The sequence below is a fragment of the Anser brachyrhynchus genome, assembly GCF_964034855.1.
Source record: "Anser brachyrhynchus genome assembly, chromosome: 6".
NCBI lineage: Eukaryota > Metazoa > Chordata > Aves > Anseriformes > Anatidae > Anser > Anser brachyrhynchus.
In genome coordinates, this window is record NC_137700.1 from 39,652,122 (window position 1) to 39,724,210 (window position 72,089).

General features: G+C 37.2%; 1 protein-coding gene across 5 annotated transcripts; it reads left to right on the forward strand.

The window, feature by feature from the left end:
- The first annotated feature begins 7,594 nt into the window (after positions 1–7,594).
- Positions 7,595–50,162, forward strand: WDR11 (WD repeat domain 11). Of its 5 annotated transcripts, none has more exons than XM_080596554.1 (29): positions 7,595–8,682; positions 9,670–9,781; positions 12,686–12,839; positions 16,878–17,051; positions 18,385–18,568; positions 19,234–19,399; positions 20,168–20,282; positions 21,229–21,424; positions 23,168–23,268; positions 23,803–23,979; positions 25,014–25,098; positions 29,878–29,984; positions 31,456–31,531; positions 32,632–32,740; positions 33,055–33,179; positions 33,618–33,765; positions 34,127–34,233; positions 34,718–34,832; positions 36,583–36,754; positions 40,160–40,268; positions 41,519–41,581; positions 42,694–42,759; positions 43,602–43,773; positions 44,096–44,191; positions 45,369–45,534; positions 46,444–46,541; positions 47,482–47,627; positions 48,467–48,546; positions 49,559–50,162. In XM_080596554.1, exons 1-29 carry the CDS (start codon positions 8,597–8,599, stop codon positions 49,714–49,716), a joined length of 3,663 nt encoding a protein of 1,220 aa, XP_080452680.1. In that variant the 5' UTR covers positions 7,595–8,596; the 3' UTR covers positions 49,717–50,162. The 5 variants fall into 5 exon arrangements, with proteins under 5 accessions (XP_080452680.1, XP_080452679.1, XP_080452678.1 ...); XM_080596553.1 differs by having other exon boundaries at positions 7,596–8,682; positions 23,800–23,979; XM_080596552.1 differs by having other exon boundaries at positions 7,598–8,682; positions 23,165–23,268.
- Positions 50,163–72,089: the final 21,927 nt, after the last annotated feature.

Sequence of the window (72,089 nt, forward strand, 5' to 3'; positions counted from 1 at the left end):
CCACACGAATTTTTTTGTGAAAAAATCAGCTGTCATGTGCTTCTGAATACACTGCGTGTGAAAAATTGCTGCATCTTTGTGCATTCCTGTATCAATTCCCCCATAAATGTAAATTCCCACATGCATAGATCTACTCTATGACCCTACAAAGAGTGAAGTTTTAAATATATATATATATAATTTCTCTAGTAATTTCTCAATCTTTTCTGAGCTTTTTCAACACTGATTGGGTCATTTCAGGTGAGCTTAATGAAGAGTGGAAGAACATTGTGTATCCTTGTAGAAGTCCTAGATTTCAGAGATTTCTAATTCCTGCATTGCATTCCAATTCCCACTTGAACAGAGATCATACTTCTGAGGCATGAGATGTCTCTAGCTGATAATACTTCTAGAAAGAATTTCATACCAACCCCTCAATGCCTGTTTTCTGTTGTTTGGTTGGTTTGTTTGGGGTTTTGTTTGTTTCCTTTTTTCTTTTAGCCTTTTGTTTTCTCATTTTTTTAAACCCGTTTTTGTTTTTCTTCTGTGCTGAAGAGAGTACAGTCAGAAATGGAAAAATATATCTAATATGGGAAGGTGTCGAGGTTTTAAAGGCAATTTCTCATGTGGCTGAAGCCAAACTGTCTCTTCCGTGTGTGAGAATGCACTCAGACAACACCTGTAATTACTTTTGTGACATCCCTTGCATGTTGAGAGAACAGTATTTTATTTTAAAGAGTTTTATTTAAGAAGGGGATGAAAACATTTTAGAATATCACCAATAAAGCAAATATCTGACTCTCTCTCCACTACTATTATTGAAGGGGAAAAGTAGATGCATACTGCTGATGCCACAGAATGTGAAAAAACATACGCAGCTCAAACGGGACTGGGAAGGAATACATTTTAATTCATAGCTGGTAAGGCAGGGGTCAGATCTCTATCAGTATTTTTTTTAATGGACCCTTGCAGAAGATGATTTTCATATATATGCATACATGGCATTCATCTATTATTAGATACAGTAGATCAGCCAAGTCATTTTCTACCCTGAAGACATTTAGAAGAACAGGACAATTTATGTGTCAAATATGATGGCTCTTGTGAGGATTTTTACTTCTGCATTGCCTCGATCAGTGACCATAAAACTTGCTTTTTCAGCACTATTTCAAAGTCAGATCAAATAATTACTGTGCTTACGGGAAACATTTACATAAGCTCTTTAAAATCTGTAGTCTGAACAGTAACACACCACCCTAGAAAAAGTTCCAATAATCACTTGATTTCTCCGTAACTCAATACCATGTGAGAAAGCAGTCAGGTGTGAAAAGCATCCATTGCAGGAGGCAGCCTTATTGAAGAAAAAAAACCTTGCGACTGCCTTCATCCCCTTGATCATATGTTGTTCCTTTTTTTTCCCATGGTTCCTGTACTCCACTGTAATTACTATCAACTCAACTTCTTTCCATTTCTTATGCACGTGATGTTTCTGTAGAGCTGACTTCTACTGTGTAGCTGTCATCATCAGTGTACCAACTTCAGAAGCTTATATATTTTTATGTTTTTTTTTTTTTAATATATTTGGATATAAAATATCCAGCTGTGGAGAATAACTCTCTTTGTGACTGTCACAAATCTGGATGTTTTGTTCTGCTGCTGGTGTGCAGATCGCAGAGATTATGGCTTTGTTCCGCCAACTACACTGACTGCTGCATGACTTTTTGATTTTTACAGACCTGTTCCTACGTGATCATTCTTTGTTTTATTTAAACTGGGAAGGTGACAAATCCCAAATCAAGCTGACCAGGAGCTCTGGGGCACTTAGGCCTTGTGTTCCAAAACCTGCAACTTTTCTTCCTGCCTGTGACCAATTTATAACTCTTCCAGAGGGAAAACACATTGTGGCACATGTAGAAAATCACAGATCACCACTGTACTGAGTAAGAAAGCCTTGTGCATTCCAGAATTTTCCTCTAACTTCTATTTTTTGCTTCTATTTACCTGCAAGTCTTTGGTCCTCCACCCAATATGTATCAGTATGCCAAAGAGATCAGAACACTTTACAGGACTTTTTTCAAAAAAGAGCAGTAAGAATGAGATGACTGATTCTTCCTGATTTTCACCCTGCTATTTGATCCTGAAAACCACTCCCCTCTTAAGAGTCTTAATTCTTCATTTACCCATTCTCTGGATCACTTATTGGCATGAATCATTTATTGCATGGTACCTCACATCCTAAGCACAAAACTTCCATGCTTATCTGCAGCAGATGTGTTCAGCCAGCCCCTGAACTTTAAAAAATAGTCATCACACCAGCAAAAAAGCTCAGGGTTATGTTAGAGCGATGGGAAATTTTTATTTCCCTCTTTAGGAAAAAGCTAATTTTTAAAGTCGAAATCAATGAAACGTCCATTGGATGTGGATATGTGGGATTGGCATTCTCATTCTGGAGAGTTGCTGGGTAACTTTTAAACTTTTGAGCTGAATGCATTTGGGAAGGGAGACACGTAATTGAGCCTTTGGTCAAAAACATCTAATTTTGCATAAAACTGATAGGGTTCTAGGTGTCAAATATTTTGCACCCTTAGATTCATATATTCATTTTATTTTTATGTTTATTTCAGCAGAATTCTGAAGTTGTAGCAATTGAATCTCTTTCATCAATATCTTTTCTTTAATCTTTTTCTGAAAATACAAAACAAAATCAAAGATCCTTAGCAGGGTTATAGAGTTAGGCTGGGGTTAAATGAATCTTGACTTCAGATACATTCCCTTTGGGTTAAAAAAAAAAAAAAAAAAAAAGAGAGAAAAGAAACGAAAAAAACACTTCATTTTAAACAACAAAGTTACCTACACTAACTTTCAAAGCCAGGAGGAGCGTATTAAATTCCACCTATATTTGCGGATGCTTTGAGATGTTTGAGATGTTTCCAACCCTTTGTTTTAGTGCAACTATAGAATACCTGAAGTGGTTTGTTGCACAGCATGCTTTGCTGAATAAGATTGTGATTGCTCATGCCTCTTTGCTGGAGGGGAATGTTTTCCTGAAAGAGAGCTCAATTCTCTACTGATTCTGAATGCAGACCTCCCAGTCTTCTTTTTTCTTGAGAAAAGACAGTGTCCTGTCATGTCAAGCGATGCGGAATATGTGTTCTCAAAGGAATTACCTTCCTGTACGGCTTCCTTGAAAACAGCTGTACCGTATCTATCTTTACACTTGGTGATCTCAAGCTGCAGGTGCAGAAGGGCAGATTGTGTTCAGATGAGTTGTCTGGCATTTGAGGAAGTTCCAGTCATGGTGGCAGAGGACATGGCATGATGCTGTGCATGTTTTTCGCTGTCAGCCCCAGATCAAGAAGGAACATTTAACTAGGAACTTAAGAGAACTTAAGCTTTTAAGGTATGGCCTAAAAACTGACAGTGCTAAGGTAATAGCAATGTAATTTGTAAGGCAAATATGATTCTGCCCAATAGCATGTATGAATTAGTTACATATCCTGATTTTAAACTAGGTTTTTTATAATGAAATATAACAGCATACAGGCTAGAATTGTGGTGGCTCGCTGGTAGATCCCAGGAGCTCCTGGAGCTCTAACTTAAGGCCATGGAAATTAAAGAAGTCCCAGAAGCTTTCAGGGGATTATTCCTGCAGTAATTACTATTACATAAAAGAGAAACCCAAAAGAGAGAGACTGCGCATACATCTTTACCTTGATCCTGCTTTTTCTAGTTCAAATTCACAGCATGATTATTTAGAATCATGAGCCTAAAGCTATGTAAAACCATAGGTCTTGTTATTTATTTAATCTGAAGGTTTTTTTTTTTTTCTCTAATGGTTTTTATGATCGCCCACTACTTCATTCTCCACACGTACTTCATGAGGACAACCGGAGCCGAAGCTGTCTGGAATGAAGTCTCTCTTAGTGGGTATTGTATTTGGACCTGAATATTTTGCATTCTTGCTTGGCTGTGATTTAGATGAATGATAAGATGTAAAAGAGTACATAATGTTAACCACATTGAACAAAAGTTAGTGGCTCTGGTTATAGTTCACACCCACTTGCTGTGCATCAGTCTCTGTGTTGGTGAGTGGACCAACAGATGGACCCCAGGAATCACAAATAGTTTACCCAGTGCACAACTCTTCCTCCCTTCTGACATCTTACAATATTCTTATTCTTTTCATCTCTTCCAGTGACCCTCGCCGTTGTTCACAAAGCTCTGCCTCATCTTCTTTTTCTCTCTCTGATGAATCTTCAGTAAATATTCAGAAAAGAGACTGATGCTTCCTGATTTTCACCCTGCTTTTTAATCCTGAAAACCATTCCACTTTTAAGATTTTTAATTCTTACACCTGTAACTTTGTTGACACAGGACCAATTTCCTTCTTTTGTTTCTCTCCTTCTGGTATCTTCTCCTTATCTTCAACTACATTAAAATGCATTTCTTTCAGAAGTCAAGAAAATAGATAGAAAATTGTGAAGAAAAGCATCTGTTTCTGTTGTTCCGAAAACACGAGTAGCAGCAGGATGCCAAAGGATACAGAGTAAAACCACAGAAGTGGGGAAAAAAGAATTAGTGAGGTTAATGGCTGCCAAGGATTCTGCAAAATAGATCTGTAGATCTTGGTGTCCTCAAATGGTGACAAACAGAAAGGAACGAAAAAGCCCTCTACATCTGCAGACGACAGTAATTCATCAGCTTTAAAGTTGAGACAGAGATTTTGGGACGAGAAGGTTTCGAGAAATAAGAAGTGCCAATAATAAAATTAACCTAAAACGTGTTGAGTAATGTTCTAAGTTTCAAGAGCACATTTCTCTAGAAAAGAGTTGGAAAAGGCATTGGCTGCAGGTTGTTTCTTGAGTTCTTGCTTGCACGCATTGAATTGTGACTAAAAAGAGAGAGAGAAAAAAGAGGAACAGTGCTTACTGTTTTTTCTGTAGCAAAGTTTGCCACATTGCAAAGACCTGCAGCTGGCATTACGGTCATGCCAACTTTGGCCATCTAGTGGCATCTTTTTCACAATGAAAAATAAATGAACAATTACCAGCCAACTCTACTTTGAAGACATACAACCCTCCCACACAGTACAATGTACGTCAAGTAAAATTCAGGAAACTTGCCTGGAGCTACTGGATTCTGACTGTCTTATTAATGCTGTGGGGACAGAAAATGTTCCATTTTTTCCAGTTCTTTAAGAACACATGGGAGCCAACCTCTTTCCCTTTCAACACAACTGAATAAAACAACATGAGCACACGGTGCCTTCTGACTGCTCCTGGGTTTTGGCAGAGATCGCCACATACAACTTGAAAGAAAAGGCAAATGCTGCCATTCCAGTTTAACTGAAAAGGAAAAAAAAAAAAAAAAGGGTATTTTGCTGCTTTGCATCTTGATGCTTGCCAGAGCAAACTCGCAATGTTCCTGCTGTGGGATATGTCAGCTTTGATGGCATTACCAAGTATATGTGACAACTGGAACAGGCCTAGGCTGGAGTGTGGGCTGTGTTACGAAGGACGTAGCACCTCAGGGTGCAAAGTGAATGCTTTATGTTGCTGCTGAGGCACGGGGCAGCAATGTTGTGTTTTTTTTTTCTTTTTTTTTTCTTTTTTTTTTGCAGCTGGGTTGTTGCTGTTGCCTTTCTCCATTTACGAGGCGAGTTTAGAGCAAAGATGACTTTGGTGATAGAAATTTGCTGGGTCTGGTAAAAGGTTCTGCAGCATCCATGAATCCAGTGAACTGACACAGAGGGGTTTCTTGGGGGACAGTCGGATGCCTTTGAGGTGACAGGGGCCCTCTGTTCTGAGGTGATTTCTGGTGTCCAGCTGCACACAGGCAGCAGCCATGTCTTCTCCCGGAGGCCTTCAGCAAAGGCAGGCAGGGGCTCGGGGATCCCCATGCTGTGCTTTCCTTCTGGGCTGTACTGATTCCAAGTCAGAAGGACATATGGTTCTCTCCCTGATAGCATAATAGAGCCAGATTGGAAATGTTTTATTAACAGATAGGCCAACCCTTTACAATGTTTAGTTAGATAGAAAGAAGTTTTTTTTGATCCAGGAAGAGACAGTTTTGATCCAGGAAGAGACAATTAGAGACCTACTCCTCCATCTGGAATGTCACAAGTCCATGGGACCAGACAAGCTCCACCCTAGGGTGCTGAGGGAGCTGGCGGAGGTAATTGCCAAGCCGCTATCAGCATTCCTGGTTATCTGGAGAGGTCCCAGAGGATTGGAGGCTTGCTGATGTGACTCCCATCTATAAGAAGGGCCTAAGGAGGACCCAGGGAACTACAGGCCTGTCAGCCTGACCTCGGTTTCAGGGAAAGTTATGGAGCAAATCATCTTGGGTGAGATCACACGGCACCTGCGTGGCATCCAGGTGTTCAGGCCCAGCCAGCATGGGTTCATGAAAGGCAGGTTGTGCTTGTCCAACCTCAGCTCCTTCTATGATCGTGTGACCAGACTGGTAGATGAGCGAAAGGCTGTTGATGTATTCTACTTAGACTTCAGCAAAGCCTTTGACACAGTCTCCCACAGTATTCTCCTGGGGAAACTGGCTGCCCGTGGCCTTGACAGGTACACTCTTCTCTGGGTAAAGAACTGGCTGGAGGGCCGTGCCCAGCAGGTTGTGGTTAATGGAGTCCAGCTGGTTAATGGATGTCCAGCTGGCATCCCGTTACAAGTGGTGTCCCCCAGGGGTCGGTACTGGGGCCTATCTTGTTTAATATCTTTATTGATGACCTAGATGAGGGGATCGAGTGTACCCTCATTAAGTTTGCAGATGACACCAAGTTGGGAGGTAGTGTCGATCTGCCTGAGGGTAGGGTGGCCCTTCAGAGGGATCTGGATAGGCTGGATTGCTGGGCTGAGGTGAATGGGATGAGGTTTAACAAGGCCAAGTGCCGGGTCCTGCACTTTGGCCACAATAACCCCTTGCAACGCTATAGGTTTGGGGCAGAGTGGCTAGAAGACTGTGAAGAGGCAAGAGACCTGGGAGTGTTGATCAATGCTCGGCTGAACATGAGCCGGCAGTGTGCCCAGGTGGCCAAGAAAGCCAATGGCAACCTGGCCTGTATTAGAAATAGTATAGCCAGCAGGGCCATGGAGATGATCATCCCCCTGTAATCAGCTTTGGTGAGGCCTCACCTTGAGCTCTGTGTTCAGTTTTGGGCCCCTCACTACAAGAAGGACATCGAGGCCCTGGAGTGTGTCCAGAGAAGGGCAACAAAACTGGTGAGGGGCCTGGAACACAAGTCTTATGAGGAGCAGCTGAGGGAGCTGGGATTATTTAGTCTGGAGAAGAGGAGGCTCAGGGAAGACCTCATTGCGCTCTACAACTTCCCTTCAGGAGGCTGTGATAAGGACAGGGTCGGCTTCTTCTCTCAGATAACTAAAGATAGGACTCAAGGAAATAGTCACAAGTTGCGCCTGGGGAGATTTAGATTACATATCAGGAAAAACTTTTTCTCTCAAAGAGTGGTCAGGTGCTGGAACAGCCTGCCCAGGGAGGTGGTGGAGTCACCATCCCTCACGGTGTTCAAGAAGCGCCTGGTCAATGTGCTACAAGATATGATTTAGTAGCTTTGTGGGTAGTATTGGTGATAAGAGAATGGTTGGACTAGATAATCTTGTGGGTCCTTTCCAACCTTGTGTTTCTATGATTCTATGATTCTGTAAGTTTAGAAACTTTGTATGTGTAAATGATGACCCAGGCCTGGAGGATGTGTCTGAAAAGATTGGGTGAGGAACTCACGGTATGCACATGACTACTCTTTCTGAGTAGTCAGGCATCGGAACGGGTTGCCCAGGGAGGTGGTGGCATCACCGCCGTGGGTGTGTTTAAGGAAAGGCTGGACCTGGTGCTTAGGGACATGGTTTAGTGGGTGACATTGGTGGTAGGGTGATGGTTGAACCAGATGATCTTGGAGACCTTTTCCAACCTTGATGACTGATTGGTTCAACGCTTAGTATGCATGCCCGAGTTGACTATCTACCCATCCATAAACATTGGAAGAACCTGGTGCCTGAAAGACCACCAGTAGAAATAAATGCGCATACATACTTTAATGAGTTCCAGGAAATAGTAAGATGTATATTTTGATTGTATAGAACCCCTGTAGCTAGACAATTTGGCACACACACTAGGTGGACCGATCCCCTGTGTGTCTGACACATTATTAAAGAATGCCTTCCTTCTAAAACTCCAAAACTCAAAAACTCTAAAACTTCCTTCTAAAAACTCCAAATTGAGTCTTAAAGAGTGTCTTTGACCGACTTTTACGGTATCGGTATGACTGAAAGTTTGAGAGGCCAACCCCATTCCCACGCACTGCCGAGGGCTCCCCGGGAGGGCCTCTGCGGCTGGCTGTGAGGAACGAGGAAGATTTTACCCCGAGCAAAGGCTCCTGCTCGGGGCCAGGGACAGGTTCGGGATTTCTGAGAAAACTTCAGAACCGCTTCCTGCCCACCGGCAGCCCCGGAACGGCCATTCGGCAGCCGCAGGGCGGCGGCGGAGCCGGGCGTGACGGACCGGCGGCGGCTGTGGCGCTTCCTGCGAGCGGGGCCGGGCCGTGCCGTGCCGGGCAGGGCCGCGGCGCTGTGGGGCTCCGCGGGTCGCCATGCAGCCCTTCACCGTGAACATCAAGCTGGCGGCAAGGACCCTGACGGGAGCCCTCAGCGCGCCGAACAGGGGGGCGGCGGACTGGTACGGGGCGCCGGGACACGGTGGGGGGGGGGGGGGGGGACGAGGGGTGGCTGCCAGCTCCCCTCCTCTTCCATCCCGAAAAATTGCGCGAGGAGAGGAGGTGCAGTCCTCCGGGTATCGGGGAGAGCAATGCCACGGCCCCGGGAGGGAGGGTGGGTGGGTGTGTGCCAGGGCCTCCCGGCTATGCCCTTTTGTGGGCGGAGCTCTTGGTGCTGCAACAGCCCTTGGAGAGCTGGTGGCTGCTGCTGCTGCTTCTGGGGTTGTTTGAGGCTTGAGGTCCGAAGTCCATGCATGCCTCGGTGTTTGTTTGCATGGCTCTGAGCGAGAAGTTCGCCCAGCTGTGCTAGGAAGCAGTAAGCGAGCGCTGCTGAATCCTATGGAAACAGCTTCAAATGAATTGGCCTGAACCCAGTCGTTTTGGAGAAGTGTGACCTGTACATTTGGCAGCTTGCAAAGCAGTGAACACTGAAGTTCTTGGAAGTTTTTAGAAACTTCATCTCCTTTGACTGTTCTCGCTTGCTCACTGTTCTCATCATATCCGTGTAAATATCATTAGAGGCCACATTAATCGTTCCTCAAGTCAGACCGCATCAAAGACTTTAACTATTCTTGTAGTTCTTCACATGCTTCCTCATCCCCATGCAATTATATAAAAGCAAATATGCTCCTTACATATAACATTTGGGAATGCTGTGCATGTATTCCAGTATGACGTTTTAAATTTACAGAAGAGGATTTTTATAGATGGGCACAAATGTGTGCTTTATGGTTTCATAGGGACTCATCAGCATACAGTTCAGCAGACAGTGCTGCAATCGCATTTTATAATGCTGTTGAGTTTTATGTTAAGTAGTTTTTAGTGTTTGATATTTGTGTCTGGTAGTGTACACTCAACTTACCAAAAAAAAATAAATAAAAATCTTGCTCTTGATGTGAACTGCTTTTTGTTCTTTTTTGCTTGTTTGATGACGGTGTGTGGTTTTCTAGGGGCTGGCAAGGTTTGATTGCGTATGGATGCCATTCGCTTGTGCTGGTAGTTGATGCCAATACTGCCCAGACTTTACAGGTTTTGGAAAGACACAAAGCAAATGTTGTCAAGGTGAGATACATTTTAAGGTGCATTACTTGATTCTGGTGTATATCTTATTTTTCCAAATGATTTTCAATACTCATATTGCACTCAATTTTTGCATAAAATCTGTTGTAAAGTACCCATATTTAACATGATTCCTTTTATGGTGAAATCAAACCATGCATGCTAAAATTTGGGCTGAGATCAATGTTATACTTTTAGATATATAAAAATATATTTGAACCTTAGGAAGGAGAGGTTATTTTTCCGTTTCCACAGAGCAAAGGTGTGTAGTTGGCAGCAACCACAGAACACTCAGCATTTGGTAGATCAATACCTTCCATGCCTTCTGGCATTGTGTTTGGGCAAGCGTACCCTTAACCTAGTTTGTCTTCAGGCTAGCCTTTAAAATGAACAAGACATCAACTTCAATGTGTGTAATTGTGTAAAATATATATATATATGTGTGTATATATATATATATAAAAATAAGTGAAATAAGTGGTATGGAGGCAGCAGCTATAATGATTATTATGTTTTAAAATCTCCACTTAGCTTAGATAACACGTTGTAGCAAAATATTTTTTGATCCAGGTAGTGCTAGCATTTTCATGTACTTTAGATACATTTGCTAGTTTTGGGCAGTAACGATATTTCAATAAGAAACCAAGTATTGAAGTCCAAATAGTTTCTATATAACTTATAACATAATTTTTCAAATCCACTATCTGGTGGTTTATTAGCAGAAATAGACTGTAAGAAAATGACTTACTTGTGAGGAGAAAGAATGGAAAGAAATTCTGCTCTACTTTAAGAAGTAGAAATTATTATGAGGTCATAATCATTGCAGATACCTTTATGTACGTTTCTGAAAAACTTTCTTTGAATCCTAACTGCCTCTATTTTTTTTGTTGTTGTTAAGAATTAATAAATGCTAAAAGCATGTGTAGGCTGGAGGGGAAGTGTAAAAGATCTGTTGTGTCTGTTTGGCTGTTGAACTCTTCGCAGTAGAGATTCATGCCAGCAAACATAGTCTACAGGTGACCTTCTCCACAGAAACTTGTGCTTGAGTTTTGAAAAATTTCAAAACATGCCACTTTCTGTAACAAAAAAAAAAAAAGAAATAAGCAGTTGTTTCATTTTCTGCAGTTTGTTTCGCTAATGTTCTTTAAAGACTACCTGGCATTTGTCTGTTACAACTGTGTCTGGAATAGGTAATGGTTTCGCTGAAAAATGTTCTGCGTTAGCTGTCAGTGTGGTAGTCCTGGCTTTTTGGGAGGCTGATAAATTTGTATGGAGTGGATTATACCTGACTGTTTTTGTACCTCTACAATGAGTATGTGAAAGAGTGTTTTTACAAAAGAATATGTAAGTACGTGATTTAAATTTTTTGGTCTGTCACACAAAAAAAGAGAGTAATGAAATCTACATTTGTGTCTGTTTTGCTGAATTAGTAAACAGGGCTAATAAGGCTGTAAATTAGGTGAGATAATTTCTGAAAAATAATTTTTAAAAATTTGCCTTAGGTCCCTGTTTCTGACCAATGCTGCTACATTTTGAAGTCAGGGTAGAGAAGCAAAATGTTTTCTTTTAGCAGAGGATCGGGTCATGTGTGGGGACGTTGTTGGAGCAGAGTGACTGCAATGCGAAAAGAGGGCTTGTGGTGCTAGAGAGAACAGTAGGAGCTCTGTTTAAGACTGCTGGTGTAAAGGCCTCCTTCTCATTGTTCATAACTTGGTGACAGATCCTCCCTTGGGAACTGATGTTTTCCAAAATTGGCATTTGCTTCAGAGAAACATATATTTAACTGAGGAAGAAATAGCTATGTAGATTTCAACAGCTGTGTAATTTTAATACTACATAGCTGTATGCAGGCGCTCTCAAGGATAATTTTATTTTGAGCAGCAGGGAAGCAGGAGTTACAAAACTGCAATCTGCAGGTAGAGGAGACTCTCCCAAGAATTATTCTGTTATTCCAGTAGAAACATGCTTTGGGTTGTTAGCCAGAACTCTTTGAAAATTGCTTACTGTGCATGTGTAAAGGTTGTTTAATCTATTCAGCCAAGCTTTTGAGATGTGTACTGGTAAAACCTCTGACAGGGATAGCACAAAGGTGGCTACAGTGCCCTGAATGCAGTTATAAATCTAACTCATGTTGTAAAGTTAGTGGCACCTAATGATAATTGTATTATTTTTTTTAGTGTCATGATTTCAATATATGTGCAAAGAGTTGTGTTTGACCTAACACTTTCTCTGTCAGGTACTGTGACGGCATACAGCTAGCTAGCTGCAACATCATTTTAGTAGTAGATAAATTCTCATTACCTTAGTATTAAGGTTTATTATTCTGTTAGTGTCTTCATTCTCCCTTGGGGGTAGAACTTGGCCTTTAAAGCGGGTAGCAAAACAATTCTGTATTGAATATGCAGGGAAGGAGCCAGTGTTACCTGTTACAGTCTCTGGAGACTTGTAGATGGAATGTTTCAAATTTCAGGCTACATCATTTACATATGTATTGCCATCTTCTTGCAAGTCAGTGCAGTTGGCAATCTGAAACCAGAAAGTGGTATATGAAAATCAGTTTTGGTGACATCCTGAATAGGATAAAGAAGATAGCAGATGCAGTTTCTTCTAAATATTTGAGCAGACTTCTAATATTTGTAGTCTGTATTTATGGATTGTTGTAGTTTATCTTCAGGAACAAGGTATACTGATTTATGTAAATTTGAAAATACCATCCATGCAGACATGCATCACAGTTGTAACATATCTTAAATCTGCACGACTGATATATGTTTACACAGATGTTATTAACTGTTGTTATCCTTTTTGGTGAGTTAATTATTTGTTTATCCATCTGAAAAATATTTTGTATGATGTCTTTATTATATATGTTTCCGTCTCTTGACTACTTTTCATCTGTATCCTCAGGTTAAATGGGCTAAAGAAAATTACCATCACAATATTGGCTCTCCATATTCTTTACGTTTAGCTTCTGCTGATGCTACTGGAAAAATAATTGTATGGGATGTGGCAACAGGAACAGCTCGTTGTGAAATACAAGAACATGCAAAACCTATTCAAGGTAATGATAGTGTGTGACGTTTGAATGGAAGTTCCTTTATGAAGCATCGTGTACAAGTCAGTCACCTAGGGCTATGAACTACGCTCAGTTCTGACAAAGAATTTTACAGTCAGTATTACAAGCCTGTATGTTTGTCTACTCACTTTCTTTGTAAATGTAAGAACGTTTGTTCTTTGTAAATGTCTCCCTGAGAAATGCTGTGAGATTTAATCCATACGGCAACATTTTTTAAGATCTGACGAGAAGTTATATTCTATTTTTATTAATATTATTGACTGGAGTAATGATGTTTATGGTGTCAAGTATATTTTCCTATTTTTGAGTTGGGGATGTAAGACAGCTTGCATTGTACCTGAATATTAGTGGCATCTGTTGTACTGTAGTACTTTGTTGTAAGTAAAAGTTTCAATTGTACAAATCCACTTCGACAATTATGTTCATTACTGCTGATTAAGTATATGAGTATGACATCATAAATCAGAAAGCTTTCTTTTTTGTGCATCTGTACAGTTTTCTGATTTGTAGGATCAGGGCGGCTTTTACATGCAGAGATAGCAATTTTATGTGAAAAGTGAAATGGAGAAAGAACAACATATTGTGCGAATTTTAGAGTAGATGACAGTTTTAAACAAGCTCGGTTTCATGCATAGTTCGAGTTAGTTGTATGAAGTTTTGACGCTGAGTATGACAGATCTGAATTAGCTTTCAACTGCAGTCAAGTAGTCCCAGTAAATGGGAAGGATTAATGCAATTGAACAGTCAAGAGTAAGGAAGTTTCGAGAGAGTATAAATAACTGGGTTTTGCATTCATTTGAGAAGATGATTCAGTGGTGATACTTGCTGCTTTTGATTCCGTTTTGCGGATGGTAGCCCAGTGATGCTGGGAAAGTCTGAAAAATATGCAGTAAATTCTGTGAACAAATATGTGCAGCTGGATGTTTGAAAATTCTTCGTCTTGTTTCCATGAAAAAAGATGACGAACTCATTCAGGGATTCTCAGCGTATTTGTGCCCAGGGTGTACGTATTTTTAAAATGCATACATTTTACAAATCTCTGCAGGAAGTAAACAAAATAAATGAATCGAAACCAAAAAGAAACCAGAAGAAAAGGAGAAGAAACTATATATATATATATTTCATGTTGTAAGCTATAGAAGATCTATGCTTGCCTGTGCTACATGTAGAAATACCTAGAAGCCTGGTATTGAGATCAGTGCTGTCTTAGTTGGGCTGATGAAGGATAGAGAACGGAAAATGTAGCCACTGGCCAGGTATAACACAATTAAGAAGATACAGAAAAGTAATTGTCTTTTTTTCTTGGTCTTTTTGTGTTTGTTTATTAGTAAGGTGCCATCCGTCAGATGCTCCCTTTCATTAGTTAACGTCTTGCGCTTCACCAGGGAAGAAGTTGAAGTAGTGGTTAAAACTCACAGCAGGGTTATATCACAGCAAATATCTAGGTTTAATTCCTGCTTGCATCACACATCCATTATCGTCTTTACTGCTGCTTTAATGAGTGCAGCTGTAGTTGAGGGTAGTACTGTATTAGAACTGTTTGGTTCTAATTACTTGGGGTAGGCACTTTTCTGGGTACAAGAATCACTCGTAACAGAGCTGTCCAAGAGCTGGTTTGAGTACTGGAACGCAGTTAGAAAGCCATGCTGCTGTGGCTGGACTGCTCTCGTTACCTGAGCTGGTGATGTGAGGGGACTGCTTCCAGCACCAGGTGAGCTCTTTGGGTTAGCTGGAAGGGATAACTCTGCAAGTACAGCAGCATCTGTGTGCTCTGCTGCATGTTCTAGATTTCTGTTTATTGCCACTGCTGCCCCCACTAGCAATATATTTCCATGTTATTTCTGTAGAAAAATTTAGAACGCTTTGTTTCTAAAGAGACTACCACAATGAATTTCTAAATATAATTTATTTAAAAACTTGTGATGATGCTTGTGTTACACATGTTTTTTGTCTTGATTTCTATTATTGGAAAACCCACTTACTTTGTTTTTTGTTGTACTTCTGTTTCTGCAAAGCCCGTGAGAGTACATACAGTACTGCAGTGCCCTGTGAGTCTGGTAGTGAGACGCTGAATGCTTATTCTTTCCACTGCAGTTAATTTTTTTCTGTTTATTTCTTCTTTTTTTGCGTTATAACTTGCATTTTATTTATCAATGACACCAATTCACTGAATGTTTGGTGTGGTTTTGACCATGCCATTTGAAGATTTTTCCAGGTTTGCAGGCCCAATGAAGGCTTTTCAATCTGCTGTTCTATTGGGTGAAAAATAAGGTAATACGCAACAGAATTAAAGTTCTGTTCTTTCATCAGTCCCTGGTTTAATTTAGCAATAGCTTCTAACAAAAGCAGTTTCTTTGGCTTCCATCTGTTTCTGAAGTCTCTGGCTATTTTTTTTACAGGCGTGTAGAAAATGGTACAAATAGAGATCAAGCACCAAGGTGATCTGGTGCTCTCTGTGTTATCTGCAAGAACGTGGCAGGATAACAGCTGGAGCTTCACTGTTTCAATAAAAAGAAAATCAGTGCTTCAGTGTTAGGCACTTGTCTTTATTTGATCCAGACTCTACATTCACCTGGGAAGCACTTAACCATTTGTTTACTTGTAGTTTAGCTGATTAGGACACGAATGGATTTATTTTTATTTTTATTTTTAAATTTTCCTTCTGAGACCCTGAGACCCATTGAAAAACACTTATCGGCTCTCAAAAAAAAAAAAAAGGTGAATTGTTAAAACAGAAGAATGACTTAGGAAGGATTTTTTTTTCCCAACATCTTAATATATATGAGTATGCTGTAGAGACACCGTGACTTGTTGAGGCCATGCAGTAGTAGGAGCTGGACTTGGGGGGACACTTCATTGCCTGTCTGGCCTGTGTAGCATGTACTTAGCTCTAACACAGTTCCTTTCAAGTAACAGAGGTATCTCCGTGTTCTTGTTGACTCAGTGGTAGAGTTTACTTTTCATCTTATTCCAAGTTTGATTTCTTTTTTTGTAGAGATTTATAAATTTACCAAAAATGAAGACTTGTGCGTGGCCTTCATTTTAATTTAACAGACATTTCTGCCTTTCTCTCACCTCCCCTTCTTGCCTTATTTTTGTTTGATTAGAACAAATTTACCAAGGTGATCAAGCAATGGGAATTTACTCCAAGTAAATCTTCATGGGAACTTTAAAAGAAAAAAGGTTGGGGCAAACAGATGTATGGAAGTATTCAGAGAACACTTGAGCACCCTCTGTGGATTTATTGGTCACCCACTTCTCTTCTTATTAAGTGTATATAGACTATTAACAAAGCAGGTATAAAAGTGCTAAGGTAAAGCACTACTTTTAGGGCTGGGGTAACAGACCCAAACCATCTCCAAATGCAAAAGCCCTTAATTGTTCCAGTACAGCTTTACCACTATAGTCACCTCTGGTTCTTCCAGCTGATCTAAGATAGAAAACATAGGCTTTTATGCTCATTTATCTTGAATGTATAAATGATGCTGAGTTGTGGTGATTAGCAACCATGCCTCTTCAGACTGACCATAGTGTTTAAGGACATATTTATATTCTTGATTGTGTATTACAGTCAGTTTCATTTTACTCCTGAACTGAAGCCTCTTGCTAAAAAGTATTTGAAGTAGAGAAAACATTCATTTCCAGGTCACATACGGAAACCACCCCTATGTTAAGTAGGGATGGTGTATGATTCTTTTCATTATGACTGATGTGGTTCTGTACAATACAGCATGTTTTTTCAGGTAGGAATTTGCTGGCTGAAAACAACTGACATCCTTCAGATAGGATGTGGGCACTGTGCGTGTGTGTGGACATGTATAACCCAGTGCATTGTTGCTTGTTAAAAATATAAATTGAGACCATAAAATGAATTTATTTTTTAGAATTGTGAAATAGAAGTACCTGGTTACTAACAAGTTGCTAATCATTTCTTTAAAGACGAAGTGTTACAGAATAGTTTCAGAATAGAACTATTTGTGAAAATTTATTTCAATGTTTACTTTTTCTTCTTTCTTTTGACAGACATGCAGTGGTTGTGGAATCAAGACGCTTCTAGAGATTTACTGCTTGCAGTTCATCCACCTAACTATATTGTACTGTGGAATGCAGACACAGGCACCAAACTTTGGAAGAAAAGTTATGCAGAAAATATCCTGTCATTTTCATTTGACCCCTTTGATCCATCACACCTAGCTTGTAAGTTTTTATGTATAAAATAGTAAGAAAGGACAGTTTTAGTTTGCCATTGGTTAGCTGGAACTAGCAAAAAGAAAAATTCTATATGATAGTATCAAGAATCACAGATAGTTGTGTAATGTGTGTAGTACCATTAGTTTAAGTTGGAGAGGAGCTATAATGGAAGGAAAAAAGGTGTGCTCTAAGAAATACGGCCAGGGAGTTTGCAGGTGTGACCTGAATATGTGTGACCAGGAAAAACATTAGACTTAAATCTTAAACTAGAGGTTGTGACATTAAAATAATCGATTAGTGAGATTTATGTTGTTAATGCCAGGAAGAAGTTTCAAAACAAAGACGGGAGTCTTCAGCCAATATAGAATTTGTCTGAAAAATGATGTCATTGGGATGGGGAGGGGAAAAGTGCCCATGAATAGAGAATACAACTTAAAGATCTGAAAAGATACGTTTGTGACTTCAAAAAGAAGATGGAAAACATGGAGACGGGAGCTGGGAGAAGCTGGATACAGAGAACCCTGCTAAAGTGACATAAAAAGCTATAAAATAATTGGATGCTGAGAGTGAATCCAATGAGATGAGAATGGACCCAGATAAATGGCATCTTCAACAGAAAGGTTTTTGTTGAAGGATGAATGTGAGCATCAATTTTCGAAAATTCAAATGTTCCTTAATGTTTGTTAAGTGTAACACACACATTCACATTTTAGCAGAAAAAAACTAAGATAAATAAGTGTCACTGTTTTTTCACTTATTGCAGAAGACAAGCTGCAGTTTTCAGTCTTTGTAGGTTTTATTATTGTTATTATTTGCCATACCATTCAACCTAGAAAAAGAGCTTTTTGGTATAAACGTGTAGTAAAATCTTAGCTACATCTTTACAGCTCAGCTGAGTCTTTATGCCGCCACATAAACAATGTGCTAACAATTCTTTGAGCAATGCACTTCATGAGAACAAAAAATGGTTATATAGCCAATGTGGGCAACTCTGCTATTTACATTATGAAGCTTCCTGAAAAACAGTTTATGACAGAATAACTGTACTGAACAAATACAAAGGGACAACCCAGAGGTTTCTACTGATAACCTCCTTTTTTTTTATTTTTATTTTTTAGTACAGACTTAATTTTGAAATAATTGCGTGGATTTTCAGTAATAGTAGTTGACCATCTTCTGCTCTTTCAGTAGAAGGTGCTTGTAGGATAGAATTATGAATTTTCCATCTTAATGTATTAGTAATGCTATTATGATTTCTCCTCAACAAAATTTCAGTAAAATAAAACACCTCAACAGAATTGCAGATTTTATTTTGTAAAGTCTGTTTTTCTTGGTACAGTGCTCACAAGTGAAGGAATAGTGTTCATCTCCGACTTCTCTCCTTCGAAAGCTCCTGCCAGCTCAGGGAAGAAGGTTTACATTTCTAGTCCCCATTCCAGTCCTTCTCACAAGTTGGCTGCTACTACAGGGGCCAAAAAGGCCCTTGATAAAGTGAAAATCTTAATCAGTAATGAAAAACCAAGGTAGGTTCCAAATATTTCTTCCCAGATAATGTTTTTTTATACCTATGTATTATATAGATATTAATAGATTATTATTAGATAAAAAATATTATCTTACAATATTTAAAAAAAAACAATTTATTTAAGGAGTAGGCAGACTGAGAATAGCAATTTCTATTCTTTGTCTTCATGGCCCTGAAACTAAGGTGCATTTGAAAACATTGTAAAATGTGAGAAAAGTCTGTTTGGCTTCTAGTAATTGCATGCTTTAACCTTTGTTTCTTAGTTGATGTACCTTAGTTTGATTCAGTTGATGTACCCTTTCAAAAAACAGTTCCTCATTTTAGTTGTAGCTTGCTTTTTAAAACATAACTGTGCTCTGTGTGCCTATATTATATTGGCATGCAGTTATACATTCAGAAACATCTTTCTTGGGGGAGGGATGGGTAAAAGATGAAAATAGGATAATGTAATTCATTTTAATTGTGGAATGAGAAAGGATATAATAAAATTTCTTCAAGTAGTTTCCCAATGATCAAAATGGGGAATGCTTGAAAGAAAAGCACCTCCAGGAGAATTTGCACTGTTAATTTTATTTTGAACTTCAAATATTTGTTGATACTGAACTTAATTAAAGTTGTTCTCCTTTTCTGGACCACTTACAATTTATTTTTGACATTTTGCAGTGCTGAATCTGTAACACTTAATGACTGCCTTCAGTTGTCATACTTGCCTTCCAAAAGAAACTACATGCTATTACTGTATCCCAGAGAAATTCTGATTCTTGACTTGGAAGTGAATCAGACAGTGGGTGTGATTGCCATTGAAAGAACAGGTGTGCCTTTCCTACAGGTAATGAAAATTTGATAGGCGTCTGTCATCGTAATGGTTTATTATGATCATTTACAAGTACATGACCCACGGATAGTTGTGTTTTGATGAATACTACAAGATGAAAAGAAGTTAACTCACCAGGAGAAATGTCTTCTGAACCAAGCACTGTTTAATTTAGTTTTCTGAAGTCTGCTGCAAACCCACTTCATTTCGTAGTCTTACAGAAGTTATCAGTGTGGAAATAGTGCTGTGGAGAAAGGACATTTCATTTTCTTCTGGTTAAGCTGTTTAAGTTAGGGACTCTTTGAGCTGATTCACTAGTTTAATTTCAGTTACCTGATAATAACGGTATTCTGGTTCATTTAAAAAAAAAAAAAAAAAAAGCTGTTTTGACAACCTCATTACATTCTTTGACTTCCATGGATGGTTGTGTCTTAGGTGGGATTTGAGTAATACGGTTTCCAAGATTATTAAAAGCCATGCTTTTTTCCACAATAAGCTATAGTATATTTTTACACTTTGATTAAGATTTGGAAAATAGTCCTTAATAATGAGTTAAAAAATATAACAATTTCTCAATCATAAAAACAGATGATATGCTGCTCTTGCCTTTTCTTTTTTTTTTTCTTTCTTTTTCCTGTCACTGATTCTTGACTTTGCTTTAGTAGCTATAGAAATTCATTTAAGTGTTGTCTTAATGGTTGTCTTGAATACATCATGAATATTAAATTACAAGCATATTTAGCAAATAATAAAATTTTGATAATACGGTACCTGTTTCCCTAGGTTATTCCATGTTTTCAGCGTGATGGGCTATTTTGCCTACATGAAAATGGTTGTATAACTTTAAGAGTTCGCAGACCTAACTGCAGTATAACTGGAACTCCTAATGAAGAGCCAGGTAAGTTTTGTACCAGTAATGGCCAGAAATTAACTTTGAGGCATTTTAGTTAATACTTTAGCACCAGTGTCAACCATCATGCCTTGTACAGGATGGTTAATTGCAACTTTTCCAATATTTTTTCTCTTAATACATTAAATTTATACCGTGTTCTACCAAAAATTGTTTTTGATTCCCCCGATACCTAATGCAAAATAAGATATATCCTGAAAATCCTTTCATCACTAAGTATTACTTTATTTGGGAAGTGGTAACGGTTACATATACGGGGAAGTTTTAAATACAAGATTATTTGTAGGTTTTACCTTTAAGAAAAAAAATACTTTGCAAAAAAACAGACATTTTGGGAGGTTATTTGGTCGGTTGGAAGAATTGATTTTAGAACTAAGATGTGGGCTTAAATTTACGTTAAATTCGAAATTATTAAGCCTTTGCTTCTTTTATGAAATACAACTAAGAATGAATTTTAATATAATGAAGGAGACAGGAAGAAAGAAGGTAAAACACAGTTATGTACAACTAAATAAGTGACATTTTTGGTTAATTTATATTTTATGGTTTTGTTAGTTTGTTAATTTTTTAGTGAGCAACAGCATTACTTGCTTCCAATTTTACCAATAAACCAAATGAGATTTCAATTGTGGAGAACAGATGTGCTTTCTGCGCAGATGTGAAACAGTATAATTTTTTAGATTTTTGCAAGATTCAAGCAGAGTAAGCCACTTCTAAGACAAAGTTAAACTTTGAGGAAATTTTCAGGGTCATGTGTTTTCTACAGCATAATCAACAGTGTAAATTCTGATTATGTTTTGCTTATTGTTGTGCAGGAAGCATGTAGATTTCAGCCAAAGAGCTCTGTCACTCTACAGTCTTACCTCTGCTGAAAGATCACATTGCATGTTTTCTGTTTTAATTGTTGGTCGTTTGTGGCACATTGATGTTACAGATCCGGACCCAGTTCAGGAACTGACTTACGATTTAAGAAGTCAATGTGATGCAATTAGGGTAACAAAAACAGTTCGGCCGTTCAGTATGGTGTGTTGCCCTGTGAATGAGAATTCGGCAGCTCTCATTGTCAGTGATGGCAGGGTAATGATCTGGGAATTAAAATCCAGTATTTCTGGCAGAAATCTGCGTAATAGGTAATGGGATTTATTTTTCTTTTCTGTTACATGTACAAATGGCACTTAATTATATTCTGAAAGTAATGGTATTGTGCTTCTGCGCATGATGTGCTATACATGTGTATGAATGAGGGGAAGAGGTGTTTGGAATAAGGAAACAAAAGATAAGAATGAATATCACATTATTTTAGGGGAACATTTTCTCATTTGACTTTCTGCAGACTATATAATTTTCCTCAGAAATGACACCCTCAGTTTCAATCACATGAAAGGACTATGAAATTAGTCTGGAAAGATTATTTTCTTAGCAGGAAGAAGGTTTTTACCTAGATTTGTGTGAATTTGACACAATGCAATATGAGTGCATAGTAGGTGTCTTTAATATGTCTGTGTAAACAATGAACGGTTTTATATGCCATGTCTTTACAGTTTTAAATTTTGAACACTCTCTAAAAATGCTGTATGGAGTAGCATATTTCTTTGAACATGGAGTGCATTGAAGTCATTCTTCTGCAGTAAAGTTTTAATATACTATTGGGTAATATAAATAACTTACCGTCATTAAAAAAAAATACAAAAATCTTAATATATTTTTAAATGCCACAAATATCAGTTTTTCAACATAGATTGTTTTGTTGCTCAGTGTTTTAACATTTTTATTCTTGTTGTTCCCCCAAATACTGTTAGATGGATTCCTTGTGATGCATAGCCAATACAGCTGTTTAGGTTCTATATGTTGCTCAGTTTTACTTCTTGGATTCCTAGGCTCATTTCTAAAACATTGATTTTTGTCATGATTATATAACGAGGAAAAATGTAATAATACTGTAAGAACCACTGAGCGTAGAAGAATCTGGGTATGGTTGGATTGTACTGAAAAGTAAACCATATTTCTAGTTGGCAGGGAGTCTTTAATGGGTTTTTAAGGAGTCTTCCTGTAGTAGCTCATGATTTTGGTGGGTTTGATAATCTTAATTAAAATTTGAAGTCAAAGTCTGTTAAACTGGAATTTTGAAGGAAAAGGCTTTGTACGTGCCTTAAACTGAATTTTTGTGTACAGCTGTCTGCAGTCAGTAGTCTTTGGTCTTTGCTTATCACGGGGGCCTGTCCTCAGCCCGGCTGGATATAATTCATCAAGGTTGCAGGGGCTGTTTGAATCCCTTTCAGCTATGGATTGTACTAGAACCCAGTCACACCTCTTGGGGAAAATAACTCAAAAAAAAAATGGTGCATAATAGATACCTCACAAAAATATTAGCGTAGGTAGTGTTTCTGTTGTAGCTTTTTATACAAAAAGGCAGTTGTTTCCTATGTTTAGGTGAAAGGCATTGCTTCAGCTCTAGGTATTGTTAACTGGAACCCATGTAAGAAATTTTTTCTGAGCAAAAGTTTGGTAATCTGTTCTTAAATGTCAAAATATTAATGAATGTTTCTTTGCTGTATTCCTTAACGTAGCTCTAAATATTAACAATGTATTGAAAAGTCTCCATGTAAAGTTTAGGTGCACTTCAGAACAAGGAATACATCTGTCTGTTTTTCTCTTACAAATGTCTGTGTAGGGAAAATTAAACTTATTTTAAAATATGTACATCCTTGTGTGCATTATCTCCTGGTAGATGTTGGGAATAATCTTGTCAAAATATTCAGTAATAAGCAGTAGATATACTGAACGAGCAACTTGGGAAAAAGCTAAACTAAGGGCTTGAGTAAGCAGGTCATCCAATTTGCTTTAGGAACTTGTTTTCATTTCTTTTACAGCAGTTCAAGTGCATCACCTTTGTATTCTCCAGTCTCGTTCTGTGGAATTCCTGTAGGAGCATTCCAAAATAAACTTCCTGACCTCTCACTAGACAACATGATAGGTAAGAATATCTTCCACTAATTACTGCTACTGGTTTTTAGGCCTTTTGAATCCTTGTAATCCATTTCAGCTTACTTAAGATTCCATATGTTAGAATTATTTTCTACGCAAATTAAGTAGTAATTCTGAAAGAAAGAAATATAGTTCTCGTTTGCTAAAGAAAATATTAGATTAATAATTTCTAGTCTTTTATATTGAGAGCCAACATTCAAAAAAAAACAACCCAAAAGTAGAAAGAAAAAGAGTCTTGAATTCTGGAAGAAGACTGAAATTATTCCACTTTTCCTTCCCCCCTCTTTTTTTAAATGTTAGGAAAGAAAGTTAGTATTGCAGTATTGGAGAAATTAGCTGAAGTACTGTGTTCCAAAAAGTTGTATCATACTGAGTTCAACAAGAAGAAATGCCTCTTTAATAAGCTTTGGTATTTTGTATGTTTAGATGATCTGTAATTTTTGTTTTGTGAACTCCTGTGTGATAACTTGCTGTAATACCAGATGAAAATTGAATACTAACAAGAGCTTCAATTTTTAAGCAGGGCAAGGGACAGTTGCTGGAGAAGAACAGTTAAAAAGTTCTTTTCTGCAAGAAGTGCACCTCAAATTTTTGCTGACTGGACTTCTTTCAGGACTTCCTTTGCCTCCATTTGCTATCCGCATGTGCCCACCTCTTACAACAAAAAACATTAAACAGTATGAGCCACTCCTTGCTGTTGGTAAGTATCTTGACTAGCTTATCGATTGGTCTGCAAAATTATATATTCTAGATTAAATACAAATATAGTATTAACAAAAGAAAAAAAAAATCTAATTTTGTTCCTGTGTAATTAATCACAAATAGTGACCCTCGTATTAGTTTGCGTTCAAGGTTCATAGAATTCATTTCAGATTCATTTTTCCTGCCTCAAGCTAAAGTAATGCTACCTGAAAATTTACAATATCTTAGCAAGATTGTGTTTATCTTATCATCATATATATGTTCTAAGATTTTTATATAAGCTGTAGCTGTTGGAACAGGTGAAATACTAAGATTAAGAAGCAAATAGGTAGGTGTAGAGTGCATTTAGAGCAACGTCTGTAGCATTCTAAACTTATGGTACCTGAACGGCTCTTAAGGTTTCCAGTGCTGTGTTTAAATAAAGTTGATGAGTGTAAAGGAAAAAGAGGATGAGTAAGTCTTCCCAGTGTCTAATAGAAAATTGTAACTTTAAGTGTTTCAGGAGGTATTTGATCTACTTGAAGCTAATAGCTACTAAGTTACTAATTTATAATTTGAAAAAGGTCGTTATTTCAGGGATGAGAAAGCAGAATTACTTTAATGATTTGGTAAAATCTACATATGATTCTCCCCTGGGATTGCTGATGGATAACAGTTAATACTCTTCCTTGAGGCATTTGCTCATCTTGAGTAATCAAAACAAAATAATTCCTTTCTCCTGCTACTGTATATGTTGTGAAAATACAAGGAGAATCAGTAGATTTTCTATAGGCTCTACAAAGACAGATTTCAGGGAAATGTCTTGACCCAAACTGTTTTTGCTGGCTGCACGGAATCTTGGAGGGTATAATATTTGGGATTTAAGCACTAGAAATCAAAATACGTTTTCTACATTTTTTTTTACAATAGTTACATGTGGAAAAAAAGGAGAAATAGCTGTAAGTCTTGCGTTTTCACTAAATTGTGAAAGACAAGAATAAAACTGGTCTGTATATATGTGTATATATATATTGAAATAATCACTTTTTGTAGGTACAAGTAATGGCTCTGTCCTGGTGTTTCATCTCACAAGTGGTCTCTTACACAAAGAGTTAAGCATCCATTCCTGTGAAGTCAAGTAAGAGTTTCATTTCTACCATAAACCTTCTGGGAGACAAAATCTAAAACATCTTATGTTGAAGAAGCAATGGGGGGGGGTGTCTTGTTTCATTGTTAATGACATTCAACAAAATTACCGTTTGAGTAGTCTGACCTGCCAGTGATTTTGCTGCATATAAGCAGTAATGCAGTGTCAAAATTAGAGTGAAAATTACATTGAACTATAAATATTTAAATTGTTTCTGTGCCTGCTGATCTAGGATGCATATCAGCTAATTGCAGTTTCTTTAGTACACTGTGGTATAAAGAAGTCTTTTTAGCACAAGAAAGTCTATTTCAGAGTCTTATTTATAGTCATGACTAGCACATTATGTTGTTTGAAATAATTCTGTTTTGTCCACCAAAATTTATTTCTTTCGCTCACTTGTGTCTGAACTTTCTATTGAGACAGATCTAGCCCTAACTGAAGTCAAAATAATTTTACCTTTAAAAGATTTTAGATTTTAGATGATTTAGATGATAAAAGATTTTAGAGATTGAATACAGGACTCAGTATTTGTCTGAGTAACAGGAACAGAGTAAGTTTTAAAGCTGTTGTACATGTTTGGATTTTTTTGTTTACACAGTGGCATAACTAGTGGAAAAGATACTCAAGATAGTGCTGGCTAGATATGTATTTCCAGACAGGTTTAAGTATGGAAAATAAAATATTTATTTTTAGTAGTAATATTAGTAAAAATATATATCAGAGTTGTGGCACGAAGCCTTCTTCAGGCTAACATCTTCATTTTACTGTTTGTTCTACAGAAAGATAAGAAGAACAGGTGTTTCAGAATAGCTAGATCTAAGAGTTGATTATGTAAACCTGCTTTGAATCTACCACCAAAATCACAGAAGCATATTTGTACATACTTGCTTTTGTGGTGTGATTAGTAGGCACTAATCCATCTGAGGGTTGGTTGTTTTTTCTTGTTTCATGCCATTAACTACTTAACAAAATTATTTTCATTTTATATTCTGTTATGCACCCTAGGTGGATACTATTTTTTTTTTCACTACAGTAATTATAGAATTCAAAATTAAAACCACAACTAGCACTTCACAGATTTAATAATGGGGAGACAGAAGGAAATATACTTTTGAAAAAAAAATTGATTTTATTTTTATCTTTTATTTCATTTAGGTTCTGTGTATTATTGGAATTATTTTTACTGGGTACTTTTCACTTTGCAAATTTTTTGCAACGTTTGAAAAACTTTCAGAATACATTGTATTCCTAGCAACTGGCCTTGCACTAATGGTAATTTTAGAATAAAAAGTGATTGTGAATTTTGTTTAATGCTCACAGTCATAAACTGTTATCTGATTAAATCTTTTAAATATTTATTTTAGTTTCTTTGTCCAGATCTTAGTGGTCTGAGGACTTTCTACATAATTTTCACAAGTTCAAGGGAGTGCTTTAAGCAATGGAGAAAAAGGCACTGATTTTTTTTAAATTAACATTCATGGAGTGCAATGCTTTTTCCTTCAGTGAGAATTTTTGCTTTACATCTAGAATGTAGATAAGTTGCATAATGCCTCTATTTCACTTTTAAATGAAAATACAGCTTCAGGGAACTCCATTATTTTAGTGTGATAATACCGTGGAATTGTAACTCAATGCCAACAGAATTTTCAGTGCCTTGTAGTTTAAGACAAAAATGTAATAAAACTGAGGATCTTAATAATGGCAACTGTCATTTTTATGTCAACTGTGCTAAAATATTGGCCAATGAGATGTCTAGATGCTAGCAATTATGACACTTTTTTTTTGGAGATGAAAATGATGTCTTTTTTTTTTTTTTGTAGAAGATGCATATGTGGTCACCTGCTGATTTTTTAATTTAATTGTATTTTTTAATCAGATCTCTGCGATCTGTATTGTGTTTAGGAAGAGGGAGAATAGTTTTTCTGTCCTAGGTAGTTCATACGCAAGAGTAACCTTGAATATTCATTTTGTCCATGATTATTACTTAGCCATTTCCCTGTTTCATTAGAACAGTGTGGATAAATACTTTTCCTTTGAGTTCAGTTTGCTTTTCCTTAGGAGTACAGGGCAAGAAGAAGCAGAAATGCTTCAGAGCACATGGAGATGAAAAGTTAATCAGGCTGTGCTAGGAGCATAAATGAGGCAAAAAACAGAGGGAGATTATAGCATGTGTACTGGCTGGAAGAAGCTGTGAGCAGGAGGTCTTGTTCCTTTAGGATACAGAGAAATGTAATTAATTCTTAACCATCCAGTAGCTAATGCTGTTACCTGACCTGTCTTCTAAGTGGGGCAGTCTAAATTTTTTATAAGCTATTAAGGTAAGATAGGTGATGATAGTACATGTTCAGCACAGAGGAGAACATATGCTTCATGTACATAAAATGCCTGTGGTGTAGCTCCTTGTTTGCTGAAAGTGGTGTGTTTGCAATGTTCATTCCCCTATAGGTAGCTATGACTAGAGCAGTACTTCTACACTTCTAGAGCAGTACTTCTCTCTCTGTTTTTTTTTTTTTTTTTTCCCTGAAGCTCAACAAGCTCAAGGTGGCAACAACCTTAATTTTTAAAATTAAAATCTCACTGACTATAAGTAGAATGTTTATGGCCTGCAGGCAAAACTTGAGAATTGCTGTGTTACATCCAAGTTTTGACAGCTGAATTGAAGATAATTCTTCGGGAAACTGCTTTGCAAACAGTCATCACCTTGAAAAAAAACACTTTTCTCACATAGAAAAAGATGAATGTAAAGTATCTGCCACTTCTGCCATACTTTGCTCTACACTTTAGCATGTTGGTGTGCTAAACTTGTTTCTGTGCATTTGTAAACATGCATCATCTGATAAGGGTAAGCAGAGTAGCAATGACATCCTGTGTATTCAGAGCTGAACTCCAAAGTTGTCATTACAGAAAGTTGTGGGGAGCAGAAAGTATAAATGGTTTCAAGAAATGAGTGGGCTGTGAATAGCTTGGGAGTCTTTCAACGGCTTTTAAACAATCTCTGCAGCTCAGGAACTCTCCAGATTGGTACTTAGCAGGATGGGTAGACTTAGCTAGATGGGTAGACTAGAGGGAGATCCATTGCTTACCCTGGAAGTGAGGCTCCTTCCTTAAGAGTTTGCAAATACCCAGCAAGTCAAACAGGACATGGGTGAGATTTGATTTAAATCAGATGCTCTATGACAGCTGTAAACAAGTCATCAGATTTCTGAAAGGATCTTGTTGAGCCATTTCACAGGCACTGCTGGATAGTTACGTTTGAAATCAAAGTTTGATTTGTATTGGCTATCTTCAGGAGGGCCCTGAATTACCAGAATTAGCATGTTATCCATTGATTATCAGGAATCATTGTGAAGACATTACTTTCAAATGGTGAGATTTGTAAAATATTTTCAAATAATAATAAAATTTGAGGCTGAAATGTCACACGTTACTGCAATCGTGGTTTTCGATTAAGTCTTTCGTGTAATGTTTCAATTAATAATTGTGTATTTCTTGTTTTGATTGAAGTTACTGGTTAAAATTTCATAGGTCCTGGTGGGGAAAGAACTGGGTCCTAAATTTTTAAACTTTTCTTGAGAACTTAGGAGTAACACTTCACATTTTTTTAATAGCTTGATCTAAGAAAATAAAGATAAACATGGCTATAACTTGTATATATAAAATATTACGGGAATGCTTTTTGTTTTCACTGATACAAATTGCATTTAGGAAACTTCTACTGAATATGATGTAAATTGGATTTATTGACAGTAAATCATAAATATGTCTCATATTTCACCTATATTCTTGCAAAACAGACCGTGATTTTACAAATGATATAACTGAAGACCTAGCTGTCCTGGAGACGGTTTTTAAGTAGTCTATGTTTGAAAGATTTGAGGAAAACCTAAATCCTTTCATATCTGTTAAATTTAACTTGGACACAGTCTCGGTTTTCTTTCAGATTAGTTCTTGTTTTAATTCACAGGTAAAGCACTCAAATATTTATGCTGGCGCGAAGTGTGTGGGCTATGGGGAGGGACAGGGCTGTTGTGTTTTGGAACAGTAGTACCACCTAGCGTCGCTCTCCATCCTTTTGCTGCCTGTGGTGTATCTCAAGAATTTACTTAGTGAAGAGTTTCTGACATTAGGTTATAGACATTGAGACTTTACATCCTTGTAACACCTCAAGGTATTTCGGTTGTGGCTGCCTTTGCATTATCTAAAAGGGCAAAAAAAATTTTTGGTTGTCAGTTTGTTTCTTATACCTTTGAAACCTGTTCAGGGCCTCCCTTGTTTTATCACCTTCGTTTCTTCTTTCTCTGGACTGCAAGATACATATCTCCCTGCCCTGGTATCTGTATGAATATTTTTCGCTTTCTCCATGCTGAGTTACTTGATAGTTCTTCCCATCTGGTAAATCACTGGTTTAATCAGAGCAGTGCCTTTAGTCTACTGTAGTGCTGAGTATGTGAGGGATTTTTCACAAAAGCTACCTATGTTTCTAACTGAAATTTTTGTTTAACCAAAGAACTTAATTATCAGTGTAGTCCTAAAAGAAAGCTCATTTTAATTTTCTTTGGTAACTTTGTTATTGTATTTGTATTGTAGTTATAAATGTGTAGCTTCTTTCTATGCTTAAATATGTTTCCATAAACTTTAGAAAATTGCTTCTATGCCATTTTCAAATGGAAGAATATGCATGAAATAAAAAGCTGTTTTTCAGTCTAGGCTATTTTCTGACCATTTGACTATTTCAGCTAATATGCTGTGTGTGCTCTGTTCTGATGACAGGGGAATAGAGTGGATAAGCTTGTCTGGTTTTATTTCCTTTGCCACATCAACACCTAACAATTTGGGGTTAGTGAGGAACGAGCTGCAGCTGGTGGACCTACCAACAGGTTAGTATTTCCTGTGAAATCTGTACAAGAGGCTGACTGACACATTTGCTGGGGAGTCACAAATTAAAGTTCTTACAACTTTTTTTTTTTTCTTCTGTTGTCGTGATAAAAATAGTACACAGGAACTTAACTGATTGTGCTCTTCCTTGTGAAAACCACATAATGCGTTCCAGCTGGTGCTCTATAAGCAGGCTTGGAACAATACCTTTGTAGAGTTACCTGAGGCTTGGACTAAAAGCATGTGTGTCAGCAGGAACCTTAGGAACGTTCACACAAATAGTATTAGTGGTGTAGATTGTTTACAAAATGCGTGTGTTTCCAATGTGTCAGATCCTAAGTCCATTGTTTCAAAGTGTTCTTCTGAGTTTAATATTCTTAAGTGTTTCTTGAAAATGTCCTTTGTTCATTTGTTTAATTAAAACAGAAAAGATACACAAGTTTTAAAATTTGGTTCATATGATCGTGACTTTTCACTCAGCTTGTAATTCAGTATTGAAATATTTATAGTAATGAGTCATAAAAGGTGCAGTATTTCCACAGGTAGACGAGTTCCAAGTAAATGGGAATACCTGATGCCTTAGCCCATGGTTTGCTTTAAAATGTTATATTTCCTCTTATAAAGCTTAAAAGAATGGCATAGCTGCTTAATTGATTGTTGGTTCTTCCATCAATAATTATCCCAACTTTCTATTTTAGGTCCAGGGAAACTCTGCTGATTTGTATTTAGTTCATGAGCACTTAGACAAAATTCTCATTTATGTTTCTGAACAGAGATAAGGAAGAAAATTCCTAAGGTGTTTGATCATTAATGAAGAATACAGAGCTGGAAAGTTTCCTGTAGGCTGGCCTCGACATGGGAGTTCTAGCTAGGATTCTTGATAACTAGGTTTATTCACATCAATGGCATGAGATTAGTAATTTAGTTGTGAGTAGGCACAAGAGAAGTAAGTTTGAAAACCTGAGTTTCCCTTGAAAGCTCAGGAGGGAGAGAAGCTTGTGTAAGGGATTCTACGATACTCTGGTGTTTGTAGATCATTAGCGAAATAATGGTTCTTCTGAGTGTGGAATGAGTTGGTACTTCACCATGGAAATACTTTTAAGCTACTTCTAAATATAATATTATAGTACAGTTTATTTCTCTTACAGAATTTGAAATTTACTCAATTTTTTCTCAAAATTCCTCCTTGGGAAACCAAGAGTGTATCTCATTGTATATGAGTGGAAAATGATAACTCTTTGAACACTGTATAGATTTACATAATGCTGATTATGCAGTTTCAGTCGTTGTGCTCCAGAAACAAGTTAGGAATTATATTAAACTGTACAGTTTCCATTATGATTCAATCCTTTGAAATACAGTAAAACTTTGGCAGTGACAAAACAATGTCAGATATGCAGGTTGCTTGGAGATGTTCTAGTTCAGCATGGTTAAGTATTTCTGTTTTCCTCCAATGTCATTTCCGTGATCCAGGCAGGAGCATTGCATTTCGTGGGGAGAGAGGCAGTGATGAGCCAGCTATTGAAATGATAAAGGTGTCTCATTTGAAGTAAGTATATTGTAAGCTTTTTACTGTGGTATATGCAGATCCTCATTGCTTAATAGAAATAACAGAAATACCAGGAAAAAACACTTCAGATAGGATAGACGAATATGCAACAGCATCAAGAGAAAGCATACTCAAGAGTAAAAGCTGTGTTTCTGTAGTTGACTTTGTCACACACTTCAGAATCCAATCACAAAAGATTGCTTTACTTTCTTTTATAAATGTAATTAAAATAGCATTGAGTTTAATAAGACATTGTCTCTACATTTTCAAAGTTTTCTCTTTGCAATGGAGAAAAAACAATAACGTTCTCTAGCTTGTAGAGAAGTATTTTGGGAATTGTGCATGTGGTCCAGAGAATTTAGGAATTCAGCCATATAAGGTCTTGCCAATACATTAAAAATTAAGAACAAAAGTGTGCTTAGATAGACTGTAGAATGTTAAGTGAGAACAAGAAAGTTTAGTTTGTATGAATAGAAATTAGTGCAGTTGAGAAGAGTGCATAAAACTATAGAGCTTGTTTGTATTTTCATGCCACGTGAAAAGTGGGAGATTGAAGGTGTTATTACTAATCTAGCTGTACAGTTGAAAGGTCTGAAGACATGACTGACAAATGGTTCAGTGTAAGAGGATTTTATGTTCGTTTATCACTGGATTAGGGAAGTGCGTCTGGAGTAGAGAAATAAATCTGTCCAAACTACAGACTTAGTATGTCTTACTGATAGATTTGCAGTCATCAACTCATGCTGAATATGGCTAAATTAGAGGTGCTGCTGCTTTCTCTGGATTCCTTCCCTTGCCTCCTGTACAGTAACTGAGCAGTGCCACCAACCTGACAGAAATTTCTAAGTCTTTTAGTCTTCAAGGAGGACCTTTTTTCAGACAGTCTTTGCACCAAAGTAACTCAAGAAAATCACAAACTTTGGGTTGGGATTTGAGCCAAATTAACGTACTCTGTACCATCTTAGTTTTTGAGGTGTGTTTTTTTCTTTTTTCCATATCAGCACTTTTTGAGAGTGCTGATAGGAAAAACATGTGAGGTAAACTGCTAAAATTAAAACAGAATGATTACTTCTGATGTGGTAAATTCTTGTGTGTTTCAGGCAGTATCTAGCTGTGATATTTAAAGACAAACCACTGGAAATCTGGGATGTCAGAACATGCACTCTACTCAGGGAAATGTCTAAAAACTTCCCTACAGTGACTGCATTGGTAAGGAATAATCTTTCTTACTGTTTGTTGAATGTAATTTGTTGAGATAGTATAAAAAAAATCTATGAACAAATTTGTATCAAAATGTTATATATATAGCATATGTATAAGTGCTTTCCCCCTTCCTTTTCCCTTGTCTGTTATCAAATTTGGTAAGAAAAGGAGCTACTTGATGGATACTTGGTCTGCATTTTGAGTGATGGAGGGATGTGTCAGAGAAAGCAGTCTTCATTGAAATCATTATAATTAACAGAAAGTTCCCCAGTAAATTCAGGGAGTAAATGTTTGTATTCTTCCTGAACAATTTTTCACAGGAGTGGTCACCTTCTCATAACCTGAAAAGCCTGAGGAAGAAGCAGCTAGCAGCCCGTGAGGCCATGGCCCGGCAGACAGTTGCATCAGATACTGAAGTTAGCAGTGTTGAATCTTCTGTTATCAGGTATTTGTGATTCAGATTTGTATGTATCAGTTTGTATGTATTTGTATGTATCAGATTTTTTTTGTCTCTATGCTGTTGTTCTACAGAACAGAATATTTTGAGCTGATTTTTGAGTACATATCAGGTAAAACAACTTTCTGGGCCTCCCTTTAGCTTTTAGGTGGGGAACTCTGGTTTACTGCTGAGTGGGAAAACCAGTATACCAAGTGGGACTTGTGTTTGTCGCAGCCCGTTAGTTACCCGGTTCTTGAAGTAAAACCTTTATTTGCCCTTTGAACTTTTCCACAAGTGTATAAATAAGTTAACTGTTGTTTCTGGTAAACTGTTTTGTAGGAAACGTTTATTTTTTTGCTGCTTCTGTGCATTAGTTAAAGAGAATTTGCCTTGCAATTCTGATTTCAAGAAAGAAAGACTTGTCTCATTGTGTTCGCTTTAAAGCTTGTTACAGGAAGCTGAAAGTAAATCAGAACTGAGCCAGAACATTTCTGCCAGGGAGCACTTTGTGTTTACGGACGCTGATGGGCAGGTTTACCATCTCACAGTAGAAGGAAACTCGGTAAAAGATAGTGCAAGAATTCCTCCTGATGTAAGTTCCAATTTTCTATATAATGCTATGATATGGTTCCAAAATTATGGAAAAGTTAAAGAATATGTTTTCAGATTTATTATTTCTGATGTGCATAAAATGAAGTCTGACGTGGGCATTTCATTGCAACAAGAGATAGAGAAGCGATTTCCACTGCTTTAAACCTAAGATTTTTCATGAGGATGACTGACATGAAAAATGCTTACATTGAATAGAATTCTTTCTGTTTTAACTGAGAAGCATTTGTTGTATTAATTTCATAAATATATATATATGTTAATGAAATACTAATGTTGAAGTATTTGTTCCTGTTTGGCTTTGTTAATCACAATATTTTATTCTTCTTCTGAAATGTTTCCAGGGAAGTATGGGTAGCATTACATGTATTGCTTGGAAAGGGGATATCTTGGTTCTTGGAGATGTTGATGGAAACTTAAACTTCTGGGATTTGAAAGCTAGAGTATCCAGGTACGAGTGCAAATTAAGTCTGGCAAGCATGAGATGATGAACGTTAGAATGGTTTTATTCCTTCATCTTTGTCCTTCGCTGTAGGAGATCATCTGTGGTATATGAGGGGAAAAATGCAAGGACTTAAGAATAAAATTTCAGAAAACGCCTACTTTATTGCAATTCTTTACATTTAATCTTTTGTATTTTCAGATGAAGTAACATTTTATCAAAGTTATAAAATCAGCTAGATATCTTTCTCATTAGGTTAAATCTGCAGTGACTTCTCAAAATGTTAAGTACGTAGTAATTTTTTCGGGCATTTAATCTTATTACTTTTCATGATACTTTGGATAGCCATCTGTGCCTGTGTGCCTATTATATACAGATTGTTCTCCTCATTCTATACAATATGAGGATGTGTAATGTTCACAGAAAGGATTTAATTGCCCACAATGTTAGGTATAGAATGATGATAAAAATTCTTGTGCTATTATATTCTTAGGGGGATTCCTACACACCGAAGCTGGGTGAAAAAGATACGTTTTGCCCCAGGGAAAGGAAATCAAAAACTTATTGCAATGTACAATGATGGAGCAGAAGTTTGGGATTCAAAAGAGGTAAACGTGTTGTGTTTTGTTATGTGCTTTTTTGAAAAATACACTTACTGCTTCTGAAAATCAGGAAGAGTCAGGGATTAAGTTTTACCTAGTCATGATTTCGTGCTGACAGTTGTATAATAAAGTTGTATGGCTTTTCTCAGAGGACTTACAGTTCTTCTAAAACATTTTTAAGCTGTCATCAACTGAGAAGTACCTTTCACTCAGAAAGCTGACAGTGTCTCAGAGATGCTCTTTGTCATTCTCTTGTCATGTTTTTGAGACAGACATTGAAGATACCAAAGGGCTCAATATCAGAATTTTAATCTTTGGACAAGAAAGTATTGTTACTGGGGATTTCTTAACTTCTGTGTATATTAAAGAGTATGTGTATGGATTTAATATATGGGAATACCAGAAAGTTAGGTAGTTGTTAATTAACATTGTCTGGCTTCTCATATTATTAAAAAATTCTGTAGTAAAGAGAAATGTTCAGAAATCTTCTGGGGTTTGCTTCTTAGTTCTGCCAGGGGATTGTAGTAACCATGTGGAAGGAAAGATAAATATACTTATTTTAACTTAGCCCTCTGGAGTAAGTTTAGGTTACAAAACAAGATTATTTTTTTTCTGCTCACTTCACAGTGAGTGCTAGTTCCTAACTCAGACACTGAATTTGAGCAATAGGAAAATCTCTACTGATTATTATAGTTGGACAGCAGATATGACCAACAACTGTGAATTGTGTAAGAGGAGCAGAATATTAATTAACCCATGAGTCTCTCCTTCAAGACCATTCGAAGAGTTTTGATGCCATTGGACATTCTTCCAGTAGGTTTTCCTTATCTCTTTCTGGGATGAGAGAAGGAGTTTCCTACATGGAAGCATTTAAAATGCATTAGTGATTGCAGGTGAAAATCTTCCTAAATATCTGTAAAAATAATAGTCTCTGGCCTATTATCCATATAATCCTCTCCTTAGAACTTCTCCTTTGCCAACAACCAGTTAACCATTATTTCCACATTTTTCTCTCAATTCCCTCAGTGCTAATGAAGAGTAATCATGCTCTATAGTTGTTGTACATTACATCTTTCTTAGCTTCATGTTTTACTCTAGAACAAGTAAAGGGAAACAGCGGAACACTGATTGCAGTGGAGGCTTTCTTAATATTTCTTTGTATTTCTTTACATTAAAAATAGTAATGTTCTGTGATATTACAGAACTGTTACAAAATCTCTTAACTACTGGTTAAAATATAATTCAGGTTTTGTTTATCTCTGAGTCTGTGAACAAGTAATCACCATATTCCCATAATGCTACACTCATATTATGTCTAAATATATTTCTAGGCAAGGTCAATATTTATCAAGAAAGTCTATGAAGAGCATGAGTTAATTGATGAGACGTTGCGTCTGCCTTGATGTCTTTATGTTAGATTAAGGGATTGGAATTAACAAGGGAGTGTACATTTCCACCAATTCGCCAAGGAAATCTTATTTCAGAAAAGATGACAAAAAGACCGTTATGCAGCTGTGCTCAGAAGAATTTTTTCTTAGTTCTTGATTGGAAGAAAGTACTAGTTCAGGGCAACCAAGTGCCATACTTCAAGGTTTCTAAATTTCCTACTCTCCAGGGGAGACCATCGTTAAAATGATTTATGACTAACTTCACCTTTTATTGCAAATTGTGTGGTATGCCTCATGGGCATGTGACAGAGTTTTACACTGCATGATGGAGAGCCTACTAAAAATGAAACATATCTCAACTTTTCAAGGTACAAATGGTGAGCAGTTTAAGAAGTGGAAGAAACGTCAATTACCGGATCCTGGATGTAGACTGGTGCACTTCAGACAAAGTGATTTTGGCATCAGATGATGGGTGCATTAGAGTTCTAGAGATGTCCATGAAACCATCATGTTTCAGAATGGATGAACAAGACTTAATAGGTATGTTGATTTCTTTTTTGCTGTTGACTGTTAGATAATTCATTTTGAAAGTGGACAATAAAAATGTTAACCAATTTTAGTAGAAAATAGAATTGTTGAATGCAGACAATTAGGTACCCCTATAGTGTTTTTCATAGTTGCAGCTAAATTTTGTAGGCTTAGGACATGTGGGTGTTTTTTCAGTACAAGCTTAATCTCCTGAGTAAACTATATTTTTTAATATCTTACTTGGAATATAAATTAAAAGAATATCTAAAAAGCATCACTGAAATAGGTTACATTATTTTGAAATATTTGATACGTCAAAAGTCTCTTCTGATATTTGCAGATATGAAAGGAAGTTTGTAGACTGATTCATTGCCTTTTCATAGTAGATTTTCCTACTGACTTCTGAAATATTAATGCTGTTTGACATTTTTTGTCATATGTTTAAGTAGAGAATTTAAATACTTAAAGTACATTTATTTATTTTTTTTACTTTTACATTGACAGTCTGAAGGGACAGACAAACTATGTAGATAAATAGTAAATGCAGGAAATTATGAGTTAGAGAATACAATTTTTAAATCAGGAATCAGTTGAAATAGTTGTGCAGTGAGTTGCTGTTCAAAATGAGTAATGCTTTGTCTAAATTGCTATTATACTTGTCAAATATTTTTATTCAAAGTAGTGTCAACTTTCCTGTAAAGAAACCAAATTAAACCAGATAAATGATCAGCTTAATTACACAGTTCTTTGTGTACCTAAATGATAGTACCTTAAAGATGATTTCCACACATGCGCAATTCTGTTATTGATCTGGGAAACTCCAAATGAAAATTAAAACCAAGTCCTTGCCATGATTTAATAAATTACACTTTCTTTCTGGTAAGCTGCTGGTAAATAATAACCCAGTAACTAAGAAACCTTGCTGGACTGAAAATTCTGTCAGTTGACGTTCTTTGCTTTACTTGTGACAAACCACACTGGCAGTAATAACACAGACTTGCATTCATGCTTGAATATATTTGCACAGAATCTTTACGTAAATAACATTCCAAAGATATACTGCTTTGTTCTACTACTTATTAATTTTCTTCAGCTGGGGGCATAAAAACAAGTTTCAGTGTTGTTTTGTAAGCTGACAGCCTCTTAGGTTACTTTCATTAAAATAAAATATTTTTATTTCAGCTGTCAAACAAGTAATTTGTCATGTTGTTTCTTGGACATCAAAATTCACTTCTCTGTAATCTAGCTGTAGCTTTTAGGCATTTAGCAATATCTTCTTACAAAACCCTCAGAAGTTAATATATTGCAAGACTTAAAACAGCCTGCTGGCATCTGCCTAATGCAGATAGAAGTCTTTCAGTTTCATATACTAAAAAGTGTTTCCCAATTGGTAGGAAAAAAATAAAGAAATTCTGAGTTTTAAAATGAGATTTATCAGAGTAGGTTATCTCCCAGTATAAATAATAGCACTCTCTACCATTCTGTTGAAATATCAATATATATGTAATTTGCTCATATTTATAAATTCTCACATAGCAATTTGAATAATTCTTAGTCAAGTGGGATTTTTTTTAAACCACAATACAGTGTAGCATTGTACATTTTTAGGCCCTCAGTATTGGAATAACTGACTTCCATTTGTTAATTGAAGTAGAGATATATTTTAATGGTTGCAAGTTTATTCTTTTAGTAGTGATGATAGCTGCTTAAGTACAGCAGAATGCTCAGTTTTGGACCTACCATTAACTTTTTGGCCACCTTGATAAAAGGGAGAGGTGTTTCTGAGCTACAGTTTGTTCCATGTCTTTGATGTTGGTTATCACCGGAGAGTGACCTGTGCACTTGACCTCTTGAGAACTCATGTCAAAGTAAGGCCAGGCTGCTCTGCAAGGAGTGATGGAAGAATACTTGCACAGGATCATCCTCAGAGGAAAATGAGATTGAATTACAACAGTCAGTTTCACCAAGAAACATCACCAAATTGATGAAGATAAAACAATATTGATGGATAAATAAGTCTTCGGTATTGTTACCCAAGTCCCATTCTTTCCAAGGCAGCTACTCCAAAATATTCTTATTTTTTTCTGATTCTTACAATAAAGTACCCTATAGAAAATTAAAAAAGGATGAATATGGTCTGTATGTCCTTGAGCTTGATCCCATAACAAAAGGCTGGGGTTTTAACACAGTAGTCTTAGAGTACTTAAGAGGTTCCCTTTCTTTAGAGAAAGACATGGTAGATTTTGAGGGCTTTTGTTAAACACCTTTGCTTTTACTGTTTTACTTTCAGCCCAGGCCATCTGTACAGGTTCCCTAGAACTTGTCTAATCAGGTATTGCCAGGAAATAATTAAATTGCCTCGTTATTGTACTACTGAGGAATGTGGAGTTCTTTCCTTATTTTTTTTTTTTGGTGTTCTAGATAACTGCTTTTGTTGTGAGCATTTTGGTCAGTCCTGCCATGCCTCATTAATCTTCTTAAAGCATGTAGATTCTGGCTATGATGCACGTAACAACAAGATTGTGATGTGGAGAGCTATGGTGTGGGGTGTTGTTAGGAAAACATAATTTATCACAGCCTTTTTTATCAAATAAATGTTCTGTAATGTTGAACTATAAAAATTTAATGTTCTAAAACCAAGCACGCTGAAATAACGGTACGCCAGGATTAAGGTTGCCTGTGATTTAGGTGTCCTTCTGCCTCTATACTGCTATATCTTTTAATTGCAAAATCACATGTACGGGGTTCCTACATCATTCAGTGCATATGGAGTGCAGGGAATTGCTGAATACTTATTTAATAATGTAACTGGTTCATATGTGTTTTACTCCTAAGTCACTGGGTAGCATTTTCTATGGATCATCTAAACCTTGTATTAAATACAGAATTACTGACTTTTTAAATGTGTATGACACAGATAGTACTATAATTTGCATTTTGTCTCTTTGCAAATATAAACAGGTATTTAAGTTCACAACATCCCTTTTGGGCGATGAGTATTAACCCTTGTGGTATATTGCAGAAGCTACAATTGCAAACTAAAAGTAAAATGTACATTGTGCTATATTTTGGTATAGCTGTATGTATTTTCAAGCATGCCTTTGTAGTAGCAGTAATTATCATGTACAGCTGTACTTAATGCCAGTATATTGCATTCCAGAAGTCTGTGACTAAATTCAATATGTAATTCTGAAATGCTCATTTGAGCATGGTTGATAACTCTGTACCTTCTATGAAATGTTGTTGCTTGAATGTAACAATAAGCTTTTATCTCTAGTAACCCATACTGTGGATATGACTGTGTGACTTACGATTTTCTTCTGGTGCTTACAAACAAGGTGGTACATTTTATGGTTACTGAACAGAATATTATTGCATGTTAGCCACTCAACGATGAATCTTTTCCTTTTGTTTCAGAACCTGCATGGTGTCCCTATCTGCTTGTTCCAAGGGCTTCATTAGCTTTGAAAGCATTCTTGTTGCATCAGCCGTGGAATGAGAAATATTCTCTAGATGTTATGAACATGTAAGGAGATGGTTTTTTTGAATCCTACTCCTACATCTTTTATCAGTCTTGTGCAAATAACCCTTGGGCAACCTTCCTCACTCTTTGGGATGGTCAGGAAGATAATAGCTTCACTTTAAAAGTAATAAATAGAAAAGGATTTAAGGTCAGCTGTTGTGTTTCTTTCAACTTTCAATAGCCCTTAGCTATTGAAAACTGATGTCTGCTTTACAGTATTGCCAATCTTTCATTGTTATTTACAGGTTATATTACTTCAGAGAACAGTGTGTTCTCTTCATGCAAAAAGTTAATTTAAGAATAGTTAGAGTTGGTTCCCAGAGTCTAAGTGAAAGTGTCTTAACCGATGTTAATATAAAAGGTATGTTGTTACTTATAGTGAGCCATGTTTCACATCATAGTGGGAGCACCTTTCTGTATCCTTCATTGCATTTACTGTTGGTGATCAGTGACCCATAAAATTTTGTAGCTGCAATAGTTGCATAAGTATATGCTCAAAAGATTCTGCCAAACAAGACTAGCAATATATAAGAATTGCGCTCAACATAAGTAATAAACATAAAAGCTCATATCAAATATTCACTTATTTGGTACAAATAAATGTGAATCCTATAGCAAACAAGTTATTGACCATAAGAGAATGGTAGGTCATGGGACAAACAAAAATGAACAAAAGGAGGTGGAGGAGTCAAATTCTTACAAAATCTTCAGAAAAGGATATGTGGAAATTCGTAATGTCTCCATGCGTCGCAGTGAGGATGAGATTACTGCTAGAAGGGCTAACTAGTTGCAGGTGCTAAGTTAACATACTTTGTAGAATAAGTAAAGCAGAAGAACAGGGTTGAAGATAAGGCTGCAAACAAGGAATCAAAAACAGGAATAAGAGGTTTAAAGTGTAAAGGAGAGATGCAGGACAAGAACATAACTGCTAAGCCTTCAGTATTAGTATAAGAGAAGAAAGTGATTTAATAGTGGGGTTGACTCATTAGCATCAAGGGTAATGAATAAAAGAAAAGGGGGAAAAGAAAGATTGGTTGTACTGAGTGAAGTTGAAAGACAGCAGACAGTCTTCAATTACTATCATGAAACAAGTAACTAGACAAAAATCTTGCAAGAAGTATTTTCTTAAAAATATGCTGGATTGTTTCCGTATATGCTCTTGTGTTTTTTTGACTAATAATAATGCACTTTCTTTACAGATAATACTGTGAGCTTGATAACATAAGAATCCTTTCTTTTTTTTTCTAATTCAGAGATTACCCAGAGAATGAAAATATCAAAAATCTCATTCAAGAGCAGCTGAATTCATTGTCAAAGTAAGAGCTTCCTTATTAACATTTTAGTAAGCTAGTGAATTCAGATAAGGCAAAAAAAAAAATGTGGCAATTGACAACTTAACAAAAAAGAATGTTTTTTACTTCTCTAAATATAAGCTTTGAGTAATGACAAATTTTATTTTAAGTGGTTAATTTTTATTTTCATGTAACTCCAAAAAGTGATTCATTTTATTGAAATCTTATAACTTTATTTTCTCTTATTAAAAGATAAACCATAATACAAAAACAATTATTTTTTTCAAATAGACAAACTTTCTCAAAGTAGTTTGTTAAATACTGACTCAATAGTCAAAATGGACTGTTCTGAATACATATTGTGATTGAAGTCAGTATTGATTTTTTAATGTTAGTTTACTGTAGTAGTGATTGCCAACAAAAGATTTAAAGATACAGATTAAGATTAGTATGTAATTTGTAACAAGACTGTGAGTGGTTGTAGTTGGTTAGGCAATACTCTTGTGATGTACGGTCCTTTCTTGGTCTACACTGTACTGGACACTGCTACTTAAGTACTCCAAGGTTTGTAGCTCAATCAACGCTCAGAGAAGGAAAAGACAAACGCTTCTAAAAAATATTCTATTGAAGATGTACTTCCAGAGTAATGTTCATGTTCGCTGCTCTTCTTACATAGAAAACAGATTTTGGCATTCCATTTAAGCTATGAAAATTGAATTTGAAGCTTTTCCATTTTCCTTTTTGTCTTTCATTTAGTAGGATGGAAAAAAAATAACTTAGGGTATTTTTAGCCAATCTGAAAAATATATAGAAAACCAAAATTAATGCACTGCATAATTACATAATTATTTGTAATTAGTTTTGTAATTTGTAGAGTCAGTGAAGATTAAGTTACAGCTTTGTATACACCCTTGTGGTTGTTTCCATTATTGCAAGAGTAAGGTGTTCCTGACAGACTCACTGTTGGTATTTAAACAGGTAGAGTGACTTGCTCCTTGAGATTTCAGACATGTTGAGTTTTTTCAGTTAGCGCAAGTTGTTTTTTTAAACACATGGCATATATTATGTAACAAATGAAAAAAAATACAGTCTTACACAGCATTTTACATATTACTTACATCTCTTTCTTTTTGCAGTGACATAAAGAAACTGTTGCTTGATCCAGATTTTACTCTGTTGCAAAGATGTCTCCTAGTTGCCAGGTAGCAGATATTCAGATAACTATACCAAATGTTTCTTAATAAAATCCTGATCCTATAAATGCATATGAATTTGTTAAAACTTAAGGTGTCATCTAATTCTGGGTTAACTCAGTGCAATTGCTGGAGTACTTTGTTACACGTGTATTAGAGTATTTTTCAGGACTGAACTTGAAAATTTTACGTTACTGAGACTGTTGCATTTGCTTGTTGGATATATCTTCAGTCAGTCTTCATCGTTCTTTCATAAATGCACTTCTTACATAAATGCTGTAATGTAGTTAACGTTATACTTGTACAGTGACCCAAGGCATAATTCAGAACTTCTCAACACAGAATAGATTATATTGTAAACAAGGGAGGGCCTATTTTTGTATTTGAAATGTTTTTTTTCTGTCATTCTTCTGCCTAAATTGTAGCAAATTTTAGTCTGTCTATATTCAGAGATGCTTTTTCAAGCAATTATTAGTAACTTTATTTAATTTATAGTAACTTTATTTACTTGTATAGTAACTTTATTAGTAACTTTATTTAACAAAACTTTATTGTAGCTTTAAAAGGATATTAGTGATTAAATGTAAAATAATAATTAAAAAGAATCCACATATTTGTAAGCTAGACGTTCAGTGAGTTTATTTATTGTTGTAAATGTTTTTGGCCAACTTCTTACTTACGCAGCTTGCTGAATGTCATGGTATAATCTTTTTGTGTTGTTTGTACCACTGATAATGCAAAATACTTGTGCCCACAATAATGCATTCTTTGGAAAAAGATATTTTAAATTTATAACAATTTTTATGTGAAAAGTACAGTCATATTTCTCATGCTGATTTCTATCTTCTCAGGCTGTATGGAGATGAATCTGAACTGCATTTCTGGACCATTGCTGCCCACTATTTGCACAGCTTATCCCAGGAAAAACCTGCAAAACCAACAAATGCACCTATCCTTCAAGAACAGTTGGTTAATCCATTGGATATATGTTATGACATTCTATGTGAACATCATTACTTCCAGGTATTTCAAGGAGTTAAAAGTAAACCAAAAGCAAACCTAAACAAAATTTAATAAGAATGTGATCAGAACGACAAAACCTCAGCATTGTAGCATTCTTATTATCTTAGAGCTCTTCTTTGCACATATTTAACTTTATAATAAAACATACAACTCTGAATGAATCACTCCCTATTATTTAAAAATAGGAAGTTCTTGGAACTTCTGAAATACTTCCTTATTTTTTAAATCGCTTGGTTCTCTCTCTCCTGTTAATATTATCTTTTTATTAATATTATCTAACAATATTATCTTCTGTTAATATATTTTTTTCTTTTTCATGCAGAAATTCCAACTTGAAAGGGTAAATCTGCAGGAGGTGAAGAGATCAACATATGATCATACCAGGAAGTGTGCTGACCAACTTCTTCTCTTGGGCCAGGTTTGTTGGTAATATTAGAATTTTTTTTGTCCTTCTCTCTCTGTTTTATATACTCACCCTGCTCAGCTAAAGTTATGTTTGTTTTAACTCATGTTGTTTCATAGTTGTCTTCACCCAGTGCATAGTTTTTACTGTCTTAATGCATTACATTGCAGATGCAGTGTAATGACATGGTATATTGTAATGTTTGGTGGTACTTTCTTCAGACTGTATGATTTTTATGGGAACCCAATAAAAATCTTTCCTTGCACTTTGTGACTAGAAAAGAAAAATTGCATTTTGAGTTGCCCAGAAGTAACTAAATAACAATATCGTTGGGATAATTTAGTCTGCACTTAGTATGCTCATTTTATGTCATAATGGATGTGTCTGAGCTGCTCACTGAATGGATGAGCCTGATATGAATAGGCTGAACATAAACGACTTCTATGCCACTGTGCATTTGAGCACGTCAGCAAACATTATATGTAAAAGGTGGCAGAAATACTTAGTCTCTACTATCTGTAGATCATCCGTAAATGCCACTGTATTAAATCGTTGTGCTGGATTTTAATATGTATTTAATGTGGCTTTTCATTATTTCTGTAACTAAGCCATCAGTTTGATTGACCTCACCAAACTGACCTCCCTAAAAGTTAGGTACCTCATAATAATGAAGAGGTAGAGTGATTCATGTAATATATTAATTCCATTCAGAGACAGGTATCTGTAGCTGGTGTAACAAGCCTCCCTGGTTCAGCTGTTTATGGAGAGGCAGCTACTCTAGAGTAGTTCCAAAATACCAGGTATTAAATCAACCTTTGAGATCCTGGCCAGTTTCTATATCTTTACAATTACATTTTTTCTGCTTATTTTAAGGGCTTCTCTTCATTTTATAACTTTGTGAAAGATTCTGTAAACAAGGAAATAAATGTTCTGAATTAAACTTTTCTTTGGCCCATAGTAGAATTTTTAGGCTGCGATTAAGCATTATATTCATAATGAATGTTTAAATGCTGTCCTCACTGAGGATGCTTTACTGAAATAGAACTGTAATCATTACTACCCTGGTATATATATCTGTAGTCTGTTTTTGAATAACCTTCATTGTTATTTGTTCCGTGTCTTAAAAGGGGTAAAAAGACTGTTTAAAAGTGAATATGTTATGGTCAAAACTGGTGTTTTTTTCTCTTGCCAGACTGACAGAGCAGTACAACTACTGTTAGAAACAAGTTCAGAGAATGCCCATTACTACTGTGATTCACTCAAAGCTTGCTTGGTAACCACTGTCACCTCATCAGGTCCATCTCAAAGCACCATTAAATTGGTAGCAACCAACATGATAGCTAATGGAAAGCTCTCAGGTAAAATGTGTGTTGAATTTTGTGTTTGCTTGTATATTAGCAATTCTAATCATTATTAAAGCCAGTAATGCATCTGGGAGAGGAATACTTCCTGTTGTGTAATAGATCTTGCAAGTTGCATGTGTTGTAGTATGTTCTTTCTACAGCATTCAACACAAAAATGAGCGCTAACTTGGTTATGAAGCTCAACTTGAATCATAGAATGGCTCGGGTTGAAAGGAACCTCAAAGATCATCTAGTCCGAACCCCTAGCTTGTTTTGATTAATTTTCATTGGCAAATGTATTTCTGGAGTAATTATCTTAACTGTTTGTTTGCATGGGAAGAGGCTGAGCATGTAAAACTACATATTTTCCACTTGCCTAAGTAAAGAATTATTTAAATTCAGTGTCTTAGTACTGAAGCTGAAATACAGGTTTAGTTTTCCTTCCTGTTCAGAACTTGTTTCTTGCAACTACGGATTAATTTTGCTTGATGTAAGAGATGTACATAATATGGTGATTGACCAAAAAAAGATACTTTCTATTCTGTGGACAATTAACACTAAATGGCTAGAAATTACAGTATGGACAACATTAAAATAAAGGGTTATTTATGAAAACAGTATGATATATACAGATCATTATCTTTTTATGACGAGAAATCCAGTGAACTGCTTGTCATTTGTATTTAGGGCAAAGGTAAATGAACGTTTTGCAAGGTACTTCTAAGCTCTGCAGCCCAAGAAAAAGATGTGGTAACCAATACCCATGTTATATAGATAGCCAGGTGGTAGAATTTAGTTTTTCAACATCTTCATATGCTAAGAAGTAGTATAGTAGAGATCCTTTTGCTGGGGATGAGTGATCTGCTCACAGTATATAGTAACTCTTTCTTCCCCTTATTATATCGTCTATTTTTTATTTTCCAGAGGGTGTACAGTTACTGTGTCTGATAGATAAGGCTGCTGATGCTTGTCGCTACTTGCAAACGTACGGCGAATGGAATCGTGCAGCATGGCTTGCAAAGGTATGTAATTGCTCAGCTTTCTGTGGTGTAGCATAAACGACCTAATTAGTATATGTAGGCATGAAGGATGCTGCAGGTGTTAAGTTCTCCAAAGTTCAATCAATCAATATATCAACTAATATCATTGTTTCTTTCCATATGTTAAGCTATAACAAGCCAATCCATTTAGCTAATATTCACAGGTTCTTCAGCCTTTTGTGACAGGATTGGGGCCTAAAAATGGTTGGAATACACAGTTTTCTAACTTTTGGATTTATGAAGTTGCATATAGTCACAGCAGCACAGAGTTCATTGTGATCTGCAAAAACCCATTCCTGGAAATGGATAAATAATTAGGCAGTGATTTTGTGCTGAACTCCATGTAACGTGTGTGCTGATTTTAAAGTTAACACCAACCACATACATTTGCACCAACTTCTGTTTTACTATGGCAACCTTATTAAAGTAAAAGTACCTAGACTTAACATTACTCTACATTACAATACTCTACATTAAATTATGTAATGGGCAGGAGTCACTATGGATTATCTTTCCGTGTGCCTAAGAAAAGTTTCTGTTGTTTCTCCTGCAGAAAGTATGGAAAAAAAACATTCTCAGATTTTCTAAATGAATGATTCCCATTCATAAGAAAAATAAAGAAGTTTTGTCTTTTAGTCTTCAGTAGATAAAGATTCTTAACTTCTTAATACTTGAGGTTTTAGTAAAATCTTGTGGTAAAAAATGATGTTAGTCGTGTTTAAAAGTCAGAGGACCTGAGTGGACTTTTTATATCTATATAATTTTTCTTTATTATATTTGCTCAAGAGATTAGTATACTATTTAAAATAAAATCAGTAATTTAAGATGATTTTCCTTCTGCCCAGAGGACTGAAAAAAGTGAAACAAAGCTCTATTTAGTTAGCAGTTGAGGATTCAAAATTGTCTTTCCCATCTCTTAAAGGTTCGTTTGAATTCAGAGGAGTGTGCTGATGTGTTAAAGCGTTGGGTAGATCACCTTTGCTCTCCACAAGTCAACCAGAAGTCCAAAGCCATTCTTGTCCTCTTGTCACTTGGATGCTTTACAAAAGTTGCAGAGATGTTGCACAGGTAAAGCTGAAACAAGACAATCTGTATTTTGTCTTGTCTAAAACTGTTATTTGAGCATTTGTGACTCAAAAGTCACAGGGAAGAGAGAGAGTTTACAGTTTGATTTCTGACATTTGTTTCTATTTGAGTGTGTTTTTCTTTAATGAACTTTAACCTCAGCAGTGTGTCATTTCTGTGGGCTTGAACTGAGCTTTCTGCTGCAATTTCAGGAAATGCACTGGCATTTTAATTTACTGCAGACTTTAAGATTGCTGGCACCTTTTGACCAAGCAGTAACAATTTATAGTAGCTGTGATTATTTCTCAGTGAGTTGAGCCTTGATCTTTCAAAACTATTACATCAAATGTCAGTTTCTTGAGTGCAAGGAGGAAGGGGGTGTACAAGACGCTTGGTAAGAGGGCAGTGCCAGAGTTATGGGTGCGAGGGCAGCGCAAGTTCCCAGCATATGGGAACAGTGTGGGTTGTTCCTACATACTGCCCAGGATCAGTGTAGCAGCATTCACTACTATGAGAAAAGCACTGAGAGGTGTCATGATGTAGTGATGCTTAAGGCCTATGAAGCACAAAAGTGCAAAGAGCAAGGTAGAGCAATACTGGAAACTGAGAATAGTGTGTGATGGGGGGCGTGTGAGTATGTGGCAAAGGGGCAGCTAAATGGTGGTACTGATTATCCCTGGCGATGTTCAGAAGCGCTGGTCAGCCCTCCAGATTCACCACTCCAGAGCTATGTGCAAAGTTTTTGAAAGCCTGTGTGCAAGTGTTTTGGTGCAGTGTCCAGGAATATTTTTCTGTTTTTCTGTCCTAACAAATTATTCCTTTCTTTTTCCTCCATTTTACAGCATGAGGTACTTTGATAGAGCGGCTTTATTTGTTGAAGCTTGTCTGAAGTACGGGGCATTCGAAGTTAATAATGATACAAATATCCTTTTTCTGAAATCCTGTTCATGCATCTGTGTACTTGCAGACAATTTTGTGTGAACTAATGTTAGATGAACTAATCTGCACAGGAATAGAACATCCTATTTTTGTTTTCCAGGATGTGTGCATGAAGGAATTGTAAGGAAATAAGTGAAAAGGAATCACTTGCATAAATCTGTAACAACTCTTCCTCCTGATGCTCTATGAGGCCAGTGGTGCTGGAAAACAAAAAGTAAAAAAGAAAAAAATAAACATAGGAGAGAAAAGAACAGATGATAAAATGTTCTTTGCAGAAGTCAGACATTGTTACTTTAACCAAACTGATATTACTATATAGTCTATCTTCTAAACACTAGCTCAGGAAAAAAAAATTCCTTCATTGACAACATACTGTTTTGTTGACTTAAGTCTTTTATGAAGGAATCAGTTCTGAAACAGAGAAAACACATAAAATTAAAGGTCAAGATTCAGGATGATCTGAAAATATAGTAAGTATTACAAAAGATATCTATGGTATTCTTCATTACAGTCTGCACTTCTAACCTGGTGTTCTGGAACTCTGAACAGGTGCTCTACCATTTTTATTTAGGTATATCCAATAAATAATAATGCTTATGTAGATAATCCCTGATTTGTGTTTTATGGAGTCATCACTGATGTCAACTTGTAAATTAAGAAAGCTAATAAGTCATGTAGATAACTCCAGACTCATCTAATTAGTGACCATGAGCTAACAGTTTAATTTCTTTCGCAATTTATGATGTGTTACGATAGTGCTTATGCTTATCTGAAATTTGTCTGTTTCAGTTTATAGCAATTCACACATTGTCTGATAAATGCTAATATACATACGATAGTAGAATTTAAAGCAACACTTTTGTCTGTATTTTTGCTGAGAAATATTGGATTAGCACAATTAGCACTTTCAACTTGGGAGAGCTAAGGGGTAAGTTTGAAAAAAAATATATGTAATTTTATTTTTTCATGTTTGTTTTCCTTAATACTTCATTTACATAAACTGATTCATGCTGTATATGCAGATTATGCCAGGAGCTTGAAGCTTCTGGGCTTTAAGCAAGGAGCCCTTATCTTTGCCTCAAAAGCTGGAGAAGCTGGTAAAGATTTACTGATGGAGCTCAAACAGCCTGAAGAGGAAGTGACACAAGACTAACAATTTTACCCTCACTGTTAAGAGGAAACTTCCTGTCAAACTGGGTTGTCAATCAGATTGATACTCCACTGTGTGAAAATGAATTTTCTCTGGAATCGCTGTAATAGTTCACGTGTGTGATTTGAGCAAATGTTGTTAAATTTGTGTGGAGGCAAGATTAAGAACTGTTTTATGTTTATTTTTAAATTGTCTTCATTTTCAAGAGAGGGGAAAAGAAGGCTATGATGAAACTATACAAGAATATATTCAACTTTTTCAACTATAGTACAAATCAAACTTAAAAATATGCTGAAAGAGTTCTATACCTGTGTAAAAGTCTACTCCATTTACTTCTAAAAAATCAAATCTTTATAGTTCTTCACTACTGTTGTATTTATATGTATAAATAATTCAGTCTGTACTGTAAAAATATAAATATATTTAAAGAATAAATATAGATCACAAAACACACTGTTCTTTACTGGAAAGTCATGGATTCTCAAATCCATTTTTTCTCTTTAAAATTTCTGTTGTTTTAATTGAGTTCATTCTATTGTCATTTTCGTAACTGGTTGGAATGGAATCTTTTAACAAGTTTATTTACAAAAGGCTCCTCACATTCCAGAAATTCATGAAATGTCCTTTTCTCTTTTCCCCAATTAAGTCATTGTTATATTCTCTATTGTTCTTAAGTGTATGCTCCCTGCACGCTTTAGGGATTAAGTTCTGCCTTGTCTTGACTGGTTAATGGGATCAAAGAATAGGAAAATAATCCTACCTCAAAAGCAGTAAGATGGGCTCCTGCATTCAGGAGGCTGCTGATGCTCTCTCCGCAGTTACTGTTTTATTTGCTGTTTGAATGTGTCATGAATTAACAGGCAGAAAAAATATTGGATGAAGTCAGAATCGTTGGATTTTAAATACTTTTTATGGTAAACACATCTCATGGTCCAGATACTTAAGGATGCCACCGACAGCATCTTTCCTCATTTTTGTGCCAGTATTTCAGCAGAAAGAAAACATCTTCCCACAGTATTGTAATGTTTAAATGCTTTTTTTTCTTTGTTGTTGTTCTTTGTTAGATGTATCTTTTCTATTTATTGAGATTCCACAACTGAAGAGTGTATGCTAAAGTTAAATTGCACTTGCAAGTTGAAGATTGTGGCATGTGAAAATTAGTCTTGGCTAAAAAAGCTTTCGTCTTTAAATGAAGTTGTTGGAGCTACTGAAGTTTAGTGAAAAGAATCATATCCTGCAAAAGGTTTCCCCTTTAAATGCAATTCTAAGGTTTTTCTACTTATAGTAGTAGCGTATTTGATTCCCCTTATGTTCAAATATTTGTAAAATGCATATTCTACACTCCTTCCTAGAGGTGCACCAGCTTCATTACATCTCTTCTGTAAACCTTTTAAATCAAATCTAAAATGGGATTTCTGATGAAATTTGAAAGGTTAGGAATTTCAGGAATGACAGTTTTTATACAAATGTGAGTTTCATTGCTCTAAACACAAAAGGAAATGTTTAAACCGTAATATATCTTACATGAGTCCTTCTGCGTCTTACATACATTATAAAGGATGTTCAGTGTCTTATTACCAACACCTATGTAGTTACTTAAGCTTGAGAAAATAAGTGTACAATGAAATTTGCCTTTAAGTATTAACCTGGTGAGCAACAAAGTTAATCCAAATTAACTGTCATTATTATGGGCTAAATACTGGCTCACATTGAAAACTGCAACACTATTCGATTCTTAATCTTGTTTTCAGAAGCAGTACTGAGGGACAAGGTCATCGGAGAGTTAATGTAAGCACACTCAAACTTGCTCTTTGACAAATCACGTAGAATCGCTTGTCAGTGGAACTCTGGAAAAAAAATCTGCTTTAATATACGCTCAGAGTTATGAATCTGATCTAACATTTTTAAAAGAAAAACATTGCAAAGGCCTTTTGATACTGAATGTTTATATACTTTTAAGTGTAAAGGTTGCAGAATACGATGTGGTATTCCCTGTAGAAACCTTTACGATGACAATACAGCGTAGAAGTGGTTGAAAAGTTTATTTAGATAATAGTGTAGTCACACGGTAATAAAAAAATAAAAATAAAAAACCTTTGTAAATCTGTGTGTCTTTATTTAATACAAAAATGTCATCTGTTGCGCTTGGATGCTAATTGTGTAATTGTTATTTGCCTTCTGGACTGGAACAATGCTCAGGGCTAGTTTTAGTAGAGGAAGTGACCAACCTTTATATGTATTAGTCACACTTTCCGTAGTAGTACTTATGAAATGTTTGCTTTCAGTAGCACTAATTGCCAACCTTTACTAGTAAACAAAATATTAGTATGGGCTAAATTAAAGCAGGATATCATTGGTGCTCTCAAATCTTGAAAAGCGTGGAAAAAAGTGATGAAAGCCAAGTAATTCTTTTCTGCTTTCGTGCTACCCCACAGACTGCCAGTGCAAGACTCCCTTTGCAAAATATGGAATGCATTTAGCAGTGCTGAGGTCCATACCAATGAGCTCTCCTTTCACTTTTGTAGTTCAAGCAACTTTCGTTTTAGCTCTTAGGATGCTTTTGTCACATTGGTTTAGAAGTTTGTTTTTTGTTTTTAAAGTGCAGATAAACATCTGATATATAATTGGGGTTGTACAAATAAAAAAAGTTTCCAATAACTATGATTTTAACTCCCTTAAATCCCTTCAAGAGTTTTCCTTGAACAACTGTGAATAGTTCAAGAAGCAGGTAAAATTTATAATCTGTATTTTCAGGGTTTTGCATTTTGAAGTTTCTGTCAACGTTGAAGTCTGTAATGCAGCCATAATGATGGAATCTGTGTTTGACCATTCTTAGCAATGGAGAAACAGTAGAAGAAATGAGTTTCAAGTTGAAATAGAGATTGTTTACTCCTCTCTCTTTGAACATGAGTCTTACATTAAATAAGCTTGATTTTAGATCATCTGAGCAGATTAATTGGTAGTTATTTTAAGTTACATTTTTGAAAGGACATGACCTCTGTCTGTAAGAAAGAGGAGTTTTTTGAACTAAATCGTGGGTTGTCTAGATTGAGAACTTCTAGCTGGAAAAGATCTTGGAGCGTGAGTAATGGTTACCCCTTTCATTATATTACATGAATCATTTTAGACTTGCATGACCAGTGAAAAAGCATGCATGTGATTGATCCTACAGGTGTGGGAGATGCAGAAGTCTTCATCTCATGAAGCATTCTGAAATGTGCACGTCTGCTGTGTGAAGCTCATTCAGTCCTGCAGTGTCTTTTTCTTTCTAGATCTGTGTTCACATTCAGCTTGTGTGCTTACAGTCTGATTGAGATTTATGGTAAATACTGACATGGGACTCTTGTGGTAGTACTTAGTTTTAAAAATTGAAATTTTTTCAGTCTTATACTGGATATACTAGATCTAGATGTAAATAAAAAGTCTGGAAAAATAGTATAGCAGCTAAGGTTCAGTACAACCAAGCCCTAATTAAAGTTTTCCTTGGAGCATGGTGTGCCTCACAATACAGGCAGTGTATGTAAATGAATCACATTGATTAACAGTGTCTAAAATTGCCTAACTCAGATCAACTTCTAAGGTCCTTTTCAAAAAATTAGATTATGTATATCATATATATATATCTGCACATGTGCATATATAAATTTGATTCACTAGGAAGAATCTATGGAAAATGAAAAAAATATTGCACTGCATAATTTGTTTTCAATAAAATTTAAATCAGTCTGCCAATTTATAGACCTTGCAGCCAGATAGCGGCTTATATATCAAAGAAACCTAATGCAGAATGATGATGTGTTCAGTGTCTGAGTAAATATTCCTGAGAGGTTCTGTTTTGTAACTGTTGATACTAGAGACAGAAAGCAAGGACGACTGCAGATTCTTTAACAGGAAAAGTGTTTGGTTCGGGTGATCACTGCCTTCTCAAAATTGTATTCTAAAAGCTCAACTGAATATGTAATTGCTGGTGGGTGATAAAATAACACTTTGGCAAAGAGTATTGTTGTTGTTTTTTTTTAAATTACTTTCTCTGAAGAAGTCTGCACAATTTTGATATTAATGTAAGCCCAGTAAGATAATTCACTACAGAGTTACAGAGTTCAGGGAAAAAAATAAATAAAAAAAATTGTACCAATAGATCTGAACAGTGACATAAAATTCTCTGGTCATGTTGATCCTGTTGCAATATAGTATCTTTGAATTGTGACTTCCTGACACTTAAGTTGTTCAGTTTCTACTTAAACACTGAAGATGAGTCACAGCCATGCTATTTTCTAACTACCTCAGCTGCTTTTGCTAGAAGGCAGCAATTTTAAGCAGAATTAAAACAGGAACAGCTGAGTTTGGAAAGTGTTGGCACACAGTGCAGTTTCCTGAACAAGGCATGTCGACTGCTTCATTGGTCTACTGTATGAGGACTGGTGAAAACCGGTACCTACAATTCCTGTAGCAAGTCAGGAAAATCAGAGAGGAGAAAAATAATTAAGCTTGCATTGGTTGTGCTTAGGTCTTATCCTGCAAAAAATTTCACACGGAGCTGCATTCGAAAGTGAGAGAATATCACCGCAGCAATTCACCGGGATGAGATGATGCTGTGGAAAGGAGAATCTCTTCCTCCTTGTTCAGCGTAGACAGGTGGTGACAGGTGGCAAAGCTCAGCGTAAACTTGTAAGAAGAGGAAAAACTAAGAAATTGGGAAGGAAGGAGAACTTAATTCTTGAATTTGTATTTCTTTGAAAGTCCTTTTTCTTAGTGTCTGGGGAAAAGAATGCTTTAAAAGGCTCCAGCAAAAATGAAGAAATGGGAGAATAGCAAAATAAAATCAGTGAATAGACCCTGCTCATGCATATGCTCAAGGTATAAAACTGCTTCACAGTCAGAGGTTTAATACAGGATTAATCATAAGGAGATTCAGTGGAACTGTGTTCTTGCCTCTCTGTGGTTGTAGTACTAAAAAATCGACTTAAATAGCCAGTCAGCATGTGTTCATTTCCCCAAAAGAAACAGTGGTGGAAGAACAGGAAAAGTATGTTTATTCAGAGAAGAGACTCAACATATTCAACTAACATATTTAAAATGCCATTATAGAAGGTAAGTGGTGCCCCCTTTGCCTACCAGAGGAAGGGAAATTGAAGTTTGATTGCAGAGCCGCAGATGCTATGGTTGAAGCCAGTGTTGTCTGTTAGATACTCCAAACTTAGAAGGTGGTCAAGGCAAAAACATGCTTCAGAGTGACTTCATGGGCCATATTTAATGATTTTTCATTCCGAGGTTGAATCCATAGGTTGAAAATGCTTTTTTTTTCCATTTCATTGTTACCACTGCTGTATTTGGCAAATAATGACTTGCTGCAGTTCCCACTGACAAACTCCATCTCAGTGACAGCTTTCCAGAGGGTTATTCAGTGTGGTAGTAGTACATATTGTTCAAACGAGATGCCGGCAAGTGCTTTAAAAAGGCAATGTTTGGTCATTGCTTTCCACCCTACAGTAGCAGGATCTAATGGAGTTACATTAGACTAGTCTGATTCCTGTGTCACTTGCTGTAACTTATAAAAAGCTGCAGGCAGCTCGGTTCAATTGAAAAAAAAAAAAGAAGTTATCTCATAGTTAATGGCCCTGCTGAGTCAATCTCTCGTTGCTGTGAGGCCTGCTTTTTGAATCCAATCGTAGACACATGTTTAATGGTGTATTTCGTTGATCCTTTGAAAATGTTTTCCAGCATTGTTTCTTAATCAAATTTTACAGTAGGCTGTAATAAGCAGTCACAGGTCTTCACCCCAAAAATGTGCAGGATGTCTGTCTTTATGCTTACTTGATATTATAAAACAGGTTTATATTATTATCATAGGTAATAATTACTGTCAAGTACCTGTGTTTTTACCTTCTCTAAGTTTCTACATCTTTCACTTTTTAGACACATTTTATTGTTTTTGGTTTATGTCTCTAACAATTAAGAAATTAATCTGATGTTTTATGTTAAACTACTTGCAGGACTAGTATCTACTCTTTACATCCAAGCTAAGCCAGAAAGTTTTGTTGAGGATTTCCATACAGTGTATTTTCTGCAGGCTTTATATCCCTTGTCTGGATTTTCCGTGTAATTCCTTTCTGTGTCATCAGCAATAGCATTGCCTTGCTTTATGGAAAACTAGCTGGATTGCTAATATAGGTATCATCCTCTAAGACCACGGCTTCAATCCCCTCGCTGTGCTCAGATAGTCCTTAGTCACCTGTCAAAAAGTTGGTCTTATGGTCTAGTTTCAGTTCTCAACAGAGCTCCAACTCATCAACTCATTTGATTTGATTTTGGTGTTTTCTGATTTTTTTTTTATTTTTTTTTTCCCTCTCCAGAGAGACGGGGTTTTTCTAATTAACGAGGTCAGTGACACTTCTCTTGCTGCCTGTCTGTCACTCTGCTCTCTGGTTTGGGGCCGAAGGCAGATGGTGCTGAGCCACAGGCTGTGCTGCCAGCACGCAGCTTTTGTCCGGCGGGGGCTGGCGTGTGTGCCTCGGCAGAGCCTGGTTGGAAAGGTTTCAACCCAAAGCCAGAACCACGTGCTGAGGAATGGTTTCTCTGTGTATCCACATCTACACCGAGCCAGGAACACCCTGCCATTACTCTGCAGTTTCCACTGAACTGGCTGAGACAAGTCAGGTCTCTTGAATGTGGATAGCATAAACTAGTCTTTTCCCTTGACTGATGGGAGAATTGCCCCAAACAATTGCCTTTTCCATTCTGCTCTTAATTCTACAAATAACCTGACATATCTTGGATGACTTTGTCTATATCTAATGTCTTGCTTTAATAAAGGAATTTGTGGTGCCCATCGTCTCAGCCAGGAGCTGTGAGCACAGGGCTAAGCGAGACCCTGGTGACCTGGATGAGTTTTTGGGTGCTCTCTTGCACGTGTGCTCCTCTCTACATCCTCCTGCTTGCTTTGCGCTGGTGCTTGTGTCATGAGAGAAGCTGAGCTGGCTGGATAACAATGTTTTCTGTTTGTTTGTTTGCTCAAAGTGTTTTCTGTTTTGTTTGGCTTTTAATGTTTTGCCGTATCAGTCCCCTGATCTGGTTAACCATTCACTTACAAGGGGCCAAGGCACAGAGATGGCAATACAGACCTGAGGGTTTGGAGTTAGGGTAGCCTGGCTTTGGGTTGCATTGAAATTGAAAGCTCTGGGGAGAGAAAAATACATGAAGGGTTTATTTTTTATTTTGAATTACAAAATTTGACTTAGAACATCTGTATTTGGAGACACCAACAAAATCCTTTCCATTGCAGGTACATACATCAGATGGTCAGGATGTGTCCCATCAGTAGTTAGAAATCAGTAGAAGGTAAGAAGTTGAAAGCATCTGAGTCTTTTTTGCCTTACTGCATTCTTATTTCAGTAATTTCTTGCATCTGCAATTTTAACTGGTATCTACAGTAACTGAAGTATTGTATCTGGACTTCCAATTGCTTGCACAATGTTAATCCCTATTGCACACAGGATTAATTTCATTCTGAGTTCTTTTATTTTTTTTTATTCCTGACACTCCAAAAGTGAAGTTTTTGTTCCACAGTCTCTAGGGACTGTTTTGCAAAATACCAGCTTTGTTTTATATTTTTGTTGTTGTTGTTTTCCCACGTTACACAACAGAATAGGAGCTGCATCAAAATACTCTACAAAACAGCTCATTTGTCCTATGTTTGGGAAGAGAAAGCAGACATAACATTTTTTACAAACTGGAACAAAATGGAGTATTTTATTTCTCCCTTCCCTTCAGAAAAAATATTTCTTAAATACTTATCAAGCCAGAGAGACTTTTCTTTATGACTGTTTCTTCCAGCTCTATTCTGTGGTTTACCTCAGCATCTGCTTTCTTTTTCCACTCTCCAAAGTTATGCCTGTTTTTGATTAAAAACAAGCTGAAAGTCAGATTAATGCATTGCAAGAAAAAGCAGCCTTGCTAATATCAAAAGAGACCAGGAAGGTAATTTGTCAGTGATCGTCCAGTCCTGGATGTGGTGTTTTCTGGTAGCAGCCTTTTCTCCCAGTAGGACTAGGCTAATATATAGGTTTTGTATTATTATTTTACGCCACAACCATCTCATCAAAAAGCCAAGACACATTCTTTGAACCCAACTGAAATAATTTGTTTATCCTTTCTGACTGCTTTGCAGGCAAATTCCCCACCACAAAATGACTTGCAAATGTATTCTTTTCTTTCCCACTCCACCACATTATCATTTTTTTTATGAACTTTTAAAAATGTTTGTATTTCTCTGAAGTCCCAGTGCTTTGTGATAAACTCTTGCGTGTCTTCAGCTTTCAAACCCAGGAGGCAGTGTGAATAGACAAAATAGATACGTTTATGCACTTTTAAGTTTTATATTGTCTTGCTGGACATCTCATCGCAGACCCTTCCAATACAGGTTGGTATCTGGATAGGATCCCTTGATAGGATCCCTTTCTCCTTTCACCTTGTTTTCCCTAATCCTCACACTCCTCCCCAGCCCTCGGGCCATAAGCAAGTCACCACTGAAAGCCACAAAACGTGGTATTTCATTAAAATCCTCCCAGGAGAGTTTCCAAAATCCTCCCAGTTTCCAGCTCATGCAGGAGAGGGCAGCAGAGCTCAGGGAATGGAGCAGCTGGGGTGGGGACAGTCACCTGCCCGGTGAAATGATGGTGACCCAAGGGTTGTTTTGTACCTTCCCGCTAGGAAGCATTCACAAGCGTTCAGTCCTTAAGCGGGGCAGCTCCAAGGAAATAGCCGAGCAGGAGCAATCAGGTTTTGGTGCAATGTATAACCGGCTGCTTGGACAGGGAAGAATATCGAGGGTGTCCAGTTTTGTTATAAGGCACCAAGGTGTGAGAGCTGGACTTGTTTCTAAGCACGAGGCCACCCCTCCCTTGAAATTGGCTTTGGTCTGATGTGTAAGAAATGCTTGAAAATGCATTACAAGTACGATTTTAAACATTACCTTGCGTCTAATGCAGACGGGGTAGGGTTTGTTTTAAAATTTGTTGTCGTAGTCAAGTCTAGTTTAGTCTATTTCTGTGTCAAAGGACTGTCTCTTAATTATTCATTATTTACAATAAAGGGGAGATTTTGCTTTCTAGAAAATACCGAGAGCAGATCTGATGCACACAAATTACAGCAAGTGTATCCAGTGCTCAGGTGATGAAAGTAATCTCTTTCTGCATTTATCTGGAGGATCAGAGGATGCTTATGCCAGTAACCCACGGTAAATTGTTGGCAGCGCTCCTGCGAGGCAGCTCAGATCACAGTAGCTTATTTTATGTGTGTAGGAAGAAGAAGAAAAGAGCATAGAAAATTTACAACAGGAAAAGTTCTCTCTGACAGTTTTAAAATTTATATACCTCAACAAGAGCAGTTTTAATTCAGTAGGAAACCATCCCTGAATTGTCAGCTGGCGAGTTAACACATACAGATTGCTTCTTTTGGTAGAAGCACCTAATGTTTGTTGCTAGTGATGAGAGGCCGTAGTGGTTCTGACTCGTCAGACCCAGCTCAACAAAAGACACGGTTTTCTTTGCAAAGAAGTCCCAACGGAGCTTTCAGTGGATGGTTTTTATGGGGAGGCTTGTTCTTAATGCAAAGCATCTCATTTGCTAATTCTTCAGCTAACATGGAAAAAAGTGATGGGAAAGCCAGGGCAGTGAGGAGCCTGATGTTGAGAGTACTCTTGCCTTTACCTTGCCAGCATCTCCAAGGAGCTTGGGTCATCCTCCAGCTTCAGCGATCTTTCATTTCCTTGTCCTTTTCACATTGCAGGATCATGAGTTTGTACCTTGCAGGTCGCTCACACAGCTTGTCAGAAAAAAGCATAACTCACCAGAGGAAAAAACAGAAGAAACACTCTGTGGAATGTCTTTACACAAGAAGGGTTTGTGAAAAACATGAAGATAAGTATTAGCTAATGCTTTCTTTGAGTACAGATGATTTATCTTATTGAAGCAATTCTACTCTAAGGCACAGAGCTGCTAATGCTCGCACTCTGAATCCAGGGTTTGAAGAAACAATTAAATAAAAGGAGCCCATGGTCCTTATTGAATTGGCCCCATCCCAACAATTAATTCACCCTGGGATCCTGCTTGGTGTCTGCCTGAGGACCACAGGATGGCAGTGTGCGAGAGCATCACTTGGGCGACAGCTGCCCTCCGCTTCTCTTGCTGGAGCTTTGTGTGGTGTGGAGAGGAGAGGAGAGGAGAGGAGAGGAGAGGAGAGGAGAGGAGAGGAGAGGAGAGGAGAGGAGAGGAGAGGAGAGGAGAGGAGAGGAGAGGAGAGGAGAGGAGAGGAGAGGAGAGGAGAGGAGAGGAGAGGTACCCCCTTGCCCTCCGGTTTGGAAGGCTGTTTTGCCTTTGAAAATTAAAAAAAAAAAAAAAAAAAAAAAAAAAGGCTCTTTGCAGCAGTGCTCATTTTTCACTTGTTTACCCACAACTTTGAAGAGGCACGAGATGCTCTGGGCAGTAAGCAGTGCTGATTCTTGTCTGAAGCCAGCTCAGACTGGTGGCAGTTGCACCCCAGCAGAAGAATAAATTGCTTGTACAAATAAAGATGATGTAAACACGGGTGATGTCAGGAGAGCTCCAGCCCTAAAAATCTCCTGGGTTCCCTGATACAGTCTTTTCTTAGCTCTCCTCTTACAAAAGGGCTAAGAAATGACTTCCCTTCTCCTAGCCTTAGCTGTGATCCCAGCAGCCGTGCTGGGGCACAGGGCTGGGCTACGTCAGCTCCCCTGATTTGTGCTTATGGGCCTGCATATTTTGGGGGTTTTGTCATTCATCTTTCTATGAATCGGGAATATCTACTCTGAAAGAGTTCATTTCATTTTCTTTTTAAAACGTGTATTTCTGGCTACTCCTTGCTCTGTAGGTGAGAACATCCAGAGAGGCCTTTCAGTGGGTTTATTCACAGCTAAGGCCAAATCTCACAATTCACCATCAGCTGCTGGGACGGTCTGATAGTTCATGAAGGCAAGGCTAATTAAAAACCGCATTACTGAGATGTCCACAAAACTAATTAAACCAAGCTTGAATGCCGTATCTGATGTTTAATGCGTGGACACCTGAGCACTGCGCATAAAACCTGCAGACCCCGAACGGGACTGTGGAGCGTCACAAAGGACAGACCGGCTGCTGAAGCTCTGGGAGAGCCGTGGTGAGCAGGACAGCTCACAGGTGGGAATTGGGGCAGGTCTGCAGCACCAGCAGGAGTAAGAGAAGAGAGTTAGGGAATGGTTTTGCTTTCTTTATACTTCCCTGTGCTGATTTTGCTCGCTCAGCCTCTGCATTGCTGAGCAGAGGAAGCTGAGCTGATTTTCTCTCAGAGCATCTTCTGTCTGGTTCTCCACCCCAGGTCAGGATGGATGTTGAGGGCAATGCTGGTACTTGGGCATCTTGTCTCCTTAGGTGGGTTTTCGAAAGGGCCTGTGCATGTAGGGCACATGCCATTTTTTCTTACAATATGCAATGCGACAGTAGGATGTTTTGCATTATGTTCATACGAACCAGCACCAAATCCAGGACCCACCCATCTAACTTGGCATAATGTTCAGAATAGTAATGACAATATGGAAAAAGAAAAATCAAAAAAAAAAAAAAAAGACATCTGCACATCTGCTACTATTTTATATATCTGTGTATTTTTGGCCTTATAAGAGTAAGAATATTTTCATGGCAGCCAAATGTAACTTTTGGAGGGATACATCTTTGCATATTAAGTATATATCTGTTTTTCAACATGTGTCACTGACTTGATTAGCAAAAAAAAAAAAAAAAAAGAAAAAGAAACAAGCCCGAGTTGTTTTATTTCAAAATTTCAGCAATTACATTTTTTGTAGAGATATTTGACCAGCTATGCGACCATTCAAAAAATAATAAATAAAATAAAAGTACATTGAAAAAACAGTTCATGTTGAGTATAGCCCTCTGTCATATAGAATTTTCAGTAAGAGTTATGTCAAAACTATCTTTATCTGAACTTCTTTGACAGTAAATAATCCATAGGAAAGTGTGTTTTCCCGGGACTGCTGTTTACAGCAATGGGTTCTCCTCTTCAGGGGCTTGTGGCAGTATTGCCACTTTGGAGAACTTTGTACGTGTATTCATTTGCCAGTCTAAAGCTTTTTAATCAGTACATTGAGAGTAAGCAAGTGATTTAGACGTGAGCTGGACTCTGTGGTTCTTATGGGTCCCTTCCAACTCAGAATATTCTGTGATTTCAGATATTGGCCAACTCAGTTTATATTAAAAAACACATGCCACTTCACCACTAACACAAAACAAAACCAATATTTATGAGGCAGGGATATGGCAGGGACTGAACATTGCATTGCTCCAAGAGCTGCTAACATCCTTGGTTAGGTGCCAAAATAAGCATGGCTGGAGCTAAGGACAGTGACAGTGTTAATGTTGTGCAGCTCAGAAGCTATTGTAGCTTGAAAGAACAGAGGAATCCCAGTAGCAGGAGACCTTCCTTTTATTCTTCCTTTTGTTTTATTATTTATTTTTTTAATATAGTACTTTATGGACCATGAGTTAGACATTATATAATTTCAGTTTTAATCACTTGTGTTGCTGACTGTTGACTCATCTGTTTTTCAGGATCCCATTTGTTGGTACTCATGTTTGTTGGTTGTTTTGTTTTTTTTTTCCCGCCTGACATACAGTGGTGCTGGTTTCTTATTTATAAGAAACTTGTGAGGCTTTCTGCTGGCATATCTTCCCCATTCTTTTCCTGTTGTAGAGTCTTTTAAATCATGTTTTCACAGAGGAATGACTCACACTGAGAGGCTCGGTTCCCTCCAGAACTTTTCCTTCTCGTCAGGGCTCTGTAGGGTTTCATCCCAGACTGCTCTGTCCTTAAGTTCCGTGCTTCTTACATACGTAACTTTTGAAGATGGTTTTCTTCTCAGTGACTCTGTGGCAGAGGGTTTTGTAGCACTAATTATCTCAGAATGAATACTTTGTTGGGATTAAAGGCCTTTTGGTTTTGTGATTTATTTTTTTTTTTTAATATTCTATGTGCGAATCATGGGCTGCTTTTTAACTTTGTATTCCAAATTTTCATTATGAAAAATTTTGTTGTTTTCTCTGAGTAAGATTGCTACAGGTCCTCTGTGAGATTCTAGTTTAGGTTTCAGTTATAAAAGTGAGTGAAGAGTTAATTGCTTGGGCTCAATCCCATACTATTGTTCCATCCTCTGACTCAATAACTAAAATCTTTAAGCTGAGATAGCTGATGGGAATATTGAGGTGAATAACCTACAAGAGAGATTTTCACATTCACTGTGATGCATTTCCAGAATGTAACTGAGTGTAGCCTTACTGCAGCCAATTGTACACCAGCTGAGGATCTGCCCAAAGATTTCTTATGCACCACTCCCTCACTAAATTCATTCATGCTAAGTTATTCAAAAAGAATGACGTGAAGGGGATTGTGGAAAAGGAAAAAAGAAAAAAAAAAGGAAAAAAAAAAAGGAAAAAACAAACAGCAAAGCAAATTCATATTTGCTTTGAATGTTTATAGAAAAGGGTTGGATTCTTTCCTGCAACTTTGGCAGGTTCTGATTCAGCTCTGGCAGTAATTATTCAGAGCGGAGATGGATTTTGTATGAGAGAGAGAGAGAAAATACACATAATTCACAGGGAGTCTTGACAGGCTATGCAATTAAACTGATCTCTGACATCTCTGGACAGTGGGAAAGGATCAAAATGAAGTTCATATTTGATATGTAAAAATTCTTCAGGTCGTGGTCTTCCAAGGTGGGATGTGATTCTGCATCTGCCTCACAGTTGCTGGTTAAGCAGGAGGTCATCTTTTAGAAAGATGCCCAATCCAGATTTGGAGCCTTAAGTAAAATTACAACTTCTGCTAAAAAAAAAAAAAAAAAAAAAAAGCATAAACTGTATTTCCAGAATGAATCAAATGAAGCCTATCTGAGGGCATTTCTGTGTGTCGGAGACGGAGAAGAGCTGCTGGTGAGTGGCCAGGCCCCGGCCCCCACGCAGGGCCAAGCAGCTGGGAGCTGGGGGTGCGCTGTTGGAGTCACCCCACTCCTGAGGCTGAGCTGACTTGCTTCCTGCCCACAGGTCGTGTGGGCACGGTGGGGTGCAGACATGTCCCAGGGTTTCATTGCTCTCTTCCCCTGGCTGCACAGTTTAATCGTTGTCCACTACAATTCTCTTCAAAGTACGGGGGCTCTTTTCGAAGACAACGCGTGTAGTGAAATTCAGCGTTTCTGCTGCCTTTGTGTTACCGAGTTATTCTGTTCCTTTTGAAGACCCCTGCTGAAGTGCTGCATTTGAGTTTTGCCAAAAGGGTTGCTGATCTGCTTCCCGCTTAGGCGTGCTTTCAGGAAAGCATCATTTTACCAATGTCTGTCTGAAAGCTGAACTGAGATTTTCATTGTGATCGTATTTCAGTTTCTGAAAATCATTTCTGAGCTTCCCAGCAGCAGTGATTCTTTCAGCAAAGACTTTTGTCAAGCAGCCTTTTGTAATATCAGGCACGTTATCTACCCAAAGCAGAAATAAATTCAAAACATTTCCCATGCTGCTAGTTGATAGAAAGTGATCGCTCTCATGTGTCCTTAGTCACACATTCTGGTGGCATTTCTAGACATAAATAATAGTTTGATTTGTTATTTTTCTAATAGGTGTCAGTGATTAGAATGGAAGCTAAATTCACACGTGCTGTGTTGCTCTCCATTTCTGCATGCAAGGCTCAGAAGCAAGCATCCTTCACTGCTCCCCGTCTATTCACATGTTCAGTACAGAATAAAACAAACTTTCCAGTGATAGTTGTGACTGATATCTATAAGGAATGTGTTTCCCTGTAGATATTGTTTACAGAATGCTTAACAGAGAGCATGAAGTTTTTGGCATGGTGCAGCAAGGACTCGCTTTGTCCTATGGTATCAAGTGAAATCCAGAACATGAATTCAAACTGAAATGGAAACATTATGGAATCATTACTGTTTTTTGATGGATCTGTTTTTGTTTGCTTTCTTGCTTGTTTATTCTTCTGTTTTGTTTGGTTTGGTTGGCATTTGTTTTTTTTCCTTTGTTTCTTTGTTTGAATGCAGAAGCTGTCACCTCTCCTTACTGGTAAATCCTAAAACCTAAGTGCTATTTAAAACATGCCAGTGTGAAGAAATTAAACTTCCATAACAAACTAGTAAGGTAAGAAAGTATATATACCTCCATATATACCTCCTGATATGCTGGTGGGAGAGAAGTATTCTTGCTATCAAAACACCCAGAGCTGCTGAGACTAGTTTTCCAGAGCTGGCCAGATCCAAGAGGACTTTCAAACATACATAAAGATTGACTTCCTGAAAAACAGGACAATTTCACTAAAAATAAACAACAGAAATCATCTTAGGGCAAGGCAAATTAAGTAGCTGGATGAACAGAAAGAGCACAGAAAGTTCTTCTTGCTTACAGAAAGTCCTGACTCTTCCAGTGCTGCCTGGCTCCATTTTAGTTTTTCTTTTTCTGAAAAGGTAATAAATAGGAATCTCAAATAAAAACAAAAAAAGGGGGGGTGGCGGGGGCGGGGGGGGAGATCCCTGCTGCTATTTTTTACCTTATAAATCCTTTCAGATGTACAGGAGCAGTATCATACAATCAAGAGGCATAAACAGAGGGATTAGTCCTTATTGAGGTATTTGGTAATCTCATTTCTGGATGTCTAAAGTCTATGAAACTGTATTGCATGGCAGCAGGAAAGAAATTATAAGAACTGCTGCTTACAAAGCCTTCACTCCAGAATTTTACCTTGTCACAAGGAAACAGAAATAACCTCTTCTGTCAGGGATGTTCATAATACACTGAATTTCTCATTTATTGTAGCAGCTGCTATACTGAGGAACAGTATGTGCTATCCACAGATGTTTGATCTACAGTGTTATGTTTTATATTTCTTCTGCTAATTTTCTTCATCTTCAGACTGCTTATGGTCCACAGCAGGCTATGAGCTTTGTAGAGAGCCTTCTGATCTGTTTGACCAGAAAGTGACTCTTCCATCTCAATTTGCTAAAGCCCTACATATTTCTTTACCATCTTCTGAATACAAGTTATTACTTTTTACATTATGTACTGAAAAGTATTCATAACTTCGGATCAGTTCACTAGCCTGCATTTCTGTTGACAGATGTTTGTTTGACCCTGTGGTCCAGATAAAGAAATCATCTTTACTGTAACCAGACTTCATCCGGAGCAAGCAGGTCAGGAGGTGAAAGCTGAATAAAATATTTCATTTTCACTAGAAAATGCAAATTGTTTGGACTGAAATTTTCATAACAATGCATCTGATTCCAAAAGCAGATCTTATGACTGAGATTATCATGTTTAGGGTGGGACTCAGTCAAACGAGGACACCAGAGGCAAGTCAGCAGCCCGGTGGTGCCATGTACCTATGAACACCTGACGACTGATCTGGCCACCAAGCTCCCAAAGCTCCTGAAGTTGTTGTTTTCCCATTGCATTTTCTGGGCAAAAATCCACAGATAACCTTTTGGTTTTCTAAACTTAGTGATTGTTGAGCATAAGTTCCTCTTTCCTTGGCATTCCTAATTTAAAATCCCCTTGTTGACCTCTCTCTCTCGCCACATTTTCTCCAACAGCCTCTCTGCAGCCAGAATGGAGACTCGGGCTTAAACGCTATTATACCTTTGCTGACTCAGTATATCAGAAAGACCTAGGCAACATCTGCTTGTGATCCTGTAACCAGATCAACAGACTTTGAGCCAGCACTGGGACATGAAATTAAGGTAGGGAGTACAAGGCCTTAGCCAATACTATTATCATCTCCAGAAGTTTCCTCTGAAGTGGTTTATCCACACTCCAAATTGGATCAAGCCAAAAAGGGAGTGATAGCTTTAAGGCATACACAGTGTATATTTAATAAAGGGAAGCTTTCAAGAGAGGAATGTATGAGCTAATGCAGTCCAAGAGCAAGAGTAACTCATGCTTCAACAAGCAATATGCATTTTAGTGTCTGTAGCTGATAACTTGCCCCTACTTGTCAATGCTAATTATCTCCTGCTAAATGAAAGTTAGGCTCTTAGCGGTCAAGAGATTCAATACTTAAATGAAAAACTCCTTAGTTGCCAGCTAATAAGTTTCTACATGTGAGGGACATGTAAATATGTCTATTTAGTACAAGGTCAGTTGGTGCGCAAGCTCCAGCTGGATAGTATATGTGTGACAAAGAAGAACAAATCATAAAACAAGACACATTTCAAATAACAGAGCCAATACAACATGGCATGTGATAATATCTTTGTCATTGGGCATTCTGAAGTAAAAATTGCCAAGGCAGATTTTGTAATCTATGCCAGAGATGGCTTTTTTAAAGAAGCAAAGACACACACACAATAGGAACAGCACAGCTGGATTGTCCAAGGCCAGAAGATTAAGTGGCTGGCTTCTCATGGTCTCTTACACTACCGTTTTCTGTCTGCATTAAATATTTTCACTCTCTGTATAAAATATGTTCTCTAGTGCAGCTTAAAAGGCATTGCCTTCTGAGTCTCAACTGGCATCGAGACATTTCATTGTGTCCAGCCATAAACTCCTCCACACAGATTATACATCTCAACTACTAAAAGCTTTTGTAAAAATAAATAAATAAATAAATAACAAAGGCATGCTCCTGAGATAGAGGAAGGAAAGATGAAAAAACATTTTTGGCTTTTATAAAAGATGTATTTGGAATTAAAGCATCCCATTACAATGGTTATTTGGAAGCTGTGACGAGGATTCGTGAGGTCTTGTCTTGGAAACCTCTTAGGATGGAGACCACACAGCCTCTTGGGGAAACCTGCTCCACTGACCTTATGAAGAACATCTTTTCTATTGGCATGTTAAGCCACTTGACTTTGGATGTTTGAAATCATGAAACAGATGCAATCACCAATATTGACTGATACTTTGGTACTCTTCCATTTTTGTGAGGAGACATGACTCTCCACCATTTATCTTTGGAGGCAGTGCTTTGTCACTAGACCACGCTATTTTGGGAGAGGATTTATCCAACCTATTTTGATGGAGCTATTGCAACTAAGAACATATCTTTCTGTGAAGTAAAGTGAGTAGGGTTGTCTGTTGGTTGGCCCCTTCTTGAAGAAAGCAGACAGGAACTGTTGCTGGTGTTTTGCTTTTTGGTATTTCATGTGGGGCATGAAAGCAGGCGTGCTCTGCTGCTGCCTGATAAATGGAGTCCATCAGGTAGGGTAGGAAAAAAGAGTAGCTGTTTTGTAGTGCCAGATGGAGCTCTTGCAGTCTAAACCCTGTTTAGACTCAAGGAGCTTTCCTAATGACTTTGGTTGCCTTCACCATTGCAGAACAACTGATCAGGGTTTCAGAGGCTTTAAGCCTGTACTTCATATGAGCTACCAGCTGTGACGTTTGGCTAGGTCATGGACCTCACTGTCTGGTCTGTACTGAGGACAGCACAGGAGTGTTTTGCCATTTGTTTCACTTCCCATGCTGCAATAGTATGGCAAAAGACAGAAAAGTTGTTCAAACTAAGTTTTAACTTCAAACACTGAAAATAGCTGAAAAGCAGCTCTGGAGTAGCAGTCTATAGAGCCTTAAGTGTTTGGCATGCAGGTATTTGACGTTTCAAAAGGACTCCTCACACACTCAAATTTAAGTATCTGTTTAACTGCTTGGCTGACCAAAGCCAAGAACTCTGAATGTTGTATAATCACATCTCATGTTAGTACCTGTACAAGTATGTATTTATTATTGATGCTGGATGTCTGGAAGTAATTTGATCTCTGTTGATAAGTCCCTGGGGTTTGTTTTCTCTCCTTTTCTCTCTCATTTTCTTCTTTTAGAATTTAGCTTAATAGATCACATACAAATATCAGTATCTATTTGTTGGTGGGAATATAGAAGGTAGACATTTTGAGCTTATTTGCTTGTTGATGCTGACCAAAAAGTGGCCTTAGGAGTGGCATGTATGTATCCAAAACACCACAGACTTCTTCGTACCTACCAGTCATTAGGCTATGGCTATTGATTAACAAATTCTTTGAGGAGGATGTATTTTTATTGTAAAGAATCACAATGTAGTCGTATATTTTGGTACTCTTTTCCATGCATAGTAAAGATTTGTATTATTGTTTACATGTTAAAACTAAAATAATTGCCTCGTTCTCTGACACAAAGAAAACTGTTGAAAGATCTTAATATATGCCAAGGTAACGGATGTGTTTACGACTGACTTTAATCTGTAAAGATTGACCAGATAGGAAATTAAGGCTAATGTTTTAAAAACAGGGAAAAAAACAAAGGGGGTTGGGGGGTGGGGCGGACTTTTTTTTCCAGAGAAAATGCAACTGTAAATGCCCAGCACCTTGTCTCCTCCTTCGCTATCACCACTTCTGCTATAGCTTGGACAATGCCATTCAGAATTTATGCTTGCCTTTTCCATGATGGAATCATGACTACTGCATCAGCCAAGAGGTAGGTGAACTGGTCTTTCTTGCCTCCATGGCTCCCAGTTCACCCAAGATTGTGTTGTTGACTCCAGGCTCTTGTCTATTCTGTGCTGAGATATCATCCACTTCTGTTGTTGAAGATGAATGGTTGCACAAACCTTATAGAGCTAAAGGGAGAGGAGGAGACAGTTAGACTTTTGATCACAAGACTTTGGCAATACTTGTTTGGTCTCCATCACTGTTGTTTCTGTCAGATGGAGTCAACTCTCTTAGAACTCTTCCAAAAGATATAACCACTGTGCTTTGACCAGTTAGTTAGGCACCTTTGGTAACAGGGGTTTAGATATTTTACAAAGATTTCCGTGCTATGCAATTCAAAGAACCTCATTTCTGCAAATATATCTCCTACGTGGTACACTTGGTATCAGTAGTAGTCCCATTGAAAAATGAGTATACAATATATATTTGTACTTGCTAATAATGTATTAGCATTAGTTTTAGTTTTAGCATTAGCATTAGTTGCTGCTTGGTTTCCTAAAAAATGTTTAAGAAATTGCTTCGTTATAAAGCAATGTTAGGGCAATTCATTCCTTCAAAAATATTTGAATTTCCATATAAAGCACTTTGTTTTTTCAGAGTGCTGCTTAACAATTGTAATGGCATTGTTGTGTCCACGCATGAGTGCAAAAACAGATGCCAGCAGCATTTCTGTATGTATGCATGTGATTAACGTACTTGGGATCAGATAGTGTGGCTCTTAACTGGACTGAACCTAACTTTAATTTATTTCAAGCAGAATTCTCAGAGAAAAGAGGAGCCTGGCATGAGGAACAGGGAGAGGGCACAGAACAAGGTCCTTTACCTTCATCTTTCTTACAGATGCCTCCAGAGATTCATTTTATTTTGACTATGATGGTGAAAACAAATTCACTGCTTATGCAGGTTGAGATCTTATCAGACAAACTTTAGTACAAAGTGCAGTTAAAATTCAACCTATAAACCCCTGGAAATAAAGGCTTATAAGGACATTGCTGACAGAATGTTTAGTATTGCAACAGAGTGGATGCCAGCATGGTTGGCTAAAATAATCTTGTTTTTTAAGGTAAAAATTTGGATCTGTTTTTTACAAGTGATGTCTTGAAAATAGAGGGAAAGCATTACTTAGGATGACTCATAAAAGTGCTTTAAAAATGCTGTTAAGATTTAAGGCATAATGTAGATCCTATAAATCTACGCTGCATTCTTTCACTGGGAATGACTGACTTTTATGAAAACTAGGGATTATAAATCAAGAACCTAAATAAGGTGGTGTTTTTTTTTTTTTTTTTGACATGTAAATATAGATTATACATTAGTTGAGCCCTGCCTTCATGCCTTGTGGTTCCACGGGGGCACACAAAGTAAGCATTAGTCTCCTGAGCACCAGTTTTACTTTATAAAAGCTGGTAAGCAAAAATATAGTATAGCATTGCTCTTGGGAGAAACATTTTTAGTGGTTCAGGAGGGGAAATGTTTCACTGTGTTGCTCAGTCCTAAGTTTTTTGCCTGCATGTTCATTCATCTGCTGTGCAGATCTCTGTGAGTGTGTGCATTTTGAAGGAAATGCTTTTATTTCTGAAAGCACCGAGACTTTCTGAACACAAATTGTAACAAGGAGGACAAACTCCCCCCACAACTGCAAGCAAGCACACGTACACACAAGCACGCGCCTTTTTCAGTGCTCAGAGGCAGAGCTTGCTATTTCTGCAGCTGTTTTCAGAAGCAGTTTCCATGCCAAACTACTCTTCAAATCCACTCAGCGTCCTTAGGAAATGCCAACAGCTTTCCATCGCGCTATCATAAATATATTTGACCATTTGCATCTTTGGCCTACACCTAATTTGTTTTTGTGTTGTGTCCCTGTCTGCACTCCATAATTTTGGGGCACAGACTTGTGCAGGGGATGCTCCTCAGCCCCAGGCCCCTTATCTGAGCCATGAGCAGCCCGATGCTTGCAGCAGCCAGCTTGCTCAACCTGATCTGCTTTATGCTTCCATGTCGAAACAAGGAGGGCTCTTTGTGGCTGAACTAATATAAAACATAGCTCGACTAGATGGCTGACTTTTAAAGAAAGGGCATCTATCACTTTTATGTGGCATTTCAAAGAAGAAGGCATTTAATAATGTTGTAAGACAAAGAAGGGAGTCTGTCTTAATGTACAACTAGCCGTCTAATGATTAACTTCTCTTAATACTTAATCGGCTTGTGGTAGAAAGAAATAACAGCGCCATGGCATTGTTAAGCTTTGTATTAAGGAGTATGTTGCACTAAGGTGATGCAAAAAATATGTGCAGGTGGCCTACAATAATATGTGATTTGGCTCAAAAACAAAATAAAATAAAACAAAAAAATGCACACAGGTGATACTTGCAAGCATTTAAGTATTTAAAAGGGGGAGAGAGCACTGGGTGCAGACCATGACTTCCAAGTGGAAGGCTGTGTCACCTTCCCCTGGTCTCTAGGTCCAGTGGGGGAAACCCCGAAGATGAAGGTATGATGGGAACATCATACCTTTTTTCACATGTCTCTAAGCCAGCCTTATGGGCAAATACTTCCTTGAATATGTGTTGATTTGCATAGGATAATAGTTATTTTCTCTCCATTTCTACTTCCTGGAGAACTGGCAATTTTATGTATATTCTTTTTAACTGCTATGGAAGTTGCAGATAAACCTGTCTTCAGACATCTAAGGATGTCTAACTTTCATTGTTCTCACCCTTGACTCATATTTTTGCTGAAAAATCTATGTTCCTTCATACGTCTAGTTTGTTTTAATGGAAGCATTTGAAAATGAGGAATAACAGGATGTGTTGACTTGCCAGTGCATGGCCAGTAAGTTGAAAGACCCAACATGGATTTCTTATGGAAA

Excerpts from the sequence above, each read along its gene's own strand:
- WDR11 (XM_080596551.1), top strand. The coding sequence starts at position 8,597 with ATGCAGCCCTTCACCGTGAACATCAAGCTGGCGGCAAGGACCCTGACG. Across the intron at positions 29,985-31,455 it reads GCTGGTGGACCTACCAACAG|GCAGGAGCATTGCATTTCGT; the intron begins GTTAGTATTTCC and ends TCCGTGATCCAG. Across the intron at positions 33,766-34,126 it reads GTGCAAGAATTCCTCCTGAT|GGAAGTATGGGTAGCATTAC; the intron begins GTAAGTTCCAAT and ends AAATGTTTCCAG.